General features: G+C 36.3%; 5 protein-coding genes, 1 long non-coding RNA gene and 1 other non-coding gene across 11 annotated transcripts; 3 read left to right on the top strand and 4 right to left on the bottom strand.

Moving 5' to 3' along the window:
* Nucleotides 1-15734: 15734 nt before the first annotated feature.
* Nucleotides 15735-24940, top strand: LOC137822838 (uncharacterized). The gene is made up of 2 exons (XM_068627842.1): nucleotides 15735-18232; nucleotides 24265-24940. The coding sequence occupies exon 1, from the start codon at nucleotides 16355-16357 to the stop codon at nucleotides 18206-18208; it is 1854 nt and encodes a 617-aa protein (XP_068483943.1). The 5' UTR covers nucleotides 15735-16354; the 3' UTR covers nucleotides 18209-18232; nucleotides 24265-24940.
* A 5471-nt stretch (nucleotides 24941-30411) lies between these two features.
* On the bottom strand, nucleotides 30412-30491 carry TRNAL-UAG (transfer RNA leucine (anticodon UAG)). The gene has a single exon. It is a non-coding gene; the product is annotated as a tRNA-Leu (tRNA).
* A 10099-nt stretch (nucleotides 30492-40590) lies between these two features.
* Nucleotides 40591-43357, top strand: LOC137822367 (F-box/kelch-repeat protein At5g42350-like). 5 transcript variants are annotated; one of them, XM_068627251.1, is made up of 3 exons: nucleotides 40591-40840; nucleotides 41011-41125; nucleotides 41321-43357. In XM_068627251.1, the coding sequence occupies exon 3, from the start codon at nucleotides 41407-41409 to the stop codon at nucleotides 43144-43146; it is 1740 nt and encodes a 579-aa protein (XP_068483352.1). In that variant the 5' UTR covers nucleotides 40591-40840; nucleotides 41011-41125; nucleotides 41321-41406; the 3' UTR covers nucleotides 43147-43357. The 5 variants fall into 5 exon arrangements, with proteins under 5 accessions (XP_068483352.1, XP_068483354.1, XP_068483351.1 ...); XM_068627253.1 differs by having other exon boundaries at nucleotides 40594-40840; nucleotides 41092-41125; XM_068627250.1 differs by having other exon boundaries at nucleotides 40594-40840; nucleotides 41316-43357.
* Nucleotides 43358-44943: 1586 nt separating this feature from the next.
* On the bottom strand, nucleotides 44944-50765 carry LOC137822366 (U-box domain-containing protein 44-like). The gene is made up of 4 exons (XM_068627249.1): nucleotides 50317-50765; nucleotides 49141-49710; nucleotides 48723-49032; nucleotides 44944-46701 (listed from the first exon to the last, which is right to left on the bottom strand). The coding sequence occupies exons 2-4, from the start codon at nucleotides 49696-49698 to the stop codon at nucleotides 45125-45127; spliced, it is 2445 nt and encodes an 814-aa protein (XP_068483350.1). The 5' UTR covers nucleotides 49699-49710; nucleotides 50317-50765; the 3' UTR covers nucleotides 44944-45124.
* A 1421-nt stretch (nucleotides 50766-52186) lies between these two features.
* On the bottom strand, nucleotides 52187-63305 carry LOC137821802 (uncharacterized). The gene is made up of 13 exons (XM_068626559.1): nucleotides 62820-63305; nucleotides 61349-62579; nucleotides 58279-58497; nucleotides 57962-58188; nucleotides 57208-57282; nucleotides 56333-56404; nucleotides 56158-56256; nucleotides 54613-54684; nucleotides 54416-54530; nucleotides 54010-54078; nucleotides 53608-53920; nucleotides 53383-53464; nucleotides 52187-53097 (listed from the first exon to the last, which is right to left on the bottom strand). The coding sequence occupies exons 1-13, from the start codon at nucleotides 62952-62954 to the stop codon at nucleotides 52456-52458; spliced, it is 3351 nt and encodes a 1116-aa protein (XP_068482660.1). The 5' UTR covers nucleotides 62955-63305; the 3' UTR covers nucleotides 52187-52455.
* A 3566-nt stretch (nucleotides 63306-66871) lies between these two features.
* Nucleotides 66872-68138, bottom strand: LOC137822495 (WUSCHEL-related homeobox 8-like). The gene is made up of 3 exons (XM_068627392.1): nucleotides 67897-68138; nucleotides 67214-67630; nucleotides 66872-67099 (listed from the first exon to the last, which is right to left on the bottom strand). Exons 1-3 carry the CDS (start codon nucleotides 68066-68068, stop codon nucleotides 67038-67040), a joined length of 651 nt encoding a protein of 216 aa, XP_068483493.1. The 5' UTR covers nucleotides 68069-68138; the 3' UTR covers nucleotides 66872-67037.
* LOC137822497 (uncharacterized) lies at nucleotides 67877-69848 on the top strand. The gene is made up of 3 exons (XR_011082929.1): nucleotides 67877-68017; nucleotides 68135-68218; nucleotides 69465-69848. It is a non-coding gene; the product is annotated as an uncharacterized lncRNA (long non-coding RNA).
* Nucleotides 69849-71016: the final 1168 nt, after the last annotated feature.

Genomic DNA, 71016 nt, shown 5'->3' with positions numbered 1-71016 from the left:
TAATTTTGACAAGAAATTAAAGTCTACTCTACACTAGAGTTTATGGCATTTGAACATGTAAAAGAACGTCTTCTTGGATCCTCTTGGCCATAACTCTATGGTTGGCCCAAATCTACCCTTTGGTGGGCTTGCATGTGGGCTTGTGCTTGGGCCTCTTCCATCACTCTCCTTGGCCAACACTAAGATTGCTGATCTTGAACACCTCAAGAACACAGCCAATCTCAGCAACACACACAAACGAATTGTTCAACAGTTTACAAAGATTACACTTGTTACAGATGGAAATCTGAAATCAATACAAGCAGAATCCTATTCAGCACCTTGATCAATCTCTCAACTCTTTTGCAATCTCAGAACTCTTTGAAAAACTCTTAGATAAAAAAAACTATGTTTCAAGATTTTTAATATATCAAAACTGTTTTTCAGAATATATCTAAGAATATAGTTTGTTATCAAATCTTAACAAACTCTTAATTGCATTTAAAATTGATTGGTCAAAGCATTTAATGACTGGAGCGTATTCAGTTAAAGCATTTAAAGCTAAGTCAAAGAAAACAGTTTTTCTGTTATGGTTTTTAAAACAAACAATCGATTGTTTCCTCGAATCAATCGGTTGTTTTGTTACTTAACAAAAACACCATTCAAAAACAGTTTTCAAACTTTCTCAAAACACCTAAGTGTAAACAATCGGTTGTTTCGACAAAACAATCGATTGTTTCAACTTAGTTTGAAAATCATTTTGCTTTGATAAAATTGAGATGCTAATTGCTTTGAGATTTAATCTAAGTGTTGATTACAACATTGAACTACCCCAGAATAAAGCTTAAACCAGCACAACAACATCAAGGAAAGCAGAGGCTTCATCATCCTTCAAAGGATTGGATTCATCAAAACATTGAACACCACTTGGTTCAACAATCTCCCCCTATTTGATGAAGACAAATCCCTGATGCTTGTGTTGTTCTTTGATTAAATCTGAAGCAATTCTTGCAAAAGAACTTTGAGTAATACATTGAACTTCTGATATTCTGTTAGTATACAGATTAACAATTAAAGCTTAAACATTCAATATCAGAACCAAATAACATCACTCAAACTGTTTTTAACAACTTTGAAAAACAGAAACATAATACAAATTGGAAACACAAACACAACATATATCTCCCCCTATTTGTCTTCACAAATAGACAAAGATAAGAGATAAAATAAAACATTGTTCCAATTACATAAGAATAAAACAGCAACAGCAGAAGGAAAGAAATTTTAAAACCAGAAAAGAGAACAGCCAAAAACAATTGATTGTTTTGATGGCCAATCGGTTGTTTTTCTCTCAGTCTTCTTCATCAACAAACTGAAGATCAAAGATTTGATTCTGGACAGCTTCAATCTGTTCGTCCAGAGTCATAAACCTTGCATCCATGTTGTCAAACCTCGTATCTGTCCTCTGAAAGTTGCTAACACATAGATCATGAAGGCTCCTTTGATTTTCAGCAAAGGTATCTAGCCTATTCACCATGAGTCTTTCAAAAGGAGACATGGTTTGCATTCTTTCTCCTTGATGTTCAACATCAACACTAGGTCCTGCATCTTGAAAATCTTCACCTGGATCTTCATGTTGAACATCCATGGCAGTAGGTTCATCTTGTTCAAGGTGAGCAGCACCACTTGATGAGGCACCGTGATCACCATCCTTACTTAACCATTTTCCACCTATTTTTGTGAAGCCCATCTTGCTGAGTGATCCATTGTTCAACTCTTGAGTTGACTTGACCAGCTCAGAAGTTTCATCTTCAAGATTAACTTCAAAATAGTGTAGAAACTTAGATATTAAAATAGCATAGGGATAGTGGTAATCGCCTAACCTCATGGCTTTTTGCATATGTTCCTTGATTATGTGAATCCAATTGATCTTCACTTTCTTGGTGATACAGAAGATGTAAACTAGATCTTCTTCAGTCAACACTGAGTGATTACTCCCCCTAGGAGTTAGGATCCAAGTTACAATGATTGCAAGCAGCCTCTCATCAATCCTCAAGCCTCCAACTGAGCAAGTGCTAACTTGAGATTGTTTGTTCTTCAAGCAACTTTTGTAGAACTGGATTTTGTTGAAATCTTCTACCACACCAAGGTTTCCTTTGTTGATTCTTAATCTAGAGAACTTAAACCCAGCTACAACAGCCCAAACCTCATGGGTGATGATGGAAGAGGCCCAAGCACAAGCCCACATGCAAGCCCACCAAAGGGTAGATTTGGGCCAACCATAGAGTTATGGCCAAGAGGATCCAAGAAGACGTTCTTTTACATGTTCAAATGCCATAAACTCTAGTGTAGAGTAGACTTTAATTTCTTGTCAAAATTAGCATAGGAACTTTATTTGTAATTTTCTTAGAATTAATTTTGGCACCTAAAACACCAACCTAGGTAAACTTAGAGTTTCTAAAAAAACCTCTAAATTTACCAAGGCCGGTCTAGAAAGCCCATGGAGGGGGTGAGCATAAAAACTAGACACACCCCTCCCCATGTGCTCATTTGTGCACCCATGTGCCATGTGCACCCATGTGCTTCACATTTACATTTCATTTGGCTAGCATTAGGGTTGCATTATGGTCCTCCTTAGCCTATAAAAGGAGGAGCCTACACCTTGTATTTTCAAGTTTATTGTGAGTAAAGTTATGCTGCCCATTTGTGCTCAACTTTGCTTCTCCCTAGAATCCTAGGCTCTAAACTTCAATTCCTTCATCTTTTCCCTTGAGCTGGCCGAACCACTCAATACCCATACCTATCATGCACCTACAAGATCAACACCACTCTTAGGAGGATCTTGCTCACTCTCATTCATTGCTTCCGCCCCATACTCTACATTGATTCAAGAAGAACTTCATGAAAATGCCATCAGGTTATCTCCATCTCAACGCCTTTCACATGAGAGACCAAGTTGTTTCCCTCAAACTTCAAGTTGGTGTAGAAAACTCTCACCAAATCTGGATATATGTTCCCTTTGAGCTCCAGAAACTTTTTGAGTGACTGGTATTTGAGAAGCTTCCTCACATTGTCAAGTTTTTGACTTTTCAGCCAGTCAAAGCACACAACCTTGGGGTTGTTTATCTTCTTGACACTTGTTTTATATCTATACTTCTCAATGAGATCGGTGTCACCAGAAAACCAGCTTTCAAGCCTTCCTCCAGACCTTACAACTCTGGTTTTGACTCTTTTAGAGGTGGGAGGGGTTGATTCCATGACAGCAGTGATGAACACTCACTTCTCAGAAATTTGCAAGAGATGGTGCAAGAGATGTTGCAATTGGTTGTTCTTGATGAAAGAAATCTGCACCTGATTTTATAGTAGAAAGAGAATCAATTTGAATTTAATTTCATTCAATGGGTACCTGATTTTCAGAGAGAGGACTTGACTCTGTTCTGCAATAAAAATGTCAGAAAAAGCTGAAAATCACATGGTCTTCACATGTGATCTTTGACTAGTCATTAAGGCTCTTGAATTTCCAAGATTTTGGAATATATTCCTTTATGACTGTTGTAAATCCTTTCTGAACGTGATCAGCTTTCAACACAGATCCTTTGACCAAGATTCTCCCTTTGAAAAATATCTGCAACGGCTAGAAATTCAAAAATCAGTTAAATCAATTTCTTCACAGTGCTGTCAGACTCAAAACAATCGGTTGTTTTTCTGCAGCAGTTAAAAACTTGATTTTTCAATTTTTAACCATAAACAGAAACAGATTAAGGCACATGACATTGATTGAAAGACAATTAATCATAAGAAAGAACTTTGAAACAGAAATTGAGAACAAATAAAAGGAAGGTCTTATCCTTGTGTTGTTTCTTCAATGAGCCACTTGCTTGTTGATCAAGAAAACTTCTTTTCACTGTTTTGACCTTTTGCATATCATTGATTCAGCTTCAATGACTGTCTTTTTCTTCAACAGCTTGATCAGATGGCTCAATTCTTCCTTTTTCTCTTCATTTTTCCTGCATAATCAAATACAAGTTGCAAGATTTGGTCCCCTTACAAATTTGGGTCCATTTGGCTTTTCTTTGCTGTTAGAAACATCACATCCCTTAGGAATCCATTTCATAAAACCTTTAGGAACATAATATTTTCTAATTTTGCTGAATCTAACAGAGTGGCCTTTCTTCATGCAGTAAAAGCATGTAACAACCGGTTGTTTCGTCTTAACAATCGGTTGTTTTTATGATTTTCTCAAAAAACTTTTTGAAAACCTATCTTGCTTGTTCTGTGGATTGAAGCCTAAACCAGCCTTTCCAAAAACACAGCTTTGAGATGCTAGGACATTCTCAAAGTTTGACTTTCCTTTTGAAAGCTTGTCCACAGTTTCAACAAGATAGTGAATCTTTTTCTCAAGATTTTCACAATTTGTGCAATTGAGAGTATCACACTTGCAAGAGGCATTTTTGAAATCTTTTTCTAATTTTTCAAAATCATTTTTTGCTTTTCTCAGTTCCTCTTCAAGTGATTTAACTTTCTTTTCAAGCCCATTGTTAAGATCTTTCAATCGGTTGTTTGAAAGAACCAATCTATTAGCTTCATCATGAGTTTCTTGAAAAGCTTCAAGCAATTCACTATAGTTTTGTTCATTTAAGGAAGCACATGAACTAACCTCACTTGAACTGCAAGAATCATCATCATCATCCTCAGCAACTAAGCATATGTTGGCTTTTTCATCTTCACTTGATGAAGAGCTTGATGATGATACTTCATTTTCATCCCAAGCAATGTAGGCTCTTTTTGTCTTGCCTTTCTTCTCCTTGTAGCTTGTCTTTTTCTCTTTGCTTTTGTTGGGACAATCAGCCTTTATGTGACCTTGCTCACCACAACCAAAACAAGTATAGTTATTTGAATTAAATTCATTGGGTTTCTTGTTTCCATACCTATCCTTGTTGTTGTCTTTGTTGCGGTTTCTCTTGAGGAATTTGCTGAATTTTCTTGATAGCAAACTTAGATTTTCCTCATCACTATCATCACTTGAATCTTGCTTTCCCTTATGTTTGGATGCTTTCAAGGCTATGCTCCTTGTGTGCTTATCTTCACTTTCTTGAACATTGAGTCTATTCATCTCTAGCTCATGTTCCCTAAGCTTTCCAAACAAAGAGGCAACACTTAATGATGTTAGATCTTTAGATTCAGAAATAGCAGTTACCTTTGGTTGCCATGCTCTATCAAGACATTTTAAGATCTTGATGTTCAGCTCCTCTTTAGCAAACGTCTTGTCAAGGCTCATAAGGTGATTGATGATGTGTGTAAACCTTTTCTGCACTTCAGCTATGGTTTCACCTTTCAGCATTCTAAACATCTCATACTCTTGGATGAGAGCATGCTTTCTAGCTCTTTTCACCTCATTTGTTCCTTCAAGAGTGACTTCCAAAGCATCCCACATTTCTTTTGATGATTTGCATTGTGAGACCCTGAAAAACTCATCAGAATTTAAAGCAGAGGTTATAATATTTTTGGCAATGCAATCGAATTTGGCCTTTCTACTTTCTGCTTCAGTCTATTGAGACCATGGCTTCTCAATGACAGAACCATCTTTTTCAAACGTTGGGATAAAAGGGCCATTTTCAATTGCATCCCAAATTCCTTTGTCAAGAGATTCCATAAATATTTTCATTCTAACTTTCCAAAACTGGTAATTCAAACCACAAAACAAGGGTGGTCTGTTTATTGAGGCACCTTCCCCAATCGGTAGTCTATCAGCCATTTTGAAAGATTTTTAGGATCAACTTGAATGACTTACAAGAACCAAGCTCTGATACCAATTGTTAGAAAAGATGGCTTTAAACTAGAGGGGAGGGGGGGTGAATGGTTTAAAAGGGTTTTCGCAAACTTTTCAAAGCTAGAATGAACTTATTTCAGGAACCAATTGATTCAACAATTCAGTTAGCCAAAACAGCAAGCAAAACTGTAATACCAGGAAAAACAATCGGTTGTTTATACCAGCAAACAACAAACAAACTGAATTTAAAGAGATAGGGATAGAGAGATTGTACACAGTTGTTTATACTGGTTCACTCAAAACTAGAGCTACATCCAGTCTTCTCAGAAACCCCTGAGGATATCCACTAAGCAATCACACCTTGATCACTTACACCACAACCAAGAGAATGACCTTGAACACCTCAAGAAACACACTCTCCTTGGCCAACACTAAAATTGCTGAGCTTGAACACCTCAAGAACACACAACCAATCTCAGCAACACACACAAACGAATTGTTCAGCAGTTTATAAAGATTACACTTGTTACAGATGGAAATATGAAATCAATACAAGCAGAATCCTATTCAGCACCTTGATCAATCTCTCAACTCTTTTGCAATCTCAGAACTCTTTGAAAAACTCTTAGATAAAAAAAACTATGTTTCAAGATTCTTAATATATCAAAACTGTTTTTCAGAATATATCTAAGAATATAGTTTGTTATCAAATCTTAACAAACTCTTAATTGCATTTAAAATTGATTGGTCAAAGCATTTAATGACTGGAGCGTATTCAGTTAAAGCATTTAAAGCTCAGTCAAAGAAAACAGTTTTTCTGTTTGGTTTTTAAAACAAACAATCGATTGTTTCCTCGAATCAATCGGTTGTTTTGTTACTTAACAAAAACACCATTCAAAAACAGTTTTCAAACTTTCTCAAAACACCTAAGTGTAAACAATCGGTTGTTTCGACAAAACAATCGGTTGTTTCAGCTTAGTTTGAAAATCATTTTGCTTTGATAAAATTGAGATGCTAATTGCTTTGAGATTTAATCTAAGTGTTGATTACAACATTGAACTACCCCAGAACAAAGCTTAAACCAGCACAGCAGCATCAAGGAAAGCAGAGGCTTCATCATCCTTCAAAGGATTGGATTCATCAAAACATTGAACACCACTTGGTTCAACAAGAAAAACTTGGGGAAGTTTGATGAGAAAGCAGATCTTGGCATCTTCATAGGGTATTCTCTCACAAGTCATGCATACAAAATCTAAAACAAGAGGTTAATGACTGTAGAAGAATCAGTTCACGTTATCTTTGATGAGGTAGATCGCAGAAACATCCAAATCCTGAAGACCAGAGCTGAAGAGGATGAACAGAGCATCAGTTTGGAGAAACTGGAAATCTGTGCAGAAAAACAACTGGTTGATTCGAAGAAACAACCGATTGAAATTCTGCAACAGAGTGAGCTGCCCAAAGAGTGGAGGATTCCTAGAGATCTGTCAGTGGAAAACATCATAGGGCAGATAAAGGAAGGTGTCTCCACACGTAGCTCCATCTCAAACTTCGGCAGGCACACAACTTTCGTCTCACAAATTGAACCAAAGTCAATTGATAAAGCTCTCAAGGATGAAAAGTGGGTTGAAGCTATGCATGAAGAGTTGAATCAGTTTGTAAGGAATGAGGTATGGTTTCTTGTCCCTAGAACTGCTGAGATGAACATCATAGGTTTGAAGTGGGTGTTCAGAAACAAGTTGGATGAAGATGGTGTGATCACAAGGAACAAAGCAAGGTTAGTTGCCAAAAGCTACAATCAAGAGGAGGGCATAGATTATGGGGAAACCTTTGCCCCTGTTGCAAGGTTGGAGGCTGAGGCTGCTGCTGGCTTTTGCTTGTATGAGTGGTTTCAAACTCTTCCAAATGGATGTCAAGAGTGTCTTCTTGAATGGCTACATCAATGAGGAAGTGTATGTAGATCAACCACCGGGCTTTGAAGATCATAAACATCCCAACCATGTCTTCAAGTTGAAGAAAGCTTTGTATGGACTGAAGCAAGCTCCAAGGCAGTGCTATGAGAGGCTTAGCAACTTTCTGCTATCTCATGGTTATGAAAAGGGAATGGTAGACAAGACTCTCTTCATCAAAAAGTCAAATTCAGAAATAATTCTTGTACAAATCTATGTTGATGACATCATCTTTGGTGCTACATAAGATATTTTGTGTGAAGAATTTGTGGTTGCAATGAAAGGTGAGTTTGAAATGTCTATGATGGGAGAACTGTCTTTCTTTCTTAGATTGTAGGTTAAGAAAACAAAGGATGTGATCTTTCTATGTCAATCAAAGTATTGCAAGGAGATTCTTAAGAAATTTGAAATGGAGAGTTGCAAAGAAACAAACACTCCAATGCCATCAAGCTGCTACATGGATGCTGATGCTGCTGGAAAGAGTGTAGATCAAACCAAATACAGAGGATTGATTGGCTCTTTGCTATATCTAACAGCTAGTAGGCCGGACATCATGTTTGCGGTGTGTCTTTGTGCAAGATATCAAACAAATCCTAAAGAGTCACACTTCAAAGTTGCAAAAAGAATTCTGAAATATCTCAAAGGAACATCAATTGTTGGGTTATGGTATCCTTCTCACTCTTCAATTCATTTAATCGGTTGCAAGCTAGATAGGAAGAGCACAAGTGGCACTTGCCACCTTCTTGGCTCAAGCCTAATCTCATGGCATAGCAAGAAGCAAACATGTGTTGCTCTATCCACTGCTGAGGCTGAGTATATAGTTGTTGGAAGCTGTTGTGCACAGATTCTGTGGCTCAAACAACAACTTGCAGACTTTGGATTACAAATCAGCAAAGTCCCTTTGATGTGTGATAACACAAGTGCCATCAATCTTACCAAAAATCAGATTCAGCACTCAAGGACCAAACATATTGAGATAAGGCATCATTTCATCAGGGATCATGTAAGCAATGGAAACTGTGAAGTGAAGTTTGTGGAGACCAAACTGCAGTTAGCTGATATCTTCACTAAACCACTACCAAAAGAGAGGTTCTTCTTTCTAAGAAATGAGTTAGATATCCTTGATCTTAATAATCTCTCCTAAATCTGTTTTGATACATGTTAAAGTCTATTTGTGAAGACAAATAGGGGGAGAATTAATTGGTCTTATGTATCCTTATCTGAAACTGATTAAATATGTTAAAATCTCTGATATAAAACTGTTTTCTGCTGCTGCTGATAAAAACAACCGATTGTTTCGAGTAAACAACCGATTGTTTATCAGGATTTATGCTTTCAATATGTGCAAATCTAACCTGCTACTGTAAGAAGCATTGGACTGTATATATGCTATTTTTGCAGGTACTGCTTCAGATTCAATTAGATCAAACACAAGCACCAGGGATTTGTCTTCATCAAATAGGGGGAGATTGTTGAACCAAGTGGTGTTCAAGCTTTGAAGAATCCAAACCCTTTGAAGGATGATGAAGGTTAGGTTGTGCTTGTCGTTTCTATGTTGTCTTTAGATAGGATCTGGGGTAGATTTAATATATAATCCACTCTTGATTGAATCCAAAGCATAAGCACTCTCAATCCTTTTAAAAGAAAATTTGTTTTTCTGATATCATCTTAAAACAGTTTTGGGTATTTGTTTCCTTGATTCTTTTCTCTGTAACTCAGCATTGATTTTTATTATACCTTCAAAGTTTGCGAAAATCCCTCTTACACAATTCACCCCCTCTCGTTTAAGGCCATATATTCTAACACTAAGAACCCTAGCAAGGTACACGATTTCTAAGACTGAAACTACTTTATACACTTATTGTTTCTTTGCCCTAGTACTGACTTGAGCGTCAGAGTGCAAATGGTCGTCAAGGCATCCTTTGTCTTTGCAGGTGAGAGATTCTTCAACCAAGGAAGTTCGATTCTTAGGCGGAGACAAGCGGGCCAGGGATTGTCGTTCGAGTCAACCGACGAGCGAGTCAACCGACGAGAACATTTGGCGTCCACCGTGGGGCCCAATAAAACAAGGTCCCACTCGCAATCGTGTTAAGAGTTTACCAACAACATGAGGAGTATGAGGCAAGGATCTATTGCGCCCTTTGGAGGGGACAACATCACCATGAAACAACTCATGGAGATCATGCGCGCCCTCCAAGAGGCGGTAGCAGCGTCTAGGGTTGACATAGCTGCGTCGCAGGCAGACAACAAAGAGTTGTGCAGAACCAATGAGGAACTATGCAGGAGTTTACACCAGGCAGGGGAGCGCGCGGTGGATGAGCGTGCCCCACCCATACCACCTTGGGCACGTCCCATGCCGTTCTCTTAGACGACTATGGATACTGTGTTACCCACCACGTCTATGGGCCCGAAAGTCACTTTCACGGGTGTAGAGGACCCAAAGGCTCACCTCATAGCGTTCCACACCCAGATGATGCTTGCAGGAGGATCTGATGTTGTGTACTGCAAGCTATTGATGAGCACGTTGACAGGCGTAGTGTTGGAATGGTTCGTCAGTCTCCCTGACAGACACATTACTACCTTCGACCAGTTCGCAACGCTGTTCAGAGAGCAGTACCTTATCAACAAGGCTTCCCCTCGAATCTCTTATGATGTCTTTGACATAAAGCAGTATCAGGGAGAGTCATTGAAAGAGTTCTTGAACAGGTTTGGAGTCCAGGTGGTAAGGCTGAAACCCACAGATGAGGCCATGACGGTGCACGCCTTCATCAAAGGAATGCTACCAGGGCCCTTCAGTGACTCGCTGCTTAGATATTACCCAAAGACGTTCTGCGAGATCAAGCGTCGAGTTATGGCGCACATCGCCGCGGAAGATCGAGTCACAGAGAAACGTGGCTTCATCGGTCCTGTCCGACCTCGAGCAGCAGGGTGACCTCAACCCATGAGGGTGCACGAGGCATCAATAGAAAAGAAAGGCTCAAGAAAGCAGCAACCTTACGAGAAGCCCCAGACTAGAGCACGCACATGGAGAGACCCGCCCCACAAGCACAATTTTTGTGTAGAGCTCAAGGAGCTGATCACTATTCCCAACATCGCGGCAAGGAAGAAGGTGTCCCCGAAGACCGACAAAAAGTTAGGGCCCAACAAGAACGCTTGGTGCGAGTTCCACCAAGCATATGGCCACTCCATACGCAACTGCTTGTCACTGGGCCACCAGTTGGACGAGCTAGTGAAAAACGGCTTCTTGAAGGACTACCTCCTAGAGTCGTAGGAGGATCAGGCGTTAGTAACCACAAGAATAGATCAGGGGAACGAGGTGCCCATTCATGGTGAGATCAACACCATCTCTGGAAGGTTTTCAGGAGGAGGATGCACCGCCTCCCAGCGGAAGAAGTACGCACGAGAGGTGATGATAGTAGAGGTGCAAGAGGCATATCATACTCCCGATGTCGACCTCGTTTTCACCAAGGCCGACTGCCAGGACGTCGTTCCACATGACAATGATCCGGTGGTGATTTCGGTAGTGACAATAGGAAGGAGGGTGTATCGTGTCCTCGTGGACCAGGGAAGTTCGATCGATGTGATGTTTTGATCGACCTTCAACAAATTACAGCTTTCTCCAGAACAGTTGAGGCCTTATACCGATTGCTTGTATGGCTTCGCTGAAAACCATGTAAAGGTGCGTGGACACATAGAGTGAGGACGACCTTCACAGATGGCATATAATATACTTTTGGGCAGACCTGCTTTGAGCAGGATTGGAGCGAAGGCCTCTACGAGACACATGAAGATGAAGTTGCTTTCCCTCGAGGTTACAGTGATCACCATCAAATTTGATCAGAAAGAGGCTAAGAAGTGCTACGAGAATAGCCTCAAGACGAAGAGAAGAGTTTTCGTTGTTACCACTCAGCCTCCAAGGGAAGAATGGGTCACCCGCACAGGGATTACCCGGGAGAGACGACCCGAACCAGCCGAAGACATGTTAGAGATGGAGATCAGCGGGAAATAGTTCGAGCTTGGCAAATCCCTAGGCCAAGAGACACAGAATTAGATCGCCGAAGTCATAGCTCGACACCTTGATGCTTTTGCATGGTCTGCCTTAGACATGTCTGACATAGATCCTGACTTCCTGTGTCATTGTCTCACCATGAACCCCCAGGTCCGACCTGTTCGCCAGAGAAGACGAAAAGTCAATGACGAAAGGCGTCATGTCGTCAGAGAAGAGACAAAGAAGCTGCTCAGGGTTGGCCACATCAGGGAGATTCAGTACCCTGAGTGGCTGGTGAACGTGGTACTGGTAAAGAAGGCTAGTGGGAAATGGAGGATGTGCGTCGACTTCATAGACCTCAACAAGGTCTGTCCGAAGGATTTCTACCCGTTGCCCAGTATTGAAGCTCTGGAGGACAGTGCGTCCGGTTGCAGATTACTCAACTTCCTGGATGCCTTTTTTGGTTACAACCAGATCAGGATGCACCCCAGGGACGAGTGCAAGACAATGTTCATGACAGAGCTGTCTTGTTATTGTTATAAGGTCATGCTCTTTGGGCTTAAGAATGCAGGGGCAGCTTACCAAAGGCTGATGGACAGAGTGTTAGCGCACATGATAGGGCGGAATGTCCAAGCGTATGTGGGTGACATGGTGATGGAGATCAAGTAGAAGAAGAGAGAGAGGCTCAAGTTCAAGATTCTCAAAGACAAATTAGCTCATCATCCTTCCTACCTCAAAGGATTACAAGGAGCAAAGCTAAAGTTTTGGATAATAGGGTTCAAATGTTTTCCCTTTTTGTAATTACCCTTGTATAAAATTGTAAAACATATAGGAGTAGTGTTTAGGAAGGTGCTAAAGAGGGAAACCAAAAAGACACCTCCATTTGTATAGCACCTTAGGCGCTAGTTTAGGAAAATGATAGAAGAAATTACTCTTTCTATTCATTTATGGCTTAGGCACTAGTTTAGAAGGGACTAGAAAGTAACCTTTGAAGATCCTTCTCTTTTGTACATTTGTGACCGACCCTCTCTATTATAAAAAGGGTGTTTGGGTCTTTGAAATAAGAAGTTTGAAATTGAGTTTTTAGAAAGGAATCTCTACCGAATTGGTGAGTGAGTGTGAGAGGCTTGTGTCTTCTCCTCTTCTAGTCTTATCTTGGGAGATTTCTTGGACTCTCAAGTGGCGGCAACACTTATCTTGAAGCCAACCATGCTTCAAGTGGCGTGCACAATTCCAAGAGTTACAACCACATAAGTTCCTTTTTCCTTTTCATCTTCTTCTTCCATACCCATTCCAAATCAAACTCTAAAACATGTCTTTGTTGTTTCAATCGGTAGAACTTGTTTAGTTTGTGTTTATGTTCGGTAGTTTGTATTGGTTTGTTGTTCTTGTGGTTCTAATTGTGTTTGTTGAAGTTTTAATCGGTGCATTTGTTTTCTTTCCTTGTTCTTGAATGGGTAAAGAATCTTGATCCAATTCTAAAGGTGCCTATTCATGTCCCAACTCATATTGAATTCATAACATGTTCATATCATGTTCTTGGTTCACATCACATGGTGGTCACCTCCCAGCAGAAGGAGCAACATGTAACAGACCTAGAAGAGCTATTCACCACAATAGCTAAGTACAGGTTAAAGTTGAACCCAGAGAAGTGCGTGTTCGGGGTAAAAGCAGGCAAGTTCTTGGGTTTCCTACTCACTAAACGTGGGAAAGAGGTGAATCCTGAGAAGTGCGCTCATCATAGCAATGAGGAGCCCGATCTTAGTGAAGGAGGTGCAGCAGTTGACAGGGTGCATGACCGCTCTGTCCAGATTTGTATCGGCAGGAGGAGATAAGGGGCATCTCTATTTCCAATGCCTGAAGAGGAACAATAGGTTCGTATGGACCAGGGAGTGCGAAGAGGCGTTCCTAAAACTTGAAGGAGTATCTGGCCAGTACACTAGTGTTGTACAAGCCACAACTGGGTACTCCACTTCATTTGTACTTTGCAGTAACAGAAAGGGCAATGAATTCGGTTCTGGTGCAAGACTAGGACCAGATACAGAAGTCAATCTACTTCATTAGTAAAGTATTGGAGGGGCATGAGGTAAGATACCAGGCCATAGAGAAAGTGATGGAAGAGGCCCAAGCACAAGCCCACATGCAAGCCCACCAAAGGGTAGATTTGGGCCAACCATAGAGTTATGGCCAAAAGGATCCAAGAAGACGTTCTTTTACATGTTCAAATGCCATAAACTCTAGTGTAGAGTAGACTTTAATTTCTTGTCAAAATTAGCATAGGAACTTTATTTGTAATTTTCTTAGAATTAATTTTGGCACCTAAAACACCAACCTAGGTAAACTTAGAGTTTCTAAAAAAACCTCTAAATTTACCAAGGCCGGTCTAGAAAGCCCATGGAGGGGGTGAGCATAAAAACTAGACACACCCCTCCCCATGTGCTCATTTGTGCACCCATGTGCCATGTGCACCCATGTGCTTCACATTTACATTTCATTTGGCTAGCATTAGGGTTGCATTATGGTCCTCCTTAGCCTATAAAAGGAGGAGCCTACACCTTGTATTTTCAAGTTTATTGTGAGTAAAGTTATGCTGCCCATTTGTGCTCAACTTTGCTTCTCCCTAGAATCCTAGGCTCTAAACTTCAATTCCTTCATCTTTTCCCTTGGGCTGGCCGAACCACCCAATACCCACACTTATCATGCACCTACAAGATCAACACCACTCTTAGGAGGATCTTGCTCACTCTCATACATTGCTTCCGCCCCATACTCTACATTGATTCAAGAAGAACTTCATGAAAATGCCATCATTTGGTATCATGAGCTTTGGTTCTTCAAGATGAGTAGCTCCTTGTCTTTTCAATTTTAGTTCTTCTTTATTTCATATTGTCATTTACTTTCCTTACTTGTCTTGCTGTTTTTTACATTTTAATTTGTTCTTGGTGTGCTTTGTGGAAGATCCAACCGAAGCACTCTTGTTCAATTGATCTTGAACAATTTCTTGTGCAATTTGTGATAGGATTCCATACACCTTTGTGTTGCTATTTTCTTTTAGGCTTTTGAGTCTTTATTGCTTTCCTTATTTGGTTCATATTATGCTTTGAGTCTTTAATTTTCTGAATCTATACATGTTTTGTCAAGTCATGTTCATCCATATTGTCAACAATTCATAGTAGTCCTTTTATTTGGCTTAATTGTTTCTTGATTTTGGGTCTCTTTATTTGCTTAAATCTGCTGTTCTTTGATCTTTTGGTGCCTTTTTAATTTTATTTTGAGTTCCATTTGTGTTTAGATCATACACAAATTCTATTTCACAAATTGCCATTGTGTCTAAACTTTGGTATCTTGCTGTTTTTGTTTCCAGTTTTCAGATTCCCCTGTTTTCACCTTCTCTGTTTTGGCTGTTTTAACCCAGAAAAAATATTTCCACTCATAGGAAAATTTTGATTCTCTGGAATATGCAAGTTTAAAGTGTTATAGACAGGACAAAAAAAGAATTAGGTCAAAAGAAGCAACAGAAAAAAAATGATAAATCTTTTAAAATCAGAGTGCAAATCTGAGGCGCTCCAGCTGGCCTAACCGAACACCAAAATTGCAAAATTTATTAAAAAAAATGGTGCATGAGTTTTGAGTGATTCCAAAGCCAGATTTTAGATAAGATCCTGAATATCTTGCATATCAAATTTCAGAGTCAAATTTTAAATATACAGCTCAGCATAAATCGGGGAACAAACACGTTTTCTGGCCCACAACATTTTCCAGTGGTGCTGTTTTTTTTTATTTGGTCATCTAATCTAGTGCTTTTCTTTAGGAATTCTTTTGTGTGCCAACCTTTATTTGAGTACCTTTATTTGTTTGCTTTAATTTCTTGAATCTCTTTCTAGTTGTCATAATCTAAATCCTTTTGGTGGTACTGTTTTATTCAATTAAATTTGTTTCTTGCTTTTGTTCTTTGACCTCTAATTTGGGTGTTGGAATTTAATTCTTCTTTGGTGCTTATGTGAATGGGAACTTGATTTGGTTAAGGTTTAGCCCTTTGCTATGTGCTGGAAATTGGAGAATTAAAGACCATCATTCTAAGGAGAAGACAAGGCCAAAGCCGAAACAAGCATTCTTGAAAACACTACAAACACTTGGAAAATCAACAAGCAAAGACAACAAGGAAGTGCACTAACCAAAAAGAGGATCAACAAAGGGAGTTCTCTTATTTCCTTTGCAACTTGGTTTATTGTTAATTACCTTGTTAATTACGTTTAGACGGTGAGTGTGTCTTCAAGGGCACAAAGTGTCCAAGAAGCCTCACCTAGGGCCGAATAGTATAGCATTCTTGATTAGTAATTGTTACTTGTTTGTAATTGCTTCTCTTTTGTTTTCATAGCTACGCTTTGCATGGTTAGTTTTGTTTAAATTTGTGTTAAACCGACTAGCTTTGTTGATTAGTAGCTTGCATTGTTTTTTTCATTGAAAATTTGATTTCTCAACTTAATTGTGTTCTAAGTGGTTTACTAAGAAAAAGTTGTGTGAAGACATTGAGGGATAGTTTTTGGCTAAGGCAAAGGCTTGGTATTTAAGTAGTCCTTTGTGACTCACCTCCCTTACCTGGAAAACTACCTTCTTTGACTTTCCTAAGTTTTCTCAAGGTAAAATACTTGTATACACAAAGCTTTAGCCATGTCTTCTTCTTCTCATTCTACAAAGTCTATTGGAAGTGAATTAAAATCTTTAAAAACTCTTTTGAAAGAAGTTTCACAAACTGTGCAATCAATTGCATATAGACAATTGGAGAGTGAGACTAAACTTAATGTTTTGACTAAAGCAAAGGATGAGAAGTCTCACATTCTAAAAAAATTACCTTCTCATGCATATATCTATAAAGATCATGATCCTTTTGGGGAGGGAAGCATTAGAGTAAATGATTATTATCAAGCACCCCCTAGAAGACATAGAGGAGATAGAAAAGAACAAGAAAACCCAAGAGAGGTTAGGGTAGAACAACCCCATTTCCATGGAAAAGAAAATATAGAAGCTTGCCTAGATTGGGAAATGAGGGTAGAAAAATTGTTTGCTTCCCATAAAGAAAGAAAGGAAAGAAAAATACAAAAGAAGAGAGGGGAAGTCGAAAGGGAAGCTAAAGAAAAAGAAGAAAAAGAAAAGCATGAGAAGACCCTTGAAGAACAAAAGGCGTGGGAGAAGAGTGTTCCTTCCCACAAGGTCATTCAACAAGAACAAAGATTTAAAAATACCTTTGAAAATATGTGTCTTGCTGAACAACCTCAAAACCTTACCTTTTGTAAAGGAACACTTGCAAGCCTAAGTGAAAAAGAAGAGTCTTTAAAAGAAGCTTGCATAGATAAAAATGAAATAGATTATTTCTCATATGTGCTAGGATATCACCAAGTGAATGTCAAGTTTTTTATAAGCATCTACAAAAACAAATTTTTATGTGAAGTAGGGCCTAAAGAAACTTGTCATGTCTTATTGAGACAACCATTGCAAAGTGTACAAATCCTTATAAACAATGGTTGTCACAACGAGACTATCCTTACACATAAGAGAAAGAGTCTTCATGAAGGAGAACTCATGGGACAAATTAGAGTTGATAAAACTCTAGAGCTTTTAAAAGGAAAACTTTTGTCCCCCATGAGAAAAGAAGTTCAAAGACATTACCTTAGGTACAATTCTTGTTTTCAAACTACGCCCAAGGCAATGTCTCATAAACTCTATACTCCTTCACCTTTTGCAAATGATCCTTGGGAAGATATAAATTTCATATTAAAACTCCCTAGGACAACAAAAGGTTGTGATTCAATCTTCATGGTTATGGATAAACTCTTCTCTAGAGAAGTGATACATCTTCATGGTTTATCTTCAAGCATAGTGTTGAATAGAGTTCCAAATTTCGCAAACCATGATTTGAGGATTTCCTTTGGAAAACTTCCAACTAAATTGCACACTTTAAATTCTTATCATCCTCAAACGCATGGTCAAAATATATTTGAAAATCTAGCTCTTTCTACTATGCCTAGAATAATCATGAAGTGCACACACAACTCTAGAGGTGAGCAAACATACCATAAAGTAGTTCACAAAACTACTTATATTTCTACTTTTAAAGTTATGTGTGGGTTCAATCATCTTTCTCCTTTTAAGTTGTTACCATCTTCTATAGGATTTATGCCTAAAGAGAAAGTAACCACAAATGAACATTTTAAAATACATAAGATGATTAGAGACCACACACAACCATTAAAAGAGAAACTTTGTCCAAGGTTGCCAAAACCAAAAGAAAAACAAAAATGGCAACCTAGTAAAATTAATTTGCAAACTAACACCTATGCCTTATTTGATTATTTCTATAGGTGGACGTTTGATCCAGGAGGACAAGCTTTGGCGAAGCAAAAGGTTGCTATCCGAGATCAAGTCTGTAGATATGAGGATAGATCTTCTCAAGAAGGAGGAGATGATGGACACCATCCAGCCACATCCATTCCCCTAGCCATGAAGAAGAAGAAGCAATGGATTTGAGGACAAATCCTTTTCAAGAGGGAGGTGATGGCATTTCATGTGTTCTTCTTGAATCAAAGTAGTAAAAATGGATGCGGAAGCAATGGGTGAGTGAAACAAAGCCCTCCTAAGAGTTATGATGGCTTTGAAGGTGCATGATGAGTATGAATTAGAGAGGTTCGGCCAGCTCTATGAAGAAAGATGAAGGGAGTGAAGTTTATAGCCTAGATTTCTAGGAGAAGTATAGCTAGTGCACAAAATGGGCAGCATAACAATACTCAAATAAACTTGTGAAATACAAAGAGATAGCCTTCCTATTTATAGGCTATTTGGGCTTAAATGTTAAGCTACATTTCTAAGGAAAAGAAAACCAAAATTAAATCTAAATTCTAAGCCATGTGCCATGCAATGACCGGCCACACAACCCTAGGTTCTAGAAGGTTTCCTTCACAAAGTTCTTTCTACACTACCTATCTTACTAAGTACCCCTAATGGGCCTTTTATGCAACAAAGCCTTTTCTCTCCCAAACCGTAGCTTTGGCCCTTGTGTGTGTGAAGCTAGACGGTCTAGGACTCTTCATAGATGCTCCTCATGTAGCCTTGGCCTAGACGCTCCTCATCATGGCTAGACGCTCCCTTTGTGAGTCTAGACGCTCCTTGTGAGGCTAGACGCTCCTTTTGGAAGGCTAGACGCTTCTTTGTGAAGGCTAGACGGTCTTGGTCTTGGAAGCTTGGCTTTCATAGTGTGGTGAGCTTGGGCCTTCCTCCATCATCCCCTCCTTCTTGAAAAAGGATTTGTCCTCAAATCCAAGGCTTTGCTTAGGGGGTGGTTGTGGCTGGATGGTGTCCATCATCTCCTCCGGCTTGAGAAGATCTATCCTCAGATTTGCATTCTTGATCTCGGATAGCAGCCTCTTGCTTCATCAAGGTGTGTCCTCCCGGATCAAATGTCAATCTATGTGACCCTTGAAACAAAGCAAAGGAGTTAGGGTGATTTTTTGAAAAACAAATAAATGTGGGAAGTTGCCATTTTTGTTTTTCTTTTGTTGTGGCCAACTTCTCACAATACCTCCCTTTTGAGGGTTGTAGGTGCCCTCTAATCCTCTTATGTTTTCTAAAATTTTCAAAAGGAGTTACTTTTCCCTTAGGCATAATCTTTTTAAGATAGAGTAACAACTTTATAAAGGCAAGAGGACATAGAACACATACAACTTCGAATGGAGAAATATGAGTAATTTTGTGGATTACTCCTTTGTATGCATGCTTATAAGGGAAAGGATTCTTATCCCAAGATTTGTGAGTATCTCTCATGATTTCGTGAAACATAGAAGAAAGAGCTATGTTTTCAAATTTTGGAGCTCTATCTATTAGGTTGGAAAATAAATCATGGAGGCTTGTCACATTTCTTAGGAAGAGGTTATCCACATCCTTAAAGAAAGAAAAACCCTTTGTTGTCCTAGGAAGCGCTAAAATGGAATGTGTGTCTTCCCAAAGATCTTTTACAAAAGGTGAAGGAGGATAGAGTTCGTGGGACGTTGCTTTAGGTGTAGTTTGAAAACAAGGGTTGTACCTAAAGTAATGTCTTTGAACTTTGTTGCTCATGGGTGACAAAAGTTTTCCTCTTAAAAGCTCTAGATTTTGGTCAACTCTCTTTTGCCCCATGAGTTCTCCTTCTTGATCTATGCAAGCTTCTTTTAAAGACTTTTCTTTTGTGCTCATGCTTGCAGGTGTTCCTTTACAAAAAGGAAGGCTAGGTTGTTCAACAAGAAGCATGTTTGTAATGGTATTTTCAAGGTGCTTGTCTTGTTGGATGACCTTGTGGGAAGGAACACTATTCTCCCACGCCTTTTATTTCCCAAAATTTTTTTCTTTTTCTATTTTTTCTTCATCCCTTTTGTGTTTCATTTGCATTTGGTCTTTTACCACTTGGGAATGTGGTAAAGGGCTAAGTACAAACCTTTTATGCTTGTGGATGAAAGAAATCTCGTTAGTTAGACCATTATGCGTGGTTTTCTTATCAAATTGCCATGGTCTACCTAATAAGATATGGCAAGCTTCCATAGGTACTACATCACATAAAACATTGTCTTTGTAGTTGCCTATAGAAAACTCGATCTCCACTTGTTTGTCTACACGTAGTTCTCCATCCTCATTGATCCATTGTAAATTGTAAGGTTTTGGATGAGGAACTACTTGTAGTTTTAATTTTTCAATCAATCTAGTGCTACAACAATTGCAACATGACCCACCATCCACAATAAGAGAGCATATATTTTCTAAAACATTGCATCTAGTATGAAAAATGTTCTCTCGTTGTGTTTCAATGGATGCACTAGGTTGATTGTGGAGGATTCTTTGAATCATCAATAAGTCCCCCTCCAAAGGATTTATCCTTTCTCCTTCCCCTTTTTCTTGGGTACTAGGTTCATCTTCACCACTTGTGTATTCATTTTCCCCTTTTAAAAACAAAACTCTTTGGTTTGGACATTGTGCTTGCACATGCCCTCTTCCAAAACATTTAAAACATTTGGTGTCCCTAGTACGGATGTATAGGGTGGAGGCATCTTTCACCAAGGGTTTGGTAGGCTCTTTGGATTCGTCTCTAGGTGTACTACCCTCCCTTTTAAAGTCTTTCTTTGGATAAGAGTTGGAGTAAGAACCCACCATTTGACTTGAAGTTTTGCGCAAATTTTGTTGTTCAACTTTAATGCAAAGTTGAACCAAATCATTCAAGTCTTGATAGGGTAATAGTTCTACTCTATCTCTTATCTCAAGGTTGAGCCCACTTAGAAACCTAGATATGGTGGTGGTTTCTTCCTCTCTAATGGATGCTCTCATCATGTAGAGCTCCATTTTCTGCCTATACTCTTCCACACTTAAGTTCTTTTGTTGGAGTCTTTGGAGCTTGTCCATCAACTCCCTATGGTAGTAGGAAGGTATGTGGCGACGTCTTAGGGCTCCCCTAAGGTCATTCCAATATTCTATGGAAGGCTCCCTATGAAGACGTCGGTCTCTTTCTAAAGAGGTCCACCAATACATGGCATTGCTTTGGAAACTAAGGGTTGCTAAGGGTACCTTCCTCTCTTCACTCACCCTATGGCAAGCAAAGAGTTGCTCTACTTTCATCTCCCAATCTAGGTAGGCCTCTACGTCTTCCTTACCATAGAAATGAGGTAGGTCTACCCTTACTTCCTTTGGGCTCTCTTGCTCCCTTTGTCTAGTTCTTCTAGGGGGTGGTTGATAGTAATCATTAATTCTAAGGCTTCCCTCCCCTAGAGTTGCAATACTTTGTGATGCATGAGTATTTGTTTTTTTTTATTTTTTAGATTTTTGGGATTTCTCTTCTTGAGCTCTAGCCAACTCATTAATTTTGTTTTCATTCTCCAATTGTCTAAAGGAAATTAATTGTACCGCTTGGGATACCTCTTTTAAAAGGGTTTTCAAAGATTTTACTTCACTTTCCATAGACTTTGGAGAATGAGGAGAAGAAGACATGGCTAGAACTTTGTGTAGTTAGATGTTTTACTTTGAGAAAGTTTAGGAAAGCTAGAGAAGGTAGTTTTCCAGGTAAGGGAGGTGAGTCACAATGGACTACTTAAGTACCAAGCCTTTTCCTTGCCAAAAACTTTCCTCCAATGACTTCACACAAAATTTTCTCTTAGTAAAACACTTAAAACACAAGAAGTTGAGAAATCAAAAAGCAAGAAAACTATGTAAGCTAGATATGCAGCAAAACTAGTCGGTATAGCACAAAGTTAAACAAAGCTAAACATGCAAAACGTTTCTACCGAAACAAAGAAATACAAGTTCAAACAAGCAACAAATTACTAAGCAAAATAACTATGCTATTCGGCCCTAGGTGAGGCTTCTTGGACACTTTGAGCCCTTGAAGACACACTCACCGTCTAAAACGTAATTAAAAGAGGTAATTAACAATTAACCAAGTTGTAAAGGAGATAAGAAAACCCCCTTTGTTGTTCCTCTTTTTGGTTAGTGCACTTTCTTTGTTGTCTTGATTGTTGATCTTCTAGGTGTTTGTAGTGTTTGTTTCAAGAAGCTTGTTTCGGCCTTAGCTTGACTCCTCCTTAGAAAGTTGGCTTTAATTCTCCAATTTCCAGCACCTATTCACAAGGGCTTAACCTTAAACCAAGTCAATTTCCATGCACATAAGCACCAATAGAGAATTAAATTCCAGCACCCAAAAATGAGAGGTCAAGAAACAAAAGCAAGAAACAAATTTAATTGAAAGAAAACAGTACCACCAAAAGGATTTATAATATGACAACTTAGAAAGAAATTCAAGGAATTAAAGCAAACAATTAAAGGTACTCAATAAAAGTTGGCACACAAAAGGAATTCCTAAAGAAAAGCACTAGATTAGATGACCAAATAAAAAAAACAGCACCACTGGAAAATGTTGTGGGCCAGAAAACAGTTTTGTTCCCCGATTTATGCTGAGCTGTAATTGTAAAATTTGTTTCTGAAATTTGGATACAAGAAAATTCAGGATCTTAGCTAAATTTTGGCTTTGGAATCACCTAAAACGCATGCACCATTTTTTTTTAATATTTGGTGTGCAGTTAGGCCAGCTGTAACGCTCAAGATTCGCACTCTGATTTTGTGAGATTTATCATTTTTTTTCTGTTGCTCCTTTTGACCTCATTCTTTTTTTGTCTTTTCTATAACACCTTAAACTTGCATTTTCCAGAAATTCAGAATTTTCCTATGGGTGGAAAAAATTTTGTAAACAAAACAGCCCAGAACAGAGAGGTGTTACAGGGGAACTCTGGAAAACTGGAAGAAAACAGCAAGATAACCAAATTAACACAATGGAAAATGTGAGAAAGGAAATTGTGTATGAACTAAGACACAATTATGAACTCAAACTAAAAATAAAAAGCATCAAAGGATCAAAATAACAGCAGATTATAGCAATATAAAGAGACCCAAAATCAAGAAACAATTAAGCCAAATAAAAGGACTACTATGAATTGTTGACAATATGGATGAACATGACTTGACAAAACATGTATAGATTCAGAAAATTAAAGACTCAAAGCATAATATGAAGCAAAATAATGAAAGCAATAAAGACTCAAAGCCTAAAACAAAAATAGCAACACAAAGGTGTATGGAATCCTATCACAAATTGCACAAGAACTTGTTCAAGATCAAATGAACAAGAGTGCTTGGATTGGATCTTCCACAAAGCACACCAAGAACAAATTAAAATATAAAAACAGCAAGACAAGTAAGGAATTGAAATGACAAAGATGAAAATAAAGAAGAACTGAAATTAAAAAGACAAGCTACTCATCTTGAAGAACCAATAGCTCATGATACCAAATGATGGCATTTCATGTGTTCTTCTTGAATCAAAGTAGTAAAAATGGATGCGGAAGCAATGGGTGAGTGAAACAAAGCCCTCCTAGGAGTTATGATGGCTTTGAAGGTGCATGATGAGTATGAATTAGAGAGGTTCGGCCAGCTCTATGAAGAAAGGTGAAGGGAGTGAAGTTTATAGCCTAGATTTCTAGGAGAAGTATAGCTAGTGCACAAAATGGGCAGCATAACAATACTCAAATAAACTTGTGAAATACAAAGAGATAGCCTTCCTATTTATAGGCTATTTGGGCTTAAATGTTAAGCTACATTTCTAAGGAAAAGAAAACCAAAATTAAATCTAAATTCTAAGCCATGTGCCATGCAATGACCGGCCACACAACCCTAGGTTCTAGAAGGTTTCCTTCACAAAGTTCTTTCTACACTACCTATCTTACTAAGTACCCCTAATGGGCCTTTTATGCAACAAAGCCTTTTCTCTCCCAAACCGTAGCTTTGGCCCTTGTGTGTGTGAAGCTAGACGGTCTAGGACTCTTCATAGATGCTCCTCATGTAGCCTTGGCCTAGACGCTCCTCATCATGGCTAGACGCTCCCTTTGTGAGGCTAGACGCTCCTTGTGAGGCTAGACGCTCCTTTTGGAAGGCTAGACGCTTCTTTGTGAAGGCTAGACGGTCTTGGTCTTGGAAGCTTGGCTTTCATAGTGTGGTGAGCTTGGGCCTTCCTCCATCAGGAGGGGATGATGGAAGAGGCCCAAGCACAAGCCCACATGCAAGCCCACCAAAGGGTAGATTTGGGCCAACCATAGAGTTATGGCCAAGAGGATCCAAGAAGACGTTCTTTTACATGTTCAAATGCCATAAACTCTAGTGTAGAGTAGACTTTAATTTCTTGTCAAAATTAGCATAGGAACTTTATTTGTAATTTTCTTAGAATTAATTTTGGCACCTAAAACACCAACCTAGGTAAACTTAGAGTTTCTAAAAAAACCTCTAAATTTACCAAGACCGGTCTAGAAAGCCCATGGAGGGGGTGAGCATAAAAACTAGACACACCCCTCCCCATGTGCTCATTTGTGCACCCATGTGCCATGTGCACCCATGTGCTTCACATTTACATTTCATTTGGCTAGCATTAGGGTTGCATTATGGTCCTCCTTATCCTATAAAAGGAGGAGCCTACACCTTGTATTTTCAAGTTTATTGTGAGTAAAGTTATGCTGCCCATTTGTGCTCAACTTTGCTTCTCCCTAGAATCCTAGGCTCTAAACTTCAATTCCTTCATCTTTTCCCTTGGGCTGGCCGAACCACCCAATACCCACACTTATCATGCACCTACAAGATCAACACCACTCTTAGGAGGATCTTGCTCACTCTCATTCATTGCTTCCGCCCCATACTCTACATTGATTCAAGAAGAACTTCATGAAAATGCCATCAGAAAGCAGCCCTGGCGATGGTGTTCTCAGCGCGAAGACTTCGCCACTACTTCCAGAGCTTCACTGTAATAGTGATGACATACCTTCCAATTTGCAAGGCTTACAGAAACCAGATGTGGCGGGAAGGATGGTGCGATGAACAGTAGAGCTATCGGAGTTTGACGTACAATATGAGCCTAGAGGCCCTATTAAAGGTCAAGTTTATACTGACTTCGTGGTAGAGCTCTCCTCGGTGGCCACACACCAAGAAGGAGCAGGTTTCATATGGGTACTCTCTGTAGACGGTTCCTCCAACGAATAGGGTAGTGGGGCTGGTGTCATCTTGCAATGGCCAAATGGGCTACTGATTGAGCAGGCCCTACAATTCGCTTTCAAGGCCAGTAAAAACCAAACAGAGTATGAGGTCCTGATCGCTAGAATGCTGCTAGCTAAGGAGATGGATGCGAGAGGTTTGCTGGCAAAGAGTGACTCCTTGTTAGTCACAGGTCAAGTCACAGGAGAATACCAGGCTAAAGACCCTCAGATGGCCTCATATCTGGAGTTTGTCCAGGTTTTGAGCGAGACGTTTGAGGTGTTCGAGCTAGTCCACGTACCCAGATAACAAAATACCCGAGTTGACTTGCTAACAAAGCTCGTCAGTTCGGGCAAGAGGAGCAGACAGAGGACCGTCATTTAAGAAACCCTGATGACACCTCGAACTGCCACAGATAATACGGCAGAAGTCCAGTAGATCGACACTTTGGAAGGGGTGAAGAGGAGTCATCGGTCGTTGACTCAGGAGATGTTAAAAACACCCAGAATAAGCGTGTATCCAGTTGCTGGGGAAAGGTCGTTGCAGGTTTGCCTAGTTGAAGCAGGAGAAACTTGGATGACACCCTACCAACGCTACTTGGCTGATGTGGTACTCCCTCTAAAGCCTATGGAGGCTAGGAAAATCAAGAAAAATTCGAGCAAGTACACCTTGATCGATGGAAAGTTGTTCAGGCATGGGTTCACCTACCCTATCCTGGTGTGTGTAAGTGGTGAGCAATGCACGCACATTATGGCAGAACTTCATGAAGGGATATGTGGAAGCCACATTGATAGCCGATCTCTCTCATCAAAGGTCATTCGTGCAGGATATTATTGGCCAACCATGACGGGAGACTGCACGGGGTATGCACAGCGGTGCAAGCAGTGCCAGCAACACGCTGACTTGCACAAGGTGCCTCCAGAAGAGCTTAAATCGATTTATAGCCCATGGCCGTTCCATACTTGGGGGATCAACATTCTAGGGTCTTTCCCTTTAGCAGTGCGGCAGATGAAGTACCTCGTGGTTTCCATAGAATACTTCACAAAGTGGATAGAGGCTGAGCCAATAGCACAGATCATAGCCCATAAGATCCAACACTTTGTGTGGAAAAACATAATGTGCCGCTTTGGAATCCCAAAACGGTTGGTGTCTGACAATGGTACCTAGTTTGTGAGCCAACAGTTGTGCAAACTATGTACGGAGCTGAGAATAAAGCAAGTGTTCGCATCGGTCGAACACCCCTAAACGAATGGGCAGGTCGAGTCTGCCAACCGAGTTCTGCTCAGAGGTTTGAAGCGAAGGCTAGACAAAGCCAAAGGGGCTTGGGTAGAAGAAGTTCCTAGAATCGTGCTGGCTTACCAACTACTCCCCTGTCCACTACCAAAGAAACACCCTTTAGCTTGGTGGATGGTTCAGACGCAATGATTTCTGTAGAGATCCAGGAGAACTCGCTGCGTTTCTAGAACTTCATGGTCGAATAGTCCAATGAAGAAAGAAATGTGAATTTGGATCTACTGGATGAAGTGAGGGAGGAAGCAAGAATCAAGACTGAAGCCTTGAAGAGAAGGGAGGAGTACAAGTACAGCTCCAAGCTGAGACCTCGACAATTTTAGGTCGCCGACCGGTGATGCGGAAGGCCCACCCATACCAGCTAGAGAACAAGTTGTCCCCCAAGTGGACTGGTCCTTTCAAAGTGACAAAGGCCCTTGGGAATTGAGCATATAGGCTCGAGACATTAGAAGGTGGAGCGATCCCTCACACATGGAACGCAGCTAACCTTAAATTTTATTCAGTTAAATTATTGCATTGTACATAGTTTCCAGGGAACACTCTTTTTCCCTTATAAGGGTTTTTTAACGAGGTCACCCAATAAAATTTCAGTTATTCAGTTAAAAATATTTTGCACAGTGCAGTAAAGCGAACCTGTCCCTTGACTTCCTACAATAAGGATGAGGTCAGTTTAAAAACCTGTCCCTTGACTTCATACAACAAGGATAAGGTCAGTTATTAAAATTATCCCTTGACTTCATGCAACAATGATGAGGTCAGTTATTAAGACCCTCCTTTGACTTCGTACAGCAAGGGTGAGGTTAGTTACGAACCGTTCACTTGGGTTAGAGATCTCAAGGTTGGGATAGGATGGTTCGCAGAGAACGCCTCCCTCTTGAGTAATAATTCCAAGGTTGAACATTATGGTTCAACAGTTAAATCTTCTCTTGCCCTCATAAATCAAGGTCGAGGTCAGAAAGCCAACCTCTTCCTTGATTGTAAGTCAAGGTAGAGGACAACCTGGTTCACCAGTATCACTAGTAAGACATCTCCTTTGTCCTTATGGTTGCCAAGTCTTTCTTGTTGAGCCTGAGCATGCTATCTACATTAAAAACAAGAGAGAATTTAGTAACACGCACATGTAAGATATCACTAGCAGGAGTAAAGGGAAGGAGGATACCAATATATGCCTTAAGTCTCGTAGGGCAGTACTCATGCTTTATCAAGGTGACGGTGTCAAAAACCACCTTGAGATTGGAAAGGAAGATGCACACCTCTTGTTCCCGTTGGGGCATGTCTTCTAGGCGCCTGGGATTTTGGAATCTAGGTTCCTCAGTCCAGTGTAAGGGGAACCCATCCAGAAGGGTTGGGTCGTTGCAACAGATTTTAAAGAATTTTCCTTTGAAGCTTTTGTAAGATTGCTGGAAGAGGGACAACAAAACTCTTCCAGCAACCCCGTTGAAGCTTACCCATAACTGGCGACCTAGGTGTTTGGCTTCGAAGAAATACAAGAATACTTCCACTGATGGCAGATGACCAAAGTGGTGGCATAGGATGGAAAATCCCCGAACAAACACCCAACTATTTATCAAATAATTTTTACCATTTACATCATCAAGTTTGCATAAGCATTTCATCTTTTTTCACTCAAATTCTATTTGAATCTTATTAAATTTTTTAAAGATTTTAATTGGAAGAACCTGCCATTATGATCCAACAGAGACAAGTTTCATTTTTAATGTATATTCTACATGAACAAAAGCAAATTGGAAAGAGAGCATGGAAAAGATTAAGAAATATCTCAGGAGGGTGTGAAAGAAACGAGTACCTTCACTCAGCCAAAACTCAATAGACACAATGACGAATGTTTAGTAAAAAATTCATACCAAAATACCCAAGGAGTAAGACGTAGTAAGTCCCAGACTGAGAGTGAACAAAACTGGTTTTTCGAAAACAAAAGGTCCTGACTTTTCTTCCTCGTATCTTCTTTTTGTGATTTGTTTATGGACGTGCCTCCCTACTTGGGTGCATACAACATATGAAAGCACTTGTGTGAAATTTTTTCAACGCAATACAGACTTAGAATAAAATTGCAGAAAGTAGGGCCAAATTTCACAAGTTTTCGTAGAGGATAGCCTTGGTTTGCACAAAATTACTGAAAAATTCTCCCAAAATAGTTTTTTCTTGAAATTCCACGTAAGAATCTTGACTGTATTTGGGAGAAAACACGACAAATTTTAGGTCAAATGGATGAGTATTCGCCTAGGAAAAAAATCAAACAGTTTCACACACAAACGAACCTTCCTTTGATCCCTGACAGTGAGGGATAAAATATTTATTTCAAATCTTGTGGGACGAATTTGAGGCTCATATCTCAACCGAAACTCAATAAACACAATGACGAATGTGAAACAAATTTTATAACTTGTTCTGGAAAGCTTGTTATAAAAATTTTGTTCCAAAGAACTCGTTCAAGAATGTATTTCATGTGTTAACGTGTTTCAAAAATTCTGTTTTAGAAATCATGTTCTAGAATTTCCAGAAAGTTTGTTCCAAAATATTTCTGAAACACAATTCGGAAATAACTTCTACGAAGGGTAAAACAGTATTTTAAAAATTAGGAAAGTACAATAAGAAATTATAGAGGTGTAGAAAGAAAAAGTTATTTTAATTAATTGATTAGATTCCTTTTTTAAAATCTACAATGTTTTAAAAGCAATGATGAACTTTTAAATAAGATAATAGATTGAAACATATAAAATCAATATGAAGCATATATATTTTACCTTTTAAAATTATTTTGGAACCTTGGTTATCTCATTAGTAGGTGATATGATCTAGAATGAATTGAAAGAATATTCGAATCAAAATAATTCAGAAGTGAGAAAGTAATATGATATTGGTGAAGAACCTTAAATAAGTAAATAAGAAGGGAAGAAGAAACATCAATATATCAATCATGGAAAAGTATATACACCATTATGCATGATTCAAAATAAGACTTTGCACAATTTATTTTTCCGCATATATTCATACAAGCTCACCTTGTACAATTTGCACAATTTAGGTTGACTTGTCCCATTTTGGCCAGTTGTATATTCGACCTGTAAAATGTTGATCGAGTCGGCCCGTCTTACATAAAAATTGTGGGTTATTTCATCGGCATGCCCCACATAATGATTACCTCATGAATCTCTAGACAAGTCCACATAAACAAAATCTTAAAAATATTACATATAAATGTTGCAACTATAATTTTATTTTAATGTTTCACATATTTGTTATATCCCATAAGTTTATCATTGACAATATAATTCAAATAGGCTAAAAAAATAATGATTAACATCTACATTAAATAAATATATCAAAGTTGCATCTTTCATGAACAAGGAAACATAAAAAAAAAGTATAGTAATTAATTATCATCTCATTTTGACTTCAAATGCATCATTATTATTGTTCAAGTTCAATAATACGTAGATATAATACTTTTTTTTTGTAAATTAGGCGGATTAGTCTTGTCATTAAACTGTTTGAGCTACAAGTTACGCAGAGCGAGCCTCGACGAACCAATAAGTTAAAATACTCAACTCACTTTGTGTTTTTTCTGCAAGCTAATGGACTAGGATCACATTGATGGAGTTTCTCACTTTTAGACGATCATAAACTTTTTGTTATCAAACTCACCTAAAAGATATGATATAAACAACTATAATATAATTATCCAATCAAAATTAAAATTAAAGATAATAACATGATGGGTAAACATTTATCAATATTATTAGACATTGTGTTTCTTTTTAGTTTCTCTCTACAAAGCATGTCCATTTTTTTTAAAAAAAAAATTACAAGTTTTTAGAAAAAAATTATATTTATTTATGAAATGACAGCTGTGGGATTTGAACCCACGCCCTTACGGACCAGAGCCTAAATCTGGCGCCTTAGACCACTCGGCCAAACTGTCTTATATTTTTATATTTTACTTAGTTCATTATTGACAATTACTTAATAAGTATCTTTTATAAATTATGCCATAGTAAGAAACAAACAAAACTTGTTTAAAGGGTTTTAACAACATTCTTAACATATCATTAATAAAATTTAAGAAAAATTACTAACTTGTTGCTTTTGTAAAATCTTAAAAAGTGAATTTAACATCATTTTAACACATTATCAACATTTCAAAAATGTTTTTAAAGTCTATTCCTCTGATAACATTAAAAAAACATTTAAAAATGTATTTAATTGATAATTGTCTACCATTAAAAGAAAACGTTATTTTTTGTAACATTTAAAGTATTGTTTTAGATATTCGTTTAAAGATATAAAATACAATTATGAAATTAGTTTAATTCATTTTTAATTATATAAATGTAATTTATAAGTTGTAACACTAAACATGTTATTAAATAGTTGATCATATAATTTTTGAAACATTAAAAAATATTAAATTACACAATCGTTTAAAGATATAAAAATACTTAAGAACATAAAAAAAAAACCGCATCAGTATATTAATTATCATTTATCAAAACTATTAAGTACATTAACAAAGGAACTACGCATAGTCCAAGTGTAACAATTATCTCTTAATTTTTCCAAAATAAAAAGAGATACCAAATGTTTTTTTAATCACATGTTTCTAGCCTTTTCTTGCAAATCCCTTATTAATATACTATCAGAAAAACCATCCTTAATATTGATTGAGAAATTAATAATTAAGTTTCAACTTCCTTATAAATTTAAATATTTTTAATTAAGTTTTTATTAATTTTTTTGGTTTATTGAATATTGAATATTTATGTTTTTTAATTGAGTTTCTATCATTTAATTTTTTTGTTAATTAGGTGTCGTAATTTTATTCACTCTACCATTTTGCTTATTTGTCTTCGCGTGTTGAAAAAATATAAAATTTATTGGCTAATATAAAACAATATTGCACTTAATCTAAAATGACAAGTGACTTTTATTACTCTCATTGAGAATGTATTAGAGATTGTCCTCATCACCACATATTTCATTATCACTATTTATCTCCTTTCTAATTCTTCTTTATTTTCTCATGAGATTCTATGTATATCCATAAGTTTGTAGGTGAAGTCATTATTAATTTCTAATGACAATTTACGATGTTATAAGAAATAGCTTCCTTATCAGCATGTGTAATACTTGAGAACTTGTTACAATTGGTGTTCGTTAGGTGTATACCATTAAAGTGAACATGTGAGGTAAACTTCATCAATTCAAAATTTACTTAATGACAAAAGAATATACTTGGATTTATGGTCCTTGTTATAGCTACATTTTTTTTCCTTTTGACCAAAATCAGGTTATTTTTTTCTTCATGTGATTGTTATTTTTCATTAGCCAAACCACTAACCAGACATAAGGACTATTTTCTTAGATGGTGATTTGAAATAAAAAAAAATTACATGTCTTAGTATTTATGATTTATTGTTTCTTGTGAATTCGACTTATCTTGACTTCAATGCTTTCTATATGGTGTTTACAAATTTTCTTATACTTTATTTGATTGTTTTAACTCAGGTCTCTATGTTTTCTTTTCAATCTCCATCTGACATTTGTATTTATCTTATAGTTAATATTGATAACATAATTATTGGGATTTGTTTCCTTAGAATTAACTCTATATTTCCTAAAATAACCAAGTGGTTTATGTATTTATAGGTTCAATGACATCATTATTGTTATACGAAAAAATGTCATCCAAAACCTATCTTAGTCAAGTTCTTTATAGGTATTTTTCCACCATTATCAGATTATTGTTAGACCGTCCATAAATATTTAATTTCACAGGTGTTGAGCTTCTTTTCTTCCCCTTTCAACCATTTTTAAAAAGCTACCCATTCAAAAATACAAGCATTGTTCCAAATATTAGAAGAATTTGCACTACAAAAAGACATGTTTCAACTAAAAGAAGGTGTTTCCAACCGTGTGTGGCATGAAACTCCTACAAGTTTTGTGGTAGATGAATCCACTATCTATTGCAGAGATGGTGACAAAAATAAACTTAAAAGTTATTTTGGGTGTAGCTGGGCAGGGGCGGTATTGATTTCAGTAAGGAGGACTCTTTTGAAATTATATAAGGTTAGGCAAAGAAGAAGCTTTTTGAAAACAATAGAGTAGAAGAAACATAAAGGACCATTTGGGTCTGATGACTGATCGCAGCAAACTGGTTTATCTACCCTACATGGCACTTCCCTAACAAACCTATGGTCCTCTATACCAAAGAGACATTTCTTTTTGGGATGTTCACTCTTCCTATATAACACTATCTTCTCACGAGTGTTGAACTTAGAGGTTTCTTCTAAAATATTACTAGGAGCCTAGGGATATAGGGTTTTGTAATCCATCATACAGAGAATCTAAAAACAAAGAAAGCAAGCAAACAAACGCAATGCTCAGATAAAGAAGCGCATTTGGTTCGAAAAGAAAGGAATGATGAAGCAAAAAACAGAGACAACAGTCATAATCGCATGAAATGTAAACAGTCCCAGGACAGTTGATATGAACAGATAAAAAGAATTAAAATAATGTTGGCAAGCATTCACGAGTTAAAGTATGCACCTTGATGCGATTGAGGAAATGAGGCGAGGAGGTTTGTTTAATGGATTATCCTGACCTCTATGGTCAAAGAAGGCTAAATAGGTCTAGGTAGGGTTTATATAACTTTTGATCTAGTTGACAAAAAAGGAAGCTTAGGTATGATGGAGGAGGGCCCAAGCTCACCACACGATGAAAACCAAGCCTCCAAGACTAGACGGTCTAGCCTATGATGAGGAGCGTCTAGACTCAAAAAGGAGCGTCTAGCCCATGAAGAGGAGCGTCTAGGCCATGATGAGGAGCGGCTACATAAGGAGCGTCTAGGCCATGATGAGGATTCCTTCTAGACCGTCTAGCTTCACATACACATGGGTCAAAGCTACGGTTTTGGGAAGAGAAGACCTTTGTAATTGTTACATAAAGGCCCATTAGGGGTGCTTAGTAATTAGAGTAGTGTAGAAAGCATATTTGTGTGAACATTCTAGAAAGACCATGGAGGGGGTGAGCATAAAAACTAGACACACCCCTCCCCATGTGCTCATTTGTGCACCCATGTGCCATGTGCACCCATGTGCTTCACATTTACATTTCATTTGGCTAGCATTAGGGTTGCATTATGGTCCTCCTTAGCCTATAAAAGGAGGAGCCTACACCTTGTATTTTCAAGTTTAATTGAGTAAGGTTATGCTGCCATTTTTGTGCACAAGCTTTACTTCTCCTAGAAATCTAGGCTCTAAACTTCAATCCTTTCACCTTCTCCCTTGAGCTGGCCGAACCACTCAAACACCATACTCATCATGCACCTACAAGGCCAACACAACTCCTAGGAGGGTCTTGATCATCTCACCCATTGCTTCCGCACCCTATTTTCTACTTTGATTCAAGAAGAACACATGAAAATGCCATCATTTGGTATCATGAGCTTTTGGTTCTTCAAGATGAGTAGCTTGGTCTTTTAAATTTTCAGTTCTTCTTTATTTCATATTGTCATTTAAATTCCATACTTGTCTTGCTGTTTTTTACTTTTTAAATTGTTCTTGGTGTGCTTATGGAAGATCCAACCGAAGCACAATTGTTCAATTGATCTTGAACAAATTCTGTGCAGCTTGTGATAGGATTCCTTACACCATTGAGTGGCTGTTTTCTTTTAGGAATTTGAGTCCTTATTGCTTTCTTAATTTTGCTTCATTTTATGCTTTGAGTCTTTATTTTCTGAATCTATAAATGTTGTGTCAAGTCATGTGAATCCATATTTGTCAACAATTCTTAGTAGTCCTATTATTGGCTTGATTGTTTCTTGCTTTTGGGTCTCTTTAAATTGTTTGAATCTGCTGTTCTTTGATCCTTTGGTGCCTTTTTATTTTTAGTTTGAGTTCATAATTGTGTCTTAGTTCTTACACAATTTCCGTTCTTACAATTCCATTGTGTTAAATTTTGGTTATCTTGCTGTTTTTTCCAGTTTTCCAGGATTCTCCTGTTTACACCTTCTCTGTTTTGGCTGTTTTAACCCAGAAAAATATTTCCACCCATAGGAAAATTCTGATTTTCTGGAAAATGCAAGTTTAAAGTGTTATAGAAAAGACAAAAAAAGAATGAGGTCAAAAGAAGCAACAGAAAAAAAATGATAAATCTTACAAAATCAGAGTGCAAATCTTGAGCGCTCCAGCTGGCCTAACCGAACACCAATTTTGCAAAATTTATTAAAAAAAAATGGTGCATCCGTTTTGAGTGAATCCAAAGCCAGATTTTAGATAAGATCCTGAATATCTTGCATAACAAATTTCAGAGCCAAATTCTAAAAATACAGCTCAGCATAAATCGGGGAACAAACACGTTTTCTGGCCCACAACATTTTCCAGTGGTGCTGTTTTTTTTTATTTGGTCATCTAATCTAGTGCTTTTCTTTAGGAATTCTTTTGTGTGCCAACCTTTAATTGAGTACCTTTATTTGTTTGCTTTACTTAATTGACTCTCTTTCTAGTTGTCACAATCTAAATCCTTTTGGTGGTACTGTTTTATTCAATTAAATTTGTTTCTTGCTTTTGTTCTTTGACCTCTAATTTGGGTGCTGGAATTTAATTCTTCTTTGGTGCTTATGTGAATGGGAACTTGATTTGGTTAAGGTTTAGCCCTTTGCTAGGTGCTGGAAATTGGAGAATTAAAGACCATCATTCTAAGGAGAAGACAAGGCCAAAGCCGAAACAAGCATTTTTGAAAACACTACAAACACTAGGAAGATCAACAAGCAAAGACAACAAAGAAGTGCACTAACCAAAAAGAGGATCAACAAAGGGAGTTCTCTTATTTCCTTTGCAACTTGGTTTATTGTTAATTACGTTTAGACGGTGAGTGTGTCTTCAAGGGCTCAAAGTGTCCAAGAAGCCTCACCTAGGGCCGAATAGTATAGCATTCTTGATTAGTAATTGTTACTTGTTTGTAATTGTTTTTCTTTTGCTTTCATAGCTACGTTTTGCATGTTTAATTTTGTTTAATTTTTGTGCTAAACCGACTAGCTTTGTTGCATAGTTAGCTTACATTGTTTTCTTGCATTTGTGTTCTAAGTGTTTCACTAAGAGAAAGTCTTGTGTGAAGATATTGGGGGATAGTTTTTGGCAAGGAAAAGGCTTGGTACTTAAGTAGTCCTTTGTGACTCACCTCCCTTACCTGGAAAACTACTCTCTTTAACTTTCCTAAACTTTCTCAAAGTAAAACACCTATATACACAAAGTTTTAGCCATGTCTTCTTCTTCTCACTCTCCAAAGTCTATAGAAAGTGAAGTAAAATCCTTGAAATCTCTTTTGAAACAACTTACTAAGGATATTCAATCAATTTCATCTAAACAATTGGAGAATGAGATCAAAACTAATGAATTGACTAAAGCAAAGAATGAGAAGTCTCAATTTTCAAAATAATTACATTCTCATGCATCTAGCTCTAAACATCATGATTATCTTGGGGAAGAAAGTCTTAGGAAAAATGAATATCATCAACAATTCCCTAGGAGAGCTAGGAAAGAGAGACAAGAAAACCTAACCAAGCATATCTCTCACACTCAAGCTAGAGAAATTCCATGTTTAGAATACCTTGGCAATGATCAATTAGCATCTCAATGTTTCAATGAAAGATCTATGATCTTAAGGGACAAAGATGAGAATAGTAGCCAAGAAAAAGAAGCTAGTGAGAGTGAAGAAAATGTAAAAATAGAAAAGCAAGAGAAAACCCTTGGGAAACAAAAGGCGTGGGAGAAGAGTGTTCCTTCCCACAAGGTCATTCAACAAGAAGGAAAAGTTGAAAATACATTTGAAAATATACCTCTTGTTGAACAACCTAGCCTTACCTTTTGTAAAGGAACACTTGCAAGCCTAGAAAAAAAAGAAGAATCCTTAAAAAAGGCTTGCATAGATAAAAATATAGTAGATTATTTTACATACATGCCAAGATATCACCAAGTGAAGGTCAAGTCATCTATAGGCATCTACAAAGACAATTTTTTATATGAAGTAGTGCCTAAAGAAACTTGTCATGTCTTATTGAGACAACCTTTGCAACGAATTGAAATTTCCATGAACAAAGGTTGTATCAACGAGACTACCTTCGCACATAAAAGAGAAAATCTTCATGAAGGAGAACTCATGGGTCAAATTAGAGTTGATAAAACTCTAGAGCTTTTAAAAGGAAAATTAATGTCACCCATGAGAAAAGATGTTCAAAGACATTACCCTAGATACATTCCGTGTTTTAAAAATACATCTAAGGCGATGTCTCATGAACTCTATACTCCTTCACCTTTTGCAAATGATCCTTGGGAAGACATAAGCCTAAATTTCATATTAGATCTTCCTAGGACAACAAAAGGTTTTGATTCCATTTTCATGGAAGTGGATAAACTCTTCTTAAGAAAAGTGACAAGCCTCCATGATTTATTTTCAAAAATAAGGGATAGAGCTCCAAAATTTGAAAACATAGCTCTCCCTTCTATGCTTCACGAAATCATGAGGGACACCCACAATTCTTGGGATAAGAATCCTTTTCCTTATAATCATGCATACAATGGAGTAGTCCACAAGATTACTCATATCTCTCCATTTGAAGTTGTATGTGAACATAGTCCTCTTGCCTTTTTAAAGTTGTCACCATTTCCTAAAGGGATTATGCCTAAGGAAAAAGTAACTACTTTTGGAAATTTTAGAAAACATAAGAGGATTAGAAGGCACATACAACCATCAAAAGGGAAGCATTGTGAGAAGTTGACCAAAACAAGAGAAAAACAAAGATGGCAACTTCACACAATTAATTATTCTCCAAATACTCACTCTAACTCCTTTGCTTTGTTTCAAGATTCTCATAGGTTGATATTTGATCCGGGAGGACACACCTTGACGAAGCAAGAGGCTGCTATCCGAGATCAAGTTAGCAAATCTGAGGATAGGTCTTTTCCCGAAGGAGGAGATGATGGACACCATCCAGCCACAACAAGCCCCCTCAAAAGCAAAAGCTTTGGATTTGAGGACAAATCCTTTTCAAGAGGGAGGGGATGATGGAGGAGGGCCCAAGCTCACCACACGATGAAAACCAAGCCTCCAAGACTAGACGGTCTAGCCTATGATGAGGAGCGTCTAGACTCAAAAAGGAGCGTCTAGCCCATGAAGAGGAGCGTCTAGGCCATGATGAGGAGCGGCTACATAAGGAGCGTCTAGGCCATGATGAGGATTCCTTCTAGACCGTCTAGCTTCACATACACATGGGTCAAAGCTACGGTTTTGGGAAGAGAAGACCTTTGTAATTGTTACATAAAGGCCCATTAGGGGTGTTTAGTAATTAGAGTAGTGTAGAAAGCATATTTGTGTGAACATTCTAGAAAGACCATGGAGGGGGTGAGCATAAAAACTAGACACACCCCTCCCCATGTGCTCATTTGTGCACCCATGTGCCATGTGCACCCATGTGCTTCACATTTACATTTCATTTGACTAGCATTAGGGTTGCATTATGGTCCTCCTTAGCCTATAAAAGGAGGAGCCTACACCTTGTATTTTCAAGTTTAATTGAGTAAGGTTATGCTGCCATTTTTGTGCACAAGCTTTACTTCTCCTAGAAATCTAGGCTCTAAACTTCAATCCTTTCACCTTCTCCCTTGAGCTGGCCGAACCACTCAAACACCATACTCATCATGCACCTACAAGGCCAACACAACTCCTAGGAGGGTCTTGATCATCTCACCCATTGCTTCCGCACCCTATTTTCTACTTTGATTCAAGAAGAACACATGAAAATGCCATCAAGGTATGTCTAGCATTGGGAATTTTCGAACATCAGGCTGAGATGGCAGCTCAGGTTTGGGAAGTTGTGGCACTTCTGCCTTTGATAATGTTGGTTCCAGAAGATTGTGTGACTACTTGCAGAAAATAATGTTAGAACAAGAAATGAAAAAGTCAGTGTTGACAAACCGAAAGTAGCCATGGTTGAATACAGGTACTTGAGGAGGATCAGTAGGAGTTGGTGATCTTTTGCAAGTGTTGAGGTATGTTTTTTGAGTGTGTAGTGCAGATGTTGCATGTGGGACTTTTATAGCAAAACTGTGTGAGTGACTCCATGATGAGGCATGCAGGCGAGTTGGTGAGATGGTGTAACCATTGTTAGCTCAACTTCTTAGTTACCACCTACACAGCATCCCCTATACCAAACTTTAACCAGAACCGTTGTGGGTTAACTAATCTATCTGCATTAGAAGGAATGAAGAAAATTGTCACAAAAGTCAATGTTCTCCACGACAAAATTGTCACAAAACAAGGATTATCAGAGAGATGTTTTCCAACGAAAATAGTTCCTAGTTAGTTTACTATGCATTATCAACAAACTATAATAAATATTGTTATCATCTTTGAAATGGGCACAAACGGAACTCAGATGACCAACAAACCATTATGCTGCACGTAATAAATAAATATTATTAACAAAAATTTAGATGAACAACAATTAACCATTCTCTAAAACTTATATATAACTCAGATTCTATAAATCTTTTCATGCAAATACAGCTAGACAGTTTCCTGCAAAATTTCTGGCACAGCCTTATTGTTCCAAATCCTTCAATATTTAACTTGCATAAGCCATCATGACCTGTGTCATTGCTCTCTTTCTATTTCTTTCCCTTTCAACCATAAATTTTGGCAAAGCAAGTCGTCATCTTCTGCAAACGACTCAACCTGCTGTACCAAATTTGCCTAAACCAACATTACCACCTTTGCCTTCAATGCCAAATCTGCCTCAGGGAAATGTGCCACTTCCATCCTTGCCGTCTATCCCAACACTTCCACAACCAACCACCCTGCCACCACTTCCAACCATACCACCATCATCACTCCCTCCTATGCCAGCAACAACTTCATTTCCAAACCTTCCCTCCATTCCATTCTTCTCTCCACCACCTTCATCCACAAGTCCTTGACCAAGACTGAAGAATTCCCAGCATTTTCCAGTGTGTGAAGCTTGGTTTTCTCTTTTGTTGCTGTGCATCTGTTGACCACAGATATCCTTACATATATTGGTGTTATTCGTGATTTGTATGGTTTTCGTTTGGGAATTTATTGCAAAGTGTCATGTTATTTTTTTCTGGCATATTAATATCATACACCACTACTTTTCATGTTCTTAGATATATCTTAATCGAGTAATGTTTGGCCATATGTAAGTTGATTGCACATGATATGACATTTGAGCTGAACTCCAGAACTGTAACGCTACATATGTGATATTAGATAGTATATATATACACAGATTTTCTCCTCTCCACTACAAAATATAGCAATCTGCACGTACATTGGCTATATATGCAAAAAAGTAGCTTTAAGAAAGAAAGATAAAAAGACTAACTAAAGTAACTTTTAACAATAAATTTCACATCTTAGTCTTCTTCACTCTTATCCCAAAATAATTGGCATGAGACAAAACAAATAGTTTTAAACTTAAAAAATTGTTAATTAGTTTTAAATTTTAACTTTAAATAACCTCCATTTTCTTTTTATGATTGTCTTTATACCTTCTTTTTTTTTATAGTATTTGTGTTAAAATAAATAATACTGAAAGTTCTTCGGTTATAGTAAGATATTTTCAATTTAGTACTGTAACTTAAAGTTGTTACACTTGACACAACCTGTGAATTATTTCTCTAACATAATAACATAATTTGTTGATTTAATGAATGATGTGTTCCTGGAAAACACTTACCGACACAAAATTTCATACATCAACACAAACCAAACCCTTCTTCTTCTTAAAAATTGTCTTGAAAGCGTTGTAGAGAGTGAGTTTAGAGTTATTATCACATGACATTTATTTTTGAGATGTATCATTACAAAACATGTTAGTAGCATATGAGTGCGGAAAAAAGCAAAAAGAAAAAGAAAAGAAAAGAAAAAGTTGGAAAAAAAAAAAGAATAGCTGCAGAATAATAAATAAAAATATTAATATAAATAATAAAAGGAGAAACTGAGGGGTCGCTTTTGTTCAGTGTTGCAGCGGCTTTACTAAATTCTCGTCCCAACCAATCAAGCCACAAAATTGTTTTTTACCGTCCAAATTTTTTGTTTGTATTTATTTAATAATTTAATAATTATTATTATTATTTGTTTGTTTGATTTTTGGATGAGAGGCATAAAATGAAAAAGGTAAAGTTGGGGTAGGTATAAGACGAGGATTTCCAATGGAGGAAGAAATTGGTGATTCATTTTTCCCAATTGCATTGCAATGTAAGTCTTCTTTCTTTTCCTTTTCCTTTTTCCCTTTCCGTCTTTCCAATTCTGTGAGGTTTCCGTTATGTGTTAGATTCGTCAAACCGCAAAGATATGTGTCTCTATGAAATCAATGTATTTGCTTCTGCAAAATATATGCTATCACTCACTGTTCACACTCATCACAGGGATTCACTATCATCACTCTCTCACAACCTTCTTCTAACATCACAACTATTCAACTGCCAATTTTATGTGTTTCCCTTCAGGATCTGGATTCATTGATTGCCTTTGCTTTGCCAGGTAAAAATCCCTTTTTTTTTTTTTTCTATTTTCAGGATCACTTTCGTTTTCCCTTTTGTTTCAATTATAAAATTATGTGGGTTAGATGTGAAAAGTTAACCGAGTGGCTCTGCAACGAGTGTGTCTATGTGCTTCTATTCTTTGACAATGCTCAAATCTGTATTTTTTTTTTTCTTTTGTTTTGATGAAGCGTAGAGGGGAGCTTGCGTGCTGCTCTATACGCAAATTTGCACGATAGCGATGGGTGCTGTATATTTTTTTGTGAAGAATTAGTGAGCATAATGTTTTCTGGAAGATTGGGGGCAGACGAATCTTATTCTCAAGATTTACAGAATTTGAGTGTGTCAAGGCGACTTGTGAGGAGTTTCAGTCAGAGGTTGAAGAAGAAGAATAACAGGAATGCCGGGGAAGAAGATGATGATGTGAATGGGGTTTCTTTAAGATGCTTAAATCTTTATGGACGAGGTGGGGGCTGCAAGGTAGGTGCTGACACCAGTGATGATTTTGGTGATTCAAACAGTAGAAGGAGATCTAGTGCCAGTGACGAGGGAAAGGGTTATAAGCCAATTTGTGGCCCTGAAGAAACTGCTGTTGATTGCTTTTCTTATGGGGTGAAGGACAGGTTTTGGAGGAGACACAACCGAAAGAATTCAGAGCTTGAAGAATTTTCGACGAACAACAGAATGCATATCTTTCTTCCTGATGATATTCTTGAAATGTGTTTGGTTAGGCTCCCATTGACAAGTCTCATGAATGCACGACTCGTGTGCAAAAAATGGAGGTCCTTGACTACCACTCCTAGATTCCTCCAAATGAGAAGGGAAGGTTCCTATCAAAGTCCATGGTTGTTTCTGTTTGGTGTTGTTAAAGATGGCTTTTGTTCTGGTGAGATACATGCACTGGACGTGTCTCTGAATCAATGGCACAGGATAGATGCTCATTTTCTCAGAGGAAGGTTCTTGTTCTCGGTTGCTGGCATACATGACGATATCTTCATCGTTGGAGGATGTTCTAGCCTGACTAACTTTGGGAAAGTGGATAGAAGCTCGTACAGGACACACAAAGGGGTTCTTGTATTTAGTCCATTGACAAAATCTTGGCGTAAAATGCCGTACATGAAATATGCTAGATCAAATCCTATATTAGGAGTCTCTGAGGTCAGTTTGGAATTTCCAACTTGCCAAAGTCATCAAAGTCGGCAGGATAGACGCTTTCCAAGATCAAGGATTGGTGGCATATCAGATGTTTATGAGGATCCTCACAAGCTTTCACTGAGACGTCACTGCAGATCTTCTTTTAATGAGACTGAAGCTTTGTCTCTGCCCAGTCGAAAGGCATACAAATTCGTGAGACAAAAAAGTGACCATTCAAGCTCAAAGGGCAGTAAAAGGTTTTTGTTGATAGCTGTAGGAGGTCTGGGATCCTGGGATGAGCCTCTGGACTCTGGAGAAATCTATGATTCTGTGTCAAATAAATGGACTGAAATCCCAAGATTACCTTTTGATTTTGGGCTTGCTCGTTCTGGAATTGTTTGTGGCAGGATGTTTTATGTTTATTCTGAAACAGACAAGCTTGCAGCATATGACATAGAACGAGGTTTTTGGATTGCAATTCAAGCCACTCCAATCCCGCCTCGTGTACACGAATACTACCCAATACTTGTATCTTCCAATGGCCGCCTTTTCATGCTCTCTGTGTCCTGGTGTGAAGGGGATGGTCAAATTGGGCAACGAAACAAGGCTGTTAGAAAACTGTGGGAGTTGAATCTCACGTATCTCACCTGGACTGAAGCCTCAGTTCATCCTGATGCCCCAATGGACTGGAGTGCTGTTTTTCTGTCTGATAAAAACCTCATTTTTGGGGTAGAGATGTTCAAAATTTTTGGTCGGGTGTTAGGTTTTTTCACTGTTTGTGATGTATCTGATATCACAAACTGGAACCATATTTCAGGGAACCATGTTACTCATGAGCTCGATGGTTCTTCCTGCTTGACAAAATCTGTGGCAGTGCTACACCTTTGAAATCCTTTGTGCATGTATGATGTTAAACAACAGAATCTTAGATCTTCCCTCTCTGTTTTGATATGCAGCATGACCGGTAAGTCCTGCTCTACATTTGCTGCATATAATTGTATATGGGCAAATCTTCCGAACTCCGTGGTTCTCTGTTTCTGTGCTTCTCATGTACCTTTTATTTAATTCATTTCTCACCAATCATAAAAGTTTAATTCCACACCGACTTTGCTCCTGTATTATTTCTCCTATTCATCGAGTTTCTGGAGTTATGGGTTTGTGTTATAACCAGTTGCACTAATCAGCCTCGGGATGACTTTGGCTAATGTCTATATACACATGTGCAATCCAAGTAATGATGGAAACGAGAGGTGCATTGTTGCACCCTTAAATCTGTCCATGCTAATGTTTGCCAGAAAAGTTGCTCGAGATTTTATTGTGAATCTCTGCATAATCTACTTCTGTTTCTGAAATTCTCATGAAAACACATGGTAGAAAGTAGTATTCTGCGTATGTCAGCATATAACCTGCCCACAATACATTTTGCTCGTGAATATTTTTGGCTTTGGCTTAAAAGTCCCTCAGTATTTTCGTATGTGGTTGTTACTTTGAATCAACATTACTTGTCTCACTTGGAAATCAAATAATGACTTAAGTAAGTTTTAAGTAGCTAGTAAATTGGATTATTTTTAATTGAGTTTTTATTAAAAAAAAATATCTTATTAGGTATTCACCATCTTCATATTTTTTAATTAATTTATTTGTCCTTAATTGAAATAATGTAATTGTTTGATTTGATTTTTATTTTAATATTGAATTTGTAAAATGAAAAGATATCATTTTTTTATAAAGCTAATTAAGATTCCAACAAAACTGAACAAAATACAAACAGAAATCATTTTGGCAAAGTATTTATTTTACATGCTATTTTTTAAACGTCTGCAAGGAAATAAAATTTTTGGGGGATCAATTTTAATAATAGAGCCGCGAGGAAATAATTTTTGGGAAGAACTAACAATTCAGAGCTGCAAATATTATCATTATAATCAAGGATATAAGAACAGATTTTTCCTGAAATTGTAGTAATCACACTTAAATTCTATTAATTTTCGAAATTACACTTACATTCCTAGTATTTATATTTTAGGGTAGAGGAGTTGCTATAGAACATGTAGTTAAAATTTATTGAAAAATGGAAAAAATAATAGACTCCTTAAATATAAGTGGTGAGTGAGACGTACTAAAATTTATTATTTGAAAACATCTTTATTTAATAACTATGTATTGTTATTAGAGGGTAGTATGTGTATAGTACGTTTGTACATATAGAGGAAGAATATGCATTTCTTGAAAATAGTGTGAACATTTAAAATATATGATGTGTATTTTTTTAAAAAAATAATAGAAATATAACAAAATCAAAGGAGGTCAAATTAATAGAAATATAGCAAAATCAAAGGAGGTCGGGATAATTATTTTTCATAAATAATAAAGTACAAATGTCCATAATTCTAACAAATTTATATTTCCTTGAAATAATCACGCACTGATCTTTATTATCGATTATTTTAATTTCTAATACACAATTTATCAGAATGACTTTCCTTTAGGGTAATTTTACATTTTATTATTGTATATTTTATTGATAGTTTTGGGGGAAAAAATCAGTAATTGAAAAGGGTAAATATTTATTTTATTCCAGAAAATACTTGCGATGTAATCACAGTTGTATTAAACTTTTGAAGTTAATTAATCCATTCATAATGAGAAAAAGACAAAGATTAATGTAATAAAAAAGAAAGAAGGTAGAGAAAGAAATGAAGAGGTGATAAAAGAATGGGCAATGTAGGTGTATGTATACAACAATCCCCAACTGTAGTTGGATAAATGCATAGGATAACAATGGATACAATTCAAAACTGGTAGGCACAACATAAGTTACATACAAATTTTTGTGATGATGGAGACAACTCGGTGAAGCATGAATTCAACCAATGTTTTGAAAGATTCCTGAGAAGTTTGGTATCTTATCAACATGTTTGAGAGCACGCTCAGCTATCTGCCTAGTTCGATAGTCACCATGCTGGAAAGCATCAACAAGAGCAGTGCTCAAATTCGGATCTGCAGAAACCTCACATGCTATATCATCTGTTCTCAATAGTCTCTCCACTGCCCAAACTGCTCTCCTCCTCAATGTCTCTGTTCTCTTCTCAAGTAGCACATTAAGTATTGGCGTCACTCCATCTGCTTCAACCAAAATCGCCACCCCTTGTTCAATGTCTACTCCATCGTCTATTATAGTGGATAAAGCAGCCAGTGCTGCCTCAACCACATTCTCATTTGTGTGGTCCAGTAGACCTACTAACTTAAGCACTGCCTGCCCATCATACAGGCAAAATGTTTCTTTCAACGAGCAGATCCCTCGGTGGAGCCTACACGATCCACTTATCACCGGCGGCTTGCTGAAGCATGAAAACACCATGGCACAGTAGCCCAGCGGCGGCACCTCCGGTAATTTGGTTAAGTTTTTTGACTCTTGGGATAGATTCTCCAGAGCTGTGGCAGAAACCATCTGTACATTATCTAGTCCATTGGACTGAAGCAGGTCAATAAAGAGTGCAGCAAGATTGTGATCACGGCAGAGTGCAATGGCATCAGGCTCTTCAGCCAAGACATATGTAACCCTTACAACAATCTTTACAAGCCCTTCAAGAAATGGTGTCATGAAGCGAGTGCCTCTGATCTCTCCCTGCCTGATTGCTATCACCCTGGATATGACCATCACAATGGCACCTTCATCTAGGAGCTGTCTTGTGAGGCCCAGGTCCCTTTCAGGTAGTTCGGCTAAAAGGCCAACTGCCGCCGCCTGCTCTTCACTGATCCCTGTATTTTCTGATATGACTTTAATTAGACTTCCAAGCTGTCCAACGGAGCCACATAGTGCATCAGCTAGTTCCTGGCCCATGTGAGGAGACAAATTATGAAGAAGTTTTATGGAAGCTAGACGCAGATCTTTCTGTGGTGCTTCAATGAACTGAACTAGACTGATTGTGGCACCAGAGCTTTTGATAGCAGCTACAACACTCAGAACTGTAGTCGGAGAAGTAGTAAGTCCAACAAGAACTTGTAGTAGTTTGCACTCTATTGCTGGACCAGTGTTACTTATTAGATGGAGTAGATTACGAACTATATCCTCTGAGACCAGAGTTTGGTGATCAGGTCCAAATGAAATGGAATAGAAGTCTTCTCCCGAGTTTACAACACTGGCAAGAATTGTAGCAGAGATCTCTTTCAATCGTGTGGGAAGCAGATTAGGACCCACTGCAAAAAGGTCATTGACAAGAGGAGCAAGTATTCCAGCCTCTATTAATATCTTTGCACTTGGGTCACATGATGATATCTGATTTAGTGCCCTCAGTGCAGCTTCTCTTGATTGCATATTACCACTTTTCATTAAATTGATCAGAGAGAAACCCACAGTTCTAGCAACAAGAACTTTAACATCATTGTTCAAAACCAGCTCACCAAGGTATCCAGCCATGGAAAGTTTGGTTTCTGGTGGACCTGCAAACATTTTAATGAAAACAACTTAATACCCACATGGAATATGAAGTTCTACAAGTAAGGGACCAATCTTGATGCCAAACATTTAGGGTTTTTAATGTAAATAATTGATCAAATCTAACAGAACACGCTCAAATTACCACCACAATGCAAATTTACCAAGGGCCGCATTCTCTAATATTTCCATGAAATTATATCTTAATCTTTTTCGCAACGCCATTATATTATTAAAATTGATCAAAGGACAAGATGTGCCTCAATCACAGAAATACACACGAAGAAAAAAATTACAGAAAAATGCAGATCATTCTAATATTAGTCCAAACAAAAGAAAGGAATGTTTCCTGCATATAGTTTATAGTTCATTATTAAGTAAAGATACCACCAAAAACACCACGCAAGCTTCCTCCAAAATATACCATCTATTTACCACACCAAGCATAAGATTATTATATTAATTAATTTTTGGTAATCATACCTTTTCTAATTGTTTGGAATATCAGAATAGTTTCTGGTGTTTGGGGTAGACAATATTTTCCAGATAACATTTCTCTATTAATTAAGAGGTGAGAGTGAAACTGTCCTTTTAGAGGCCCAAAAAACATATAAGATGATGTATCACTTTCAACAAAAAAGTTCTCAACAGAAAATATTTTCACGGAAGCTGTTTTCCACCAAGAAGATATTCCAAATCAGCCATGGAAGAAAAATAACGAGTACATAAAATCATTAGTGATATTAATATTTGGTTGGAAGCTTGTTGGGAACATTTTTCACAATAAACAACACTTGTGCAGCTTGTTGAATTGCAATCAAAATGATAAATCATGCTAGTTTTTCAATCATGAAAAGTAAGCTGTATCAAATCATAACATTCGAAGAAACAACAAAAAATAGGTTAAAATATATCATATAAATGTTATATAGTGTTCAATGCAATGTTTTAAATCCAGGATGGCAGCTAACTCCAAAAGCGCTTTTGTAAGATAATGTATAGTCACTATTTAAATTTTTTTGTATAGTTCCACATACATGAATTCTAAAAAATGATAAAAATTACTCAATTAATAGCATTAAAAGTAAAAAGTAGTAGGTGTCTTAAACAAAACATGTAAGTTAATAGTCAAGTACAAGTTTCTTAGCTAAGAATTATCAATCATCATCTTCTAAATCAAGTCTTTATCATTTCCACAATTATTTCATCTATAGATTTCGATTTTTGAAATTAGAACCCCAAAATTACCCTCGAAAAAATCCCTAATGTCTCTATTTAGGATTTTTGGAATCAAGATGTAGCTCCACTATAACAGCCGCTATTTGGTTAGCTACTGCTGCTCCACTCCAGCAGACCCTGCAGCAGTCAGGAACCACTCCACTCCACACCTCTATTTAAAACCCTAGTTCAATGTAATGGTTTTAACTAAAAAAAGAACTTTAGGAGACCAAACAAAATCCTAAGTCACAACATAGTGTGAGAAGTCTATCAGAAAATTAAAAGCAAAACAATGGAACAACCAAACACATTCATAGCCTCTATTTCAGAAGACTAAAAACATATCAATGGAAAACCAAATTCATGCTTGCACCACATAATAAGAATACGATAAGCACCAAAACACTAGGGGAACCCATCCTTTAAAGTTAGCTGCTAAGAGGGGGGGAACCAAACCAAACACTAAAATACTACACCGAACATCCCATACTACTTAATGTGAGACTTAGACACCTCATAATACCTAAGTCCCTATCAACATCAATGGCAAGTCAGACTGTTTTCAAAAGTTCAAAATGTTCATTTCATGAGATTCTTGAAATATCCATACAAGAAATATAATTTTTGCATTTGCCCTCCAAATAACTTCAAAACATAAGATGAAAGAAAACCCATGCACATCATCTCTACGAGAAAATGTGTAATAGGTTGGTCTAGCGAATTATGCTCTCTCGAAAATTACCATAAAATGGTGAGCAAATTAGCCACACAACATGGGTATGCTGTGATATATATTGTAGAATAATACCTTCAAGAAGTTGGGTCAGAAGAGGCTGCAATCTACCATTTTCAGCCATCTGCCTAACATTAGCCTCATACATCTCCAGATTCGCCAATGTTTCTTCGGCCTTCCCAACAGTGAGAAGATCTTCTGAATTGCTGCTTGTCATCCCTACTAATATTAGAATGGCTCCGTTGATTGAACCAATCTTCTCACAAAGGGCAGCAGACTTTGAGAGTTCGTAAAGCAAGGAGACAGCCTGCTCTCTTTCTTTAGAAAGCTCGTGGGAAAGGAATTTTACTATAGTACGCACAGTATCACCTTCAGCCAACAATTCCTTTGGAGCAAACATAATATGTTAGCATGGATTTGCCAACAGTACATTCATGATACCAAAAATGAGAAAGGAATGAAATGAAATGATAACCATCAAACTATGACAAACCTTATTCTCATCATCTTCTTCTACCACGATTCTAAGGGTTTCTAGTGCTCTAATTCGAACCTTACGGCTGCTACTCTTCAGCATGTCAACAATCATTGGTATAAGCCCTGCATTGCGGACAGCGTGTTTGTTTGATCGACTTCTTTGGCAGATGTACTGGACATACTTTAAGGCCTGAAGAGTTTCACTTTCTGGACTCCCCATATTCAATGACCGGCGAGCAATGTCCAGCTGTGCAGCTTCATTCCTGGCAGTCCACTCTTCAATGGTGTTACGCAAAGCCATACTTGGATTCAGTTCTGTGCTTCTTAACTCCTGAAGAGTCAAAGGACAAACCAGTCTCCGTCCACTCTCCCTACACTCCTTGAACCATTTTTCAATTGCTTCACGTTCAAAAGTCTGTCCATTTTCTAAAGTAACAGGATCACGCATAACTTGCTTCGTCAGGGGACATACAAAAGCATCATATAGAGGCTCAATGTGCAACCTCTCAAAATGAAAGCTATCATCCGACTGGCTCCCAGGATCATTACTTCCATCCCAGCTCGCAGCCATCATATACCCACTAATCTATTGTCACAAATAACACAAGGTCAAGGTAACGCCAAGAAACATGGAATAATTGCAAGATCATGGGGCATTCATATAGATTTATATTTTATTGCCCTAAAAGTATAAAAGTTTTTTCACATTATGAGACAGTAGGGTAACTCTGTTAACTTCTATAATGAATACTTGGAAAGTTATACTTATTATGATGATGATTTCTATATGCTTGACATTAAGTGAATATGCAAGAAAATTGAAGTATTTATATTTTATATCATCTTCCACCAATGGAAGAAAAACATGAGCAACTAGAATAGAAACACAAACAAATGATTGTGTCGGAGGTTAATAGAAATTACAATAATGTCCCAACATACCAACAACTAAGAAACATGACACACAGATCTCCCAGAATTGCATATTCCCATAATTCAAAACAGGGTGATGCAAATTACTTCAATCTAACCTTCCTTTAAACAGAAACTGATGGTGTTTTAAGTAATTATCACTGAATCAAAAATAGAAACTCTGCAGAGTAGAGAGTAAGTGCCGTTGGGCGATGACGAACAACCACAGAGAAAACAAAACGAAGGGGTACGGTAATCAAATAAACAGCAAGAAGGGTACCCGTGTTCGACTTGAGAGAAGCAGCCAGCCAGAAAAAAAACCTACTTTTAGTATTTAATTTGAGAATTGAAGAGAAACCCTTGAGAGAGAGTTGACGGGGCAGCGTAATTGGAGTTGTGGCATGGTTAAAGAGTTGGAATTGCAGGAGCAGGAGAGGAGAGAGAGAGAGAGAGAGAGGTAGTTGAGTTGAGGTTGAGGAAGTGGAAGAAGAGAAACACCAAAATTAACAACGCAGAAATTGCAATAAATTGGGAAAAGAAAACATAAATAAATATAAATAAAAAAAGTTGTTTTTAGAAAAATAGAAGATGGAGAGAGAGAAGGTTGACTGGATTGTAACAGTGATGAGGTGAGACAAATGGAAAGAGAGAAGATGGAGCTTTCATCCATCTGGGCCTTCCAAGAATACAGCTTGCCTCGTACCATTTCCTATTAAAATAATAACGGACAAAATTTAGGTATAGTGTTCTAAATTAAAATCAAAATTGCAGAAAAATTTTATATTAATTGTTGAATTTGAGGTTTCAAATTTAACTTGTATTAATACTAAGAAGAGGATTTAAGCTGCCTTATTTTTTTATAATAAGTGTTTTAATGTGTTCTAATACAAAATGTTTATTCTTACACTTATTAAATAATTAAAATATACCATTAAATAATTAAAATATACCAAGCAAAAACAAGAATCATTTTGAATAGTACCACTATAATTGGAAAAATCCAATATAGATCTATTTATGAGACTTTTGCCAATAATACTGTAGAGAGTAAGATATTTATAGTTGGTTTTAAAAGTATGAGTTGAAAGACTTTAACGTGAGTGTGTTAATTGAACACCTCCAGTTGTTATTTACTTTTGTGTGTTATTATTTTTAATTCTGATGACTTATTTAACTAATTTATCAACTAACCTTGTTAAATATAATTAACAACGTCTTTAGTTTGGAGAAAGAAAAGATTAACGGGTAAAATCATTTTCCTCTTATATTTATTTCCTTTTAATATTAGAAGAATTAGAATATTACTGTTTATAAAGCTATAACAATATAAAAGAAAATTAACTTTTAAGCTGAAAACAATTAGTTTTAGTCAGGTAAATATTATTTCACTTCGCTGGATCATTGGACACAGAAAGTGAAATATGCTTTGTTTTTTGACCACTCACGGGAAACCTGAGTATTGAGCATGATGCAATCTTTCTTCTTTCTTCTTTGTACCTTGTAATTTAAACTGTACATTGTGATAAATGTAGAAAGTAAACAGCAAACAGCAACTTTATTATTTTCTAAAAGGGTTGGTGTTATCACATTAATCTTTAAAATTTAAAAAAATATTAATTAGTTTATGAATTTATCTATTTACTGTTATTTTAATATTTAAATATACATTAATAGTGTTATTTTAGTCACGTATATTTTAATATTTGAATATGGTTATCTATTTAAATGCTGATTTTATTTTATTTTTCGTCAAGGAACTACGTGACCACACTTTTCAATTTTAAAGACTAGTCAACTTATACATTAGAACAAACTTTTAGTTCATTTGCTTTTTTTATGAATGGGTTATTTTGTTGTTTGATTCTTCTGCTATATGCTTTAACCAACATTTATATGCCGGAAATGCATTGCATTTGCATGTGGATAGTCTTAATGGGGATCCAGCGTTCCAAAGATTTTGGTATCCAACCATACTAAATGCTTAGAACGGCAACCAAGACTAATATTTTACTGCAGACATGCAGGAAAAATAGAGTGAGCAATGTGCTTTGGTGTTAGTTTATTTTGTCTGTGATGATAGTTAAATGGCAAGCATTGAAAAAAGCCATGGGAATGCAGCACATATGTAAATGCATGTAATGAAACCAAGAAAACAAAAACTTTGCATGCACTTGCCATTAAACTCAATAGTACATCCATGATACGAACAAGACATTTGATTTTATCTATCTATCTTTCACAACACGTCCGCGCATTTACCAAAAGAATAAAGGAAAAACTCTCTTCAAACTGATACATTGATCACACCATATAAAATTACCATCCAGCTTTTCTTCTAGCTATACACAAAAAAAATAGGCTATCATGAACAATCAAGGAAATGGAAACAAAGAAAACCCTGGAAGAGTTGGATTGCAGGCTAGAATGCACTCCAGTTATCTGAACCCTTTTTCGGAGAATGATTTTCTGAAGAGACCTTAAAAGGCCCAGAGGAGCCGAATGGATCAGAGTCATCGAAAGAGAATGGACCACTGTGACCGAAGTCTTTGGTGCTACTAATTGAGTCAAACCTTGCATGGCCCTGACGACCGAAACCGAAATCATTGCTGCTACTCATGGAATCAAACCTTGTGAGCTTCTCAGGATTGTAGCCAAAATCCTTGCTGCTACTCACGGAGTCAAACCTTGTGAACTTATCATTACTGTTGCCAAAATCTTTGCTGCTACTTATGGAATCAAACCTTGTGAACTTTTCATTACCATAGCCAAAATCCTTACTGCTACTTATGGAATCAAATCTCGTAAGCCTCTCTGGTTGTGGAGAATATCCACTTTCGTGCCTGAAGGAATCAAACCTTGACATGTCAAAGAAATGATCCCCCGCCTCACTGTACCTGGGAGAGTTTTCGAACTTGGAAACTGGAGTTGCAGGCACCGAATCATCAAAAGTAAATAGGCTTTTTGTCTGGAACGCGCCATCCGTATGTGTAGATCCTATTCTAACTGGGTTTATACCAAAATCATCAGATTTAAAGAAATCTCCCTGCTCGAAGTCAGAGTCCTACAAAGCCAAACATAAAATTTTAGCAGGTAGTAGCTTTACACCAACGCGACTTGATCTTTGAAAAATGACGTCCCTTCATCCGTTCTTTGGTAAATGTGCTAAGAAATCCATTCCAAAAATTATAATGAAAGAAGACCTCCATTGCCTATCTCATGCATCAATTTAGTATAAAAATAATCTTAAAAGAATTTCCCCGAGAACGATTATTACTCAATAACGGAAACTAATTATGTTAATATCCCAAACAGCTCAGAATTTAAAGCTATAAATAGAAAGGGTTACCTTGGTCTTAGAGTTAAAACCCCACACTGAGTCCATGTCATCATTGTTGTCAAATGCACCCCAGGTCGATTCATCAAAACTTCTGTTGCCATAGATTAATAACGTCACAATTACTAGATAGATGCTTCACACTCAAAGCCATGCATTCAGAAACAGAAAAATTGGGAATTGACAAATCAACCCCTCCCCCAAACACAGCCTCGAGACAAAAATAAAAGAAATTACCTATGTGTTTCTGCATCTGCTTCAGAACCTTTTCCAAAGTGAGGATTTGAGAAGTCTTGAGAAGGACTCTCCACGGTACTCCTCCCAGCTAGACTATCGTGAGGGCTTCTGGCCAAGTCTTCTTCACTATGTGCATAGGATTCATCCTCAACTGTATAATCACCGTTAGCAGAATTTTCTTGCTTCCCATTTGCATTCACAGGTGAACCATGAATAGAATTATCATCAGAGAAATTTTGTTCTCCGTCAATAAATGCTGGCTTTGGTTTTGAAGATGCATTTTTAGTGTCAAAAGTAAGATCATTGCCAAATCCTAGAAGTAAACAAAGCAATTAATGAAACAAGTTAATTCATGCAAAAAATGAAAATAATTTCGTAAGGATAAAAAAAGATTATGGCAACCTTCGTCCTCAAATTTATCCCAATCTTCATCCCAAAGAGCAGCTCCCTCTGGAATTCCAGGTTGCCAACCTTAATTCATCAGGTTGGTACACGCACACAAACACAACCACAATTAAAGTTAGAAACAGAGAAAAATGCATTCACTTGTAACAAATATAAGTAATTTATCAATGAGTTGATATGCAATGCCATTGGTTTTAAAAGAAGATCCTTGGAAAAATACAGGTTTACAGATCACAAAATGAGGTTTCCACAGAAGTATTAATATAAAGAATCACATCTGTTAAGTAAAAAAGTCAAAATAAATCATAAAATTGTTGCAGAATGATTATTTGAGAATTGACAAAGAATATAAATAATTGATTGAGAAAGAAGCCATGATGAGACAAAATGAGATTATAATTACCAGAAGGAAGCTGAACCATTGCAATTGACTTCACATCCATCCCATGTTTCTTGCACCGATCAGCTAGAGCCTTAAATAACTCCTCCAGATCTGACTGTATGCGTTCAGCACGGACCTGCAGATTTTGCTAAATATCAGTAACAGTACAAGACAGGTTCCCCAGAACTTCCCATCTTTATTCAAGAAATAAAATTCACCTGAAGAATGCCATCTGCACTACCTCCTTGTTCAATTTTGACGATGGCTTGCTGCAATTCCACCTTCCTTTCCTAAATATATACAGACTAATGGTTAAAGGTGCATTGAAAATTGAAATGTTTCAACTTTCAAGACATTCATAATCCACCCAAGACACAAGTTTATTGTTGCAAGAAAACGAGAAAAGGGTTGTAGACTTGCACTACAAATATAATACACGTGGAAGACTACATGCTTCCTCAGGTTTCCACTCTCCCTTACATTCACTTTCATTTGAATACTCCACAAGAAGTGGTGAGCTTCACTCTCTAAACAAGCAAACAGACAATAGGAAGAAGAGAAACAGTCACAAAATTTTAGTGACTTGGCCAGCCATGAACAACAGGCCTGCATCCAAACTCGACAAGCAAAACAAAGAAGATCCACTAAGACCAACAAAGATTACAAGGAGCTCTTCAAGATATCAAATCATACAAGAGCATTTACTTTACAATTTAAGCTTTTAAGAGAGTTGGTCCGGGACAAGTGGTCATGAGTCTGATCCTTCTCAACCTCATTCTAAATAAAAGTTTAATTTTAGGCCAGTGTAAGTGGTTGCATGTCACCCAAGCAGGTTGGCCCAAGGGCAAGGCCAATGAAGCCCTTGATTTAAGCCTCCCAAAAACAACTTTACTTAGAAATAATATTTTAAAAATATAATGGTTACTTTATAAATGATACAATTCTATTAAGAATAACAATACTTTTAACAGAAAACTGCCTCTTAAAGTGTTGAATCTACAGTAGTTGTTATAATAAATGAATCCACATACATAATAAATTATCTAATATAAACTTTAATGGTTTAATCTTTTATTCATGACAATAAATTTCATTTTACTTTCTAAAGTGAATCTCTTGTTTGGAGAATAGTGTTATGATCTCTAATCTTCTAAACTTTTTCTTAAGAAGAAAAAATCAGTAAGATGACAAACTTCATCCTATAAGGATACAACAGAAAGCTATAGGGTTGGTGTTGTTGTCAACGTTATATCTGTTTAGTTTAGTTTATGTAAACTTATTAAATTATTAATTTTAAAATTCTTTCCTATGTTAAATTTTTAACTTTTGTCTAGAATCCGATTTTATACATGCAATCATGTTAAATCATAGAAGTAAAAACTATCATCCCTTATCTATCATAATAAATAATAAAATGATTTTTTATCCAGAAAAAAATTCAAAAATAAACTTTTAATAAAATACTACTATTATTTTTTGTCAATAAACATATCATGATTAATTTAGAAAGGCCTCGTATCAAAGTTTGTTTTAGGCTTAAAAATAAGTTGAGTCAGGCCTACATGCATGCTTCAAGTAGGGTAGTGCTTTTTAGATATAAAACCCCTCTTGAGTTTTAGCCCAACAACTTAAACTTTAAAGTTGTTAGTCCTTCGTTAATAAGAACAATCAATGCAATAAAAAATGTAGTGCATAATAAGTAAGCAATAACTCTCACCATTCACAAATAGCCTATTTTTCAACAATTTAGATTTTCTAATTACCTGGACATCACGAAATTTAGCTTCTTCAACAGTCAATTTTGATGCTATTTCTGCTACTTGTTTGTATTTCTCTTCATATTTCTTGCCCAATGATTCTGCCTGTAACACGCCACCAAATGATAGCTAATTCTTTTCACATAAACATGCATCACGTTTTCACAAGAAAGGAATATACCTCGCGCTTATCCGCAGATGCCCTTTCTGTTATCTCATTTAATCGATTATCACATCTGCTTTTATATAGAACCTGAAATACAAGTAAACATAAGAGGAATGGGGAGTGAGTAAGTGCATAATTCATAGTTCTTTAATCATAATCAGATTCGTATCATGCAATAAAAAAAATATTTTAAAAAATCATATTGGTTTTCAACAAAATCCTTAACTGGATCCAGTTAAAATAAAAATATTCACTGCAAGACCGATTCCCTTTAGTTTCTTGAGAGGAAGTCGTACTGACTTTTACCCAATAAATCATCAACTTTATTCACTGAAAATCATCTATTTCCCTGCGTGCATGATTCCAGTTAGAGTTTCTTGGGATGAAAGAAAGTGGTTCCTTGCCCTCAAAAGTTCCAGTCTTCTTCCTAACCAGAAATCAATTCCTAGGCTTCAACCGAGGCCTAACTAGAACCATAAAACCCTAAATTCCATCACTGGTAGGCATTTGTCATAGCAAACCAAACCCCCAGCTAAATTGCACAGCTCTGGTACACTTACTGTGTTTTGAATTAGCTTGTATTATGCTTATAAGTTAAAATAGTATAAACAAAAGAACTATTTAGCTTAGAAGGTATTTCTGTAAAAACCAAGCAACACTAACATATAATAATTATTCACATAACTTCTGATCAAAGATTGCTAATAAATTTATTTTAACCTCTGTAATGTAATAACTCCATTAATTCTAACACAAGTTTACTCAAAAGTGAGCCACCAGCAGTATGGCCTAGCAAGCCTACAAATAGTTTATTTCAACCATGCAAAGCCTTAAGAAAAAAACATCAATCTAAGATCAAAATAAAAAGAGACAAGATATGAATTACAGACCAGTTCCTGCATTTTGTTCCGGTAAAGCTCCATCTTCTCTTTTGAATCCAAAATAACATTCTGAGCTTCTTCAGACTACAATAGCAGGAAGAAACATTTTTTATTTAGAATTTCTCAAAATGTGCAAAAGAACCAAGATCATTTACAACTGAATAGATCTGGTTGAGGATATTATAGAAAATGGGGAGTTAATTTTGGGTTACAAAAGTAACTTTCAGCCCCATAATTCATTTCAATTTTACTTGTGAAATTATATTTAAGACCAAAAACTAACTTGGGTCCACCCACCAAACAATCATCATTAATTCTGAAGGGAGTACCAAACAAGCACTAAGAGACTGTGAACCTGTATTTGTGTCCTTTCTACTGGAACAAAATTTTGGCAGAAACAAGGAAACAGTTGTTTTATAGGAGGCTGCAATTTATACAATTATTTGATGCATTTGGTTGGGAAAGGAAAGCCTCATAATTTCAAAGGTGTCTCTTTACCTTACACTTGCTTGTAGATATATAGTTGAATCCCTGGCTTTTAGGATGAGTTTTATAATTTTCCAATTTCTATAAAATGGAACTTCAAAATAAACATAAATAAATTAAGATGAAGGGATGAGAACTACAAAGGAATAGGAGAACAAAGCATCTTCCTTAATGAAAACAGAAAACACAAGCATGTACGAAAAACATTATGGATAATCTTCACTTTCATAAATATATGTTTATATATGGAGAAAAATTACAAAGGCAGAGCCAATACCTTCTTCTCTGCAGTTGTTGCATCTTGAGGCTTTGTATTCAATATATTCTGCTCACCATTATCAGTGCGATTCAGAAAGGAATCCTCCAACACAGGTGTTCCTGACTTTTGCTGGTTGGGCTGTGTAGTGAAATCAGCCTGAGCAGAACTTCCATGGACTGGAGGCCTCAAACCAGCTGTTGGTGCCACTGGCCGAGCACCTGGCATCCCCTGTTGTTGCTGAAAACCTTGAGATGGATAAAAGTAAAAAAAATCATCAAAAGGTGTCTTATAAGAGAAAAAGAAAAGAAAATTGTAGAGTAAATAAGAGAAAATACCTTGGCCGGTTCCCCAGGTTGCATTTCCAGGAACAATTTTTGGTTGGCCTGTCATAGACATCAGTGTCTCATCAAACATAACATTGCTTGGAAGAGACTGTGGAAGAGGTCGACCTTCCCTGTACCGTTCCATCAAATAAAGAGCAAAGCAAAACTCCTTCAAAGAAAGCATGCTATCATTGTCCTGATCAGACAAGTCCCACACCTTCTTTAACACCTCTGCACAAAGTCCACGGATTACATTATTGCCTTCGGAGAAATGCTAAAAGGGTCATCCCCTCTCCAAGAAAATTTCAAAAATAATGAAGCTAAAAAACAGTCCAAAAAACAGAGTAAAGAAACAAATCTAATAAGATCATCTTGCCAGTGTAGCTTGCTTAGTAGCATTTGAGAATTGAATTGAATAAATAGGACAATAAGCATGCTTACCAAAAAAAATGGTTGTCTGATCGAGTAAGGAAGTTAGTTAGGACAGTTATTTTAGTTAGTAGGAAGAAATTTGAGAGGTAAATAAATAAATAGGAGGGTGATATTCAACTTTTAGTAACAATTTCCAACATAGCCAACAAGATTTCAAGAGGGTAATATTCTTAGCCATTATTAGTTAGGATAGTTATTGTAGTTAGTAAAAGGATTAGTCAATTAAATGGCATTTGAGGAATAAATAAGTAGGAGGCAGATGTAAAGGAAGAGGTATTTTATCTTGTATTATATCATTTGAGAATTGAGGGAAAATGACTAGACCTAGGATCAACTCTGCATTTAGGAATACATTAGGTATGAACCAATAGAATTAACCAATTCCAACTCTCATTCATCCTACATGAAATACTTATTTGTCAACTAATTCATAAAGTTCTTGTGGTTCATAGCCCGGTAGATTTCAAAGTGTTGAGTTGATCTATTTCTCAGGTCTAAATCAAATGACTGTCATCTATCACAGAATCCAGCTGAAACTCAAGCTATCAGTATTTATAGTTATTCTCCTCAAAGAATTTGAATTATTATGATTCTGAGGTCAAACATGATGGTTTGGAATTGATAGGGATTCTAGGTTCCATAACCAAATACATTTATAAATGTGTGTAGAATTAGATCTAATAACTGTAACCTACTATACATCTCTTCTCAAATTATCAATATCTTTGTCACCTTTTTTTTCTTTTAAATGATCCATTACGATACCAAATAATTCATAGTATGTATGATTTGGATTAAAATGGGTGGAGGGCTGCCAACCTGTGATCATTTAAACTCATGCATATCCATGTAATGTTATTACAGAGAGATGTGTGTTTTGACTACTTGTTTCTTTGGATTTGAGTGATAGTTATTGCATCAGGTTTCAGGACAATACTATGGTGGGAATATTTGTTTCTTAGAGGCTTTCCCTTGCTTAGATGTTGCTCTTGTATGCATAATTTTCCCACCAACAAATTAATTATTCATATCTCTTGAACCATTCACATTAATAGAAATCTAATTGAATTAGAGTCCCTTTCACTTGTTTCTACTCACTGCGACTAATATACAAGAACTTCAACTATAAATTCAACAGAACTGCTTTCTAATAAATTCTTTTTCAGCTTCTAATTTATTCTCCTAAACCCTAACCCTTTTAATCTGCACAACAGTACTTTACAGGATTAATACAAATTAAGTGTTACAGATTTCTAGACCTCGCCCTGCTCTTTCTATTTATGTCATTGTTATTTGCAGACAGTTGCAAAAGAACAATCCACATTTCCACTTGATATTCCATTGCTTATTTAAAGGTTTGGGATGGAAAAAAAGGATACTACAACTTTAAGGCAACATGTGGTTAATACAATTGTCCAGTATGGTCGGTGAAGACCACTGATGTTTCCAAGGACGTCCTCTTTGCCTTACATATGTAATGAGATTGTATTATGTTTATGTCCTCCCTACGGTGATTACGCGGCCAATCTTTCTAACAATAAATACTGTTTTTGATCCGAAAATAATGACAATAATAACAGAAGACAATATGGTGTTGAAAAGCTCCTCTATTTTAATGGGTGTAGCATATGTTAGTGGCTTTTTCAAATTTTCAATGGGATACTAGTTTCCTTGGTAAGTTTGTTTAAGAAATAATACTTAACCTACTGTCTTTATTCCTTTCTAGTGAAATTGTTCATTTAGTTGATTCCAAAAAGCTTTAAAATACCCCCACTTAGGAAGTACTTGTTAACCATATTACAGTAATTTCAGATATTTTGGGGAGATAAAAAATTGCATTTCCTGTATAAGAAATAACAGTCATAGTAGTTAGCTGTTTCATTAATATTACACTTTGTTTGGTCAAGAAGAACTCTCTTAAGCATTTAATCAATAGTGATAAAAGATTTATTACTCGAAGAGCATTTTTACCCATTGCTCCCTCACTCATGTATCCTCATACAAACATTTGGTTGACAAACAAAATTCAGATAGATACAACAAAAATCTGACTTGAATGATCCATGATCAATGAATTTTCCGCAGGTAAATTTAGAGAATGATAACAAATAACAATAAAAACAAGAGCATTTTCTCACTAAGTGGGTTCAGCAATATGGACCAAACAATGAGACTATATTTTGTCAAAACCCAATTTAAATCTGGGTACTTTTCAATGCATTTTTTTACAACTTTCCTTATTATTCCTCTACTTCTATTTACTTTGCTATCCTCCATCTAATAAACTCTTCTTACTGAGACTTCTATGAGTCTTATCATCGCATGGCCAAATCATCTTAGGCAAGAGATAAACTCTTGTAACAATTCATCACCCACCAATTAACACCATAAAGCATCGTTAGTCATAAGTTTGCTCAGTAAAAAACAATAAAAATCCAGTATCAGTGCACAGAGGTTGTTCCATGTCAACCAAAAAAGCCATTAAGGTACACCCTTCCCATCCAGAAAAGAAATCTGAATTCAAGAAGCTAAAACTAAAATTTTCAAGTGACTATGGTTCTTGTTATGTTTATGACAAGCCAACACATCAACGAACCAACTTGCATGAAAAATACATCAAAAAGGGTCAGTTAGTAGGAAACAGGCTTACCTATTGGTAATCTCCAGCTTAAAAAAAGGCTGCGAGCCTGCTCCCCAGTGATCTTCCCATCCCTGTCAGTGTCAACTTCCAAAAACACCTTTGTATACTTCTGCACATCAGTAGGCTTCATTTTTGGCCAAGAAAGCTGCACATTGTCAGAATTTGCATTTCCAACCCCACCTGTCATCCCAGATGGTGTATGTGGAGAAGAAGAAGCTTGTGGTGAAATTTGCTGGTTTGATACAGACTGTGGCCGATGAAACGGACTATTTGCAGGCAGCACTGATGAGAATGCACTCTGCAATGAGTCAAGTGAATTTTGCTTCTTTACAGGTTGGGGACCAGTGGAAACAGGAACAATGGCTGATGAGACATTGGTAACAGAATAACTGTGTCCAGCAGGTTCTTGTTTCGATATTGATGAGGCAGCAGAGAAGAAATCATTGCCCAAAACTGAATTGGAAGAGAACCCATTTCCAGAAACACCCAATGATTTAGCGTTAACAGCTGTTGACTGGGGCATTGATGAGACCGGAGATGACTGGGGTATTGATGAGACCGGAGATGACTGGGGCATTGGTGAAAGTGGAGATGATTGGGGCATTGATGAAAGTGGAGATGACTGGTGCATTGGTGAAATTGGGGATGACTGGGGCATTGGTGAAATTGGAGATGACTGGGGCATTGGTGAAATTGGAGACTGTGACGTCTGGAAGGCAGCTGACGGGTTCATTCCTGGAGGTCTGGTAGCCACCATACCAGGCCTAGCATTATTCCAATCATTTGATAGCCCAGGATTTGAGAAATTGTGACCACCCATGTTAACTCCTCTAGAAATATCAGGGCCTGCAACACCCTGTTGCGGACGCGCAGCACCGGTAACAGGCATTGATTGATGAGGTCTGATGGCAGGATTCTGCTGTGGAGGATAATATTGCGGGCTTGCACCAGGACCTGCTAACCCTTGTCCTCTATAGGCAAAACCTTGAGCTGAATTGGGTCCAGTAACACCCATCTGTCCAACAGATCCAGCAGAGGGCCTCGGGACAGGTTGAGATACGGCAGCAAGATTAATCTGCGGCGCGGGGATTTTAGCAGCAGCAGGACCATATAACGCTGCCTTCACAATGTCAGGCGTTAAATCTCGCCTACTCTGAGCCACAGTAACTAACCTCAGAGCATTAAAAAACTCTGCGCGCCCAAGGAAACCAGTTTTGGCCTGATCAGCATACGCCCATACCTGCAACTCACACCGAGGACACGAAACATTACACAAGAATAATCTAGATCGGTTAACATTTTCAAGGAAAAGCATAGAAGAGAGGCCTAAATAAGATATTCTAAGCGAACAATATCGAAAGCATAACCATCGATGCTGAAAATCCAATGCCTCCAAGAGTAAACACATAACGAAACAATCAATTTAAGTTAGTGAATTGACACGTTTACTTTAGATTGGAAATTTGAAATAGAATAAAACCTGGGCGAGAACTTGTTTGGGCAAATTGGATCCCAGGAAGAAAGAGACGGCTTCAGCTCCACTGATTCTGCCATCTCCGTCCAAATCTGCTCTCCTGAAATACGTTTCGAACTGATCCATGTTAGGAGCCGCCATTGCACTTCCTTCGTCTTCGACCGCAGAGTAGATCGCACGCCCTGTAGTGGTGGGCTAGGGATTTGTTTCGTGGAATTGAGGAATTGCGAGGGAAGAGGGAATTGGATTACAGCGCGTTTGTGCGTGAATTGGCAGAATTGGAAGTACCAAAGGAAGGCCAAAAAGTGAATTGAAAAGTGTTCTTATTTTGATTTCCGGCGAGTTGCTGAGATTTGCCTTCTTCTCCAACTGTAACGACCGTAGCACTGGCTGTGCCTAAACGGAGAAATACCAATTTCATTGCATCGATATCTACATATAGTAATTATCCCACCGTTCAGACACTGGAACCAAATAACAAATAATAATAATAATAATATAAGTTTCATAAATATAGATCATTTTTATTTTAATTAATTATGTAAAAGTTTAACTCATGTATATTATTACCCATCATGGAACACTTTTACACAAATATTTAATAAAAAATTATTTGTGATATTATATCATTTTTTTAATAGTAACATTTTAAAATGTGAAGATTTACAATAATTATTACAAACATATTATTTTTCTAATAATAATAGGAAAAGGAGAAAGATGAACCAATTTCAAAAAGTAATGGTTACTTGATACTTTGATAAGTGTTAATATTCTTTTTTTCAAGCCTTTTTATTTTTTGTCAACATTTTTTTAAGGAATGAGTGATCTTCCATTTTTTATTAGTTAGTGATATTTATAATTTAGGGTTTCGATGTATCAAGAGTATAAGAAATTTGTCATTTTCATTGATATCATTTTAACTGTAGAAACCAATAAAAAGTCAACCTGAAAAGTAATTTTCATTTCTTTTCAAGGTAAAATAATCACATTTGATTTATAATATTTTTTTATTTTGTATTATTTTTTACCACTAGTATTATAAAAAAATAATTTTTTCCTTTTTTTTTATTGACTGTGCTCTTTTAATATTTACCTTTATTGGCGTTTTCAAACTAATAAGCGTGATCAATGGTTAACCAAAACCTTTTTTTGCTATGTCATGTATAAAAAAATTACAGCAATTATTTTAGTCATTTTGAAAAAAATAAAGTTACTATTAAAGATATCATTGTATATGACATGATATAATAAGCAATGACTTTATTCTTTGAATATGAAGTTAATAACTCCATGTGTATAGAACAAAAAAATATGTTTAAAAATAATAGTTATTTTCATTTTTTAATTAGCATCCTCATTAATTCATGTAAAACTTGAATTAAGATGATTTTTTTTTCTATTTTTCATATTTAAACATTCAAAACTTACAAACAAAATGTGCGGAAATAAATATTACCAACTTAAGAAATTGGTTATAGTTTAATTGTGTTTAGTAGTATGTATTAGTTGCAGTAGTAAACTTTCTTACCCTCAGTTCAATTCCTACAGTAAAAAATAATATTAATAAATTATTGATAAAAATATTTTTATAAGAGGAATTTCCTGTGAATTACCTTCTATACGGATTTCCAATCTCCATCTCCAAGTTGTTGTGAGTGGGTTTATTTATAAATGTGCTTTAATTTATAAGCATTAGGTTAGATTTTAGGTATCTTTTTATTTATCTTTTGATTTTGGGATTTTTTTTTTTATCTGTACAATTATTTTGGGTATAATACAGACGGTTAAGTTGCTCTTAAAAAGACTATCTTAATTATATTATATGGATAATTTGATGCATTATTGAATAATAGCATGTTTAGAGTTTTAGTGGAATTTCATATAGGATGGCAAAGCGGATCAGTCCACCCGCATAGGTCTGTCCCGCATTTGGTTTGTAAAATGTAGGTCGGATTAACACGTCCCACAAAATGAGTGCGCGCTAAATTTTTCATCTCTCCTCGCATAAGGGTTAGTCTGCGGGTTTGTGGGTCAGACCGCATTAAAAAAAAATAGAAATTCAATGATTTTTTGAAAAATTGTCATAAAAAACAAAGACATTAGAATTAATGTAGCAATAAACATTAATTGAATGTTATATAATCCAAGTATCAACCTTCCAATATTCTTGACTTACCCACTACCTAACATATCCACTATTATTTATTCCAAATTACATGAAAAATATCATATCCAACATCCTGTATTCTCATCCCTAAAACTAGACCAAAAAGGAGTCTCAAGGAAATTATAATTTCAATGACCCTTGCAATTTTCTACCCCAAAATGAAAAAGGAAGAAAAACAGAACATTTACTCCACTGCTCCCAAAGTCAATTTTTATTTTTTTGTTTGCGAGCTTGCGGACCAGTCCGCCACACCCCGCACGGGCCGCGAGTTATGCAGGACGGACTAATGCGGGTTAACGAGTTGAAAAGGTGAACCTGCTCGCGTTTTTTACCAGCGAATCGCGGACCGACTCACGCGAACCATCCCGCTTTACTATCCCTAATTTCATGGGATGTACCAAGTTCCTGAGACTACTACGCAGGTCCTCGGTGTTTCAGTATTACAAAAATAATAACTTATTCTTTTGATTATTACTTTATATGAATATATTGTTTTATTTGTTAAAATAAATTTCATTTTTCTATTGTTATTATATAAAATTTTCTTATTTTTTATCATGTTTGTAATGAAAAACACAGTTATTCCAACAATACATCCAATATATTATGATGTGATGCAAGTTTTTGAATTTTTTTTTCTATTCTACTTAAATTTCAAGGATTTAAATATCCTTACCATCTCTATATAATCACACAAATACACGTGTATAAACTTTTATAATTGAATTTCAAATCTAGACTTTCTCATCTCATCTATACTCCAACTATGTCATCAACTCTTGTGAAGTTGGCACAGGGACACAATCTATGTGTAGAATAATATGTAAATAGCTACAATGAAGACTAAGGCTTGCATTTCCAACTTTAATCATGGTTTCTAATAATGATATTCAGATGATAATTATATATTTTTGTGAATGCAAGTCATTCTCTGCATAGTTTATATAAATATTTATGGGGTGTTTTTTTTTAACCATTTGTGATTATTTGATGTTACCCATTTTTAATATTGTCAATTTTAAAATATAAAAAGGAATATAGTTATTTCTAACAAGTAAAAGAACTGGATTTATTTATTTAAAAAATATATTAATTAATTGAAAATGTTAAGATATAAGCTAGTAATCTAAACATATTACTAAATTAAATTTAGTCACACGTACACACCTTAAATATTAAGAAACTTGAAATATCTTCCTAACTTTGATTCTTTTTATAAAAACATTATGATTTTTTTAGGAGAGAAGCATTAATACATTCAATATCAATAAATCATTAGAGTTTTGTTTTTATAATCTTTTAGAGTGAAATAATTTATGAGAAAATTTCAACACATTGGTTATGTTAAAGGAAGAATGTTGTGTTTAATTCTAAAAGTTATCCAATGAAATGAAACTAAGGGGACAAGATTCTCAACTTTCAATTTTAATTATATTCACTTTTTTATCAAAATTAAAGTAAAATTAAGGATATTTTGTAATTTACAAACAATTAATTTTTTTACTTCTTTTTCTACTCACTTTCCATTCAAATTCTAAAAATTATCAAAAAAGGAAATATATAATTTTGACTGATTGTTAAAATATCATCATCACCCCTTAATATGGTGTAAAAGTTGGCTAAAGTAGTGAATGACCACACCAATAGCCATGGAAAGTGCTGGTTATGAATGAAATGCATAAATGATTATTTTATTTCTCTTCTCTATCGAATGTATGTTTGGTCTGCATAGGCAAAGCAATAAAGGAAGAATATGAAGAAATGATTGAGCAGGTTTTCACAACAACACAACTCACAAAATGTAATGTAAATGCAGCCTAACCATGATAATAATCTGAGGTAACTATAATATATACGTTAGCACAGATGAGTGAAAGCTCATGCTAAGTGGGGGAAGCAATCAGATTCAAAACAACTCCTAAAATTGTAACAGATCACAGTAACTGTTCATCAAGACTTAGGCAAAACAATTTATACAATTTGCATCTGAACAAATAGTTATACCAAACTGCAATCAAGAATTGAGTCTTCAACCCATCCATTCCACACATTTGTCAAAGAAAATAAGAGCTGTAACACCCTGCAACTTCTATTTTACTCATCAATTGCTCAAATCCTGCATAAACAAATCAACAGAATGTAGATTGCATATCTACAAATTAAAACCACCTTATGAAGGGATTATACAAATGTTTATTGAGAAATTGATCCTAATAATTGAAAATAATACCTAAGTCAGGACTGTGGATGTACATATCCTTGATCCTATGAGGTGATGATGATGAATTCTCAAAGGGTTGAATAACCTGAACGCTTTCGGCGCGTAATTTTTTCTCTCGTGGAGACTCAACTTCTGTGTCGGCTTCTGGCTCAACATTCGATGCGGGAGCGAGTTGCTTCCTCTTTGATCGAGCTCTTCTGTTCTGGAACCAGTTATAAACATTTGTCTCTGATATTTGGCCATGTTGGCCCAGTTCAATGGCTATCTCCTTGATCTTCTGCTTACTTGGAGTGCCATTCCCCTCATCAAAAATACGTTCCAGAATTTGAAGCTGCAGAGGCGTTGGAGTCCAACGCTGCCTCGCAGTTATCTTGTGTCCAGAACACGCCATCAACGAATCACAGTACAAATTACCCAGCCTCAGCCCTGACCCAAAGTATAACAACAAATCACACACTCATCTTGTTTCTTTATCCACTGTCAAATTACAGATCTTACATTTCATTTACTAGCATAATGAAACAATGAAATTTTATCAAGTTAAGTCCCATATCAGCTAAAAACATAACCTACAACCCTCGTTTTCTATATAAAAAAAGTGTGTTGCTCGCCACTACTGTTCAAGAGGGTGCAGCGATGGCATGCACAGGTTTGAGAAAGTTAGATTTACGAAAGAAGCAACAAAAAAAAACCTGCGAGGTCCTGTTGGGTGGTTACGGCTTTGTGCATCTCCACAAGCTGCTCGCAGATGGTGGCGTAAACAGATATCTGTTGCCTCAGCAGTTCCATTTGTTCGTCGGTCATTACTTTAACGTAAAGGCTTCCAATAGTGTTTGAGGCTTCTTGATGATGCTCTGCCTCCATTTCTATCTCCTTTTTATTGTGCTGATAAAATCTCAGTTTTGTTTTGGATTGAATTGCATTTTGCAGGGACAGGGAGCGTTCTCAGACTTCAAGTCAAACTTAGTAGCGTAGTTTACTGCGCGATTTGGCCTAATACCGCAAATCTCGCAGGTTAGCCTCCTTCCTTTTTTTTAACTTTAAGTTTACTTTCTTTCATTAAAATAACATTTGTATATGAAAATGTCTGAGTAATATATTCTATCCACTATGAACTAGTCTCGGGACCGATTACGAGTCTCGGGGGACCGATTACGAGTCTCGGAGGACCGATTACGAGTCTTGGAAATCTGGAACATACTTGTGCATATAAATTTTTATTATCAATTTATATAATTTATAATTATATAATATATAAACTCGTGTTCATGTCGTGTTACCTAAATACGAATTTTACTTCACTTCTTTATAACATTTTCTCATTAAGTTAATTTAGAAAAAATTGATTAATTTTTGTGACCTGTATGCAGCTTAATTTTAAAAGTAGTGAAATTTAGTTTAAGTATAATTTATTTTTAGGGCGATAAATTCCTTCTGAAATATATTAATTCAGTGAAATTTTATCAGAAATCAAAATATGAGCACCCTCCTTTTAGGTATTAAATTCATCTCTTTAAAAATTCAAAATGTTGTTTTTTCATTTAGAAGAATGACCATAGTTGCATTTTGAATTTATTATATTATATTTCTTAATGATGAAGATACATTAATTTTGATAAATGCTATCAAATTTCACTGATACGTTGATTAAATAAAAAACTAATAAAACCATAACATTAAGTATTGTAGCAAAATCGGTCATAGAGTTCTTGCTGTTTACCTTTTAATTTTTTTAACAATCAATTTATAGATTTACCCGTATATTAAATCCAAACAATTACAATTTATTGAAATTATCTAATAGCATTTATGTACACTTACTAAACTAAGCTAGCTAACTAACTGCATTATTAATGGCTTAATTTTGAAAATTTGTATGACGATAACTAATAACGATAAATTAGTGGAAATAAATGAATAAATAATTGTAGATTTGTTTTTTGTGGTTGTTGTTTGGGAATATTTGTGTTTGAAGCTTAGGAAGTGGAGGCGTAATTAGAGCATGTCCAGACGTACACTTACAGCAAAACCTATAACAATGGGTCTCCGGTAACATAAAAATGATCAAGCATATTTTCCTCACATTAACACTGTTGAAATTTCTTATTTACATGACTCTTACATTAATATTATTTAAAGGATTACCAATTTATTTTTATTTAAAAAATACAATTTATTTTTATTTAAAAAATACAATTTCTTTATTCTGAATACAATTTTTTCTTCAACTTTATTTAAAGAATACAATTTATGTGTGCAGTAGTAGTAGTGTTGAAGGTGGGGAGTTATGGTAGTGAAAGTTAATGTGATTGAACCAAGAGACACAATGAAAGTTGCAGGTGGGATCTTCAATAAAGAAGAGGATAAAATTCTAAGTTTCTTTTTCCATGGAGGTGCATGAAGAAATTTTCTGACTGCAGTAGTATTACAACTATCTCTAACCATTTGACAATGGGAAGTCTCTTTTTGAACCCCTACGTTTTTCTTTCTGCACCCTCATAACTTTTAAAATTCCTAAATTAGTCTCGACCTTTTATTACTGATTTTTGAATCCATAATGTATTTTTTTTATTTGGATTCTGAAATCCAAAAACATACTATGCAATGGGAAAATTATCGGACTCTGAATGATTTATGGATGCATGAATATGGGAGTTTTGTGGATTCAATTCTCTGACAAAAAAACAAAGTGCGAATTTCCTTATTTTTAAACCTAGTGGATTGTACTGTCTGACATCAACATATGTAACCATCAACACAGCGAAGACACAACTAATCACATTTTAGGGATGGAGAAATATCAAGAGGTGGAGTGGCGCCATCGTTAAGAGAGCACTATGCGTGTAAAGGAAGAAGAAAGACAAGTATTACAAAATAGAACAGAGATGAACAAAAGAGTAAACTTACAAAAGATATGAAAATGAATATCTCTTTTTTCTTATTATTCAAATCAAAATAAATGGTCTTAATATATACAAATAGTACACTCATTCTAGGGTTTAACTAAAGAAAGAAATAATCAATAATTAAATACTAGAATCATAACGCACAAAGATAAAATAAAGGTTATTCTCCTCTATAAAGATAAATAACTGATAATTAGAAAAGACATCTTTATTCTCTTTTATAAAGATAAGCAACTGATAATTAGAAAAGACACCCAATTATTATTCTTTATAAAGAGAAACAACTGATAATTAGAAAAGACTATCAATTAATATTAGGATTCTTCTGTAGATCTGGGTATTGTGTTGTGTACATTTTAGAGTTTTTTAAGAATATTAGGGATATATTTGTTTTTCATAACATTTTGGGTGCAGTAAGTAAAGAAAAACTTACGAAAACAGGAAGAAACTTAGAAAAACTTAGGTGCAGGATAAACTGTATTGACAATGAAACAGGGTACATTTTTGTTTAGGCCGTTGAAAAACAACCGAGAGTGCTGCCAGAACTTTGTTTCCCGACATAAAAGGAAGTTGTTATGAAATAAAAGCATTTCATAAAACAACGTGGTTATATTTTCAAAATAATTTTTCTATTCTTCTTATTATTTTCAACATTTTCATATTTTTTAAATATAAGTTTTTTGTTTTTTTCAAATATTTTTCCTTTCTAATAATTTTATTGTTTAAATAATATATGTTTTTTCTTACTAAATAATTTTGAAAATTATTTTATTTTGTTCTCTATAAAAAATATTTCTTTAAAGATATATGGTTTTGTAGGTGTACTATGTTTTGGATGTTATGATTCAAGTTATTTAAGGATTTTGCTATGGTAGGCTTCAAGCTTTCTTCTATTTCAATTTGATG

The sequence above is a fragment of the Phaseolus vulgaris genome, chromosome 9 (genome assembly GCF_000499845.2).
Source record: "Phaseolus vulgaris cultivar G19833 chromosome 9, P. vulgaris v2.0, whole genome shotgun sequence".
NCBI lineage: Eukaryota > Viridiplantae > Streptophyta > Magnoliopsida > Fabales > Fabaceae > Phaseolus > Phaseolus vulgaris.
The sequence above is the reverse complement of the archived record's forward strand: the minus strand, read 5'-3'. Positions and strand labels throughout refer to the sequence as shown.

What these genes read in the sequence shown, in the direction of transcription:
- LOC137822495 (XM_068627392.1), bottom strand. Translation starts at nt 68,068, where the DNA reads ATGGAGGCAGAGCATCATCAAGAAGCCTCAAACACTATTGGAAGCCTT. An exon ending in CACCCAACAGGACCTCGCAG is followed by an intron (nt 67,631 to 67,896) that starts GTTTTTTTTTGT and finishes ACTTTGGGTCAG; the next exon opens with GGCTGAGGCTGGGTAATTTG. An exon ending in CATCCACAGTCCTGACTTAG is followed by an intron (nt 67,100 to 67,213) that starts GTATTATTTTCA and finishes TTGTTTATGCAG; the next exon opens with GATTTGAGCAATTGATGAGT.
- LOC137822838 (XM_068627842.1), top strand. Translation starts at nt 16,355, where the DNA reads ATGTCTTCTTCTTCTCATTCTACAAAGTCTATTGGAAGTGAATTAAAA.
- LOC137822366 (XM_068627249.1), bottom strand. Translation starts at nt 49,698, where the DNA reads ATGATGGCTGCGAGCTGGGATGGAAGTAATGATCCTGGGAGCCAGTCG. An exon ending in AAGAAGATGATGAGAATAAG is followed by an intron (nt 49,033 to 49,140) that starts GTTTGTCATAGT and finishes TTTGCTCCAAAG; the next exon opens with GAATTGTTGGCTGAAGGTGA. An exon ending in TCTGACCCAACTTCTTGAAG is followed by an intron (nt 46,702 to 48,722) that starts GTATTATTCTAC and finishes AAATGTTTGCAG; the next exon opens with GTCCACCAGAAACCAAACTT.
- LOC137822367 (XM_068627250.1), top strand. Translation starts at nt 41,076, where the DNA reads ATGTGTTTCCCTTCAGGATCTGGATTCATTGATTGCCTTTGCTTTGCC. An exon ending in GATTGCCTTTGCTTTGCCAG is followed by an intron (nt 41,126 to 41,315) that starts GTAAAAATCCCT and finishes GTTTTGATGAAG; the next exon opens with CGTAGAGGGGAGCTTGCGTG.
- LOC137821802 (XM_068626559.1), bottom strand. Translation starts at nt 62,954, where the DNA reads ATGGCGGCTCCTAACATGGATCAGTTCGAAACGTATTTCAGGAGAGCA. An exon ending in CCAAACAAGTTCTCGCCCAG is followed by an intron (nt 62,580 to 62,819) that starts GTTTTATTCTAT and finishes TGTGAGTTGCAG; the next exon opens with GTATGGGCGTATGCTGATCA. An exon ending in GCAGATGCAGAAACACATAG is followed by an intron (nt 53,465 to 53,607) that starts GTAATTTCTTTT and finishes CTATGGCAACAG; the next exon opens with AAGTTTTGATGAATCGACCT.